Below are 63,004 nucleotides of genomic sequence, written 5' to 3' on the forward strand. Positions count from 1 at the left end.
TTCAAGTATCCTGGGCTTTCCCCCCCCCTAAGATTTTCGGTTAACCCTTTCAGACGGGGAGAGGAGGACGAGGATTTAACCCCATCCCGGCTCCCCAACCCCCACCGATCCAACGTCGCTGTCAGTCAAACCACCTGGGGCCGGGGTGACTTGAGCGGGTGCAGTGCCTCGCCTAGCCAGCTTGGCCCGCGAGCATTCGACAGTCCAGAGGCAAAGACTCGAGAGAGAGACCGGATCGAATGCACCAACGCCAGAGACTCTGCTGGGAATGAGTCTCCTTCCACCCGCCCTGCCTTTGGCCCAGCATGGAATGTTTCAAGGGTTACGAAGGGTTAACGCCTGCCCTGCCAACCCCCCGGGCCATCCCAAGGAGGATATAAACGAGAGATGAGCCACCTTCCTTTCAGAAGCCAACCCGGCTTAATTGGGGAAGGATGGACTCATCCCAGCTCCTCTGCAGCGTCTCGCTCATCCTCCTGGTCAGAGCCGCTGTCTCCCAGCCAGTGGAAGGCAAGAGGCCCATGCTGATGGAAGAGCAAGAGCCGGGTACCAGCATCAAGGACCTGCTCTGGGCACTCCTAGGTATGTGACGCTTTCGGTGCTATTCGCAGGCTGGGCAGTGCCAGGGGTGGGGGGAGGAGGCTCCTATTTTGTACCATTCTTTCCCCAACCCCAGTGATTTCTGGGCTAAGGGAAACCAGCCTCAAGCCCTGGAGACCAATCTATGCCTGGCATTTATCCGGCAGCACCGCAGCATCTGGGCACCTCCCACGTGTGAGTAGATTTATCCCCACGAACGCCTGGGAGGCAGGGCACCACTATGATCCCCATTGCACACGTGAGGAAACTGAGGCACGGGAAGGCTAAGGTCACATGGGGAATCTGTAGTGGAACCGGGAATTGAACCTGGGTCTTAGTGAGCTAGTGTCCTAACTACTGAGTACACCCTCTACGCTCCCACGGTAGAGTGGATAGCAGAGGGATGAATTTTCCCCCTGGCAGGGAGAAGAGTTTGGTTCAGTCCCCCAGGGTCCCTCAATCCCAGCTAAGAGGTTAGCTAGTGGCATGGTGGGGGGGTTATATACAGAAAATTACTGGATTAGACTGAGCGACTCTGCTCTCTATCCCCAGCCATCAGACCAGCAGACCAAGAGCGGAGCAGCAGCAAGACCTGCACACGCTAGATGTGCCGTATCGTCTGGTAGATAGGAGGGAAATTACAGCTATAAATCTGCTCGCTCCCTAGGCGGCGGCACTCAGATACCGCAAGGGATGAGCATGGAATAAATGTCTGGGTAGATCTGTGCAGGGGGAGAGGGGGTTAAACCCATCCCTCAGTTCACTACCAATGGCATCAATTAGCTGTACAAAGTCCATCAATCCTCATGCTTCAGGGCTTGAGGTGAGCAACAACAGTGGGGGTCAGGAAGGTACTCCCCCCCCCCCCACACACACACACACAGTCCAATTATTAAACCACCAGCCATTGTGGATTTAGTCTCTTCCTCCGAAGCATCTAGCACAGGTCATGGTTGGAGTCAAGAGGCCAAATGCGACGGGCCATTGCTCTGATTGGATGCAGGAGGGCTACAGGACGTTAGGACCCACTGGTGTGAACGAGGGGGGATATGAATCCAGACACCCATTGGTTGGAACCAACGGGGGAGGATATGGGACTCTCTGGCTTGCTCTGAAACAGCACAGGGGGGATACTGGGCTAGAAGCGTGGGTATAACAGATCCCATCTTCCCCTCCTAACAATACAAAACCTCTGACTTCTCCAGCTGCATCCACCGCAGGATCGCTGCGTGCAGGGTCCGAGTAGCCTCCTGTAGAATCACTGGCATCCCCAATGGTTTGAGTCGCTTAAAACCTGACAGTGCAAAAAAACTCAGCGTCGCCTCTCAGTTTTAAAAGATCCCATCGACGGGGCTTCCGCCAGCTTCTCTAGCTCCACAGCCAGCCAGCCAGCCGAGATCACCTTCGCTCCTCTACCCCTAGGACTGTCCTTGTCCCTTCATGGTGGCTATTCGGCTAAGCTCTGTCACCGAGGAGCCTTGGCCTCTACCTCAGTCCCTGCAGCCCCTGGATTGCTGCTGCTCTCCTCTGAGCTCCCTGCAACGGGTCTCCATCTCCCTGGGGCTGAGTTTGTCCAGAACTTAGCACCGTAGTTGAGATGCACAATGGAGACAGGATTCTCCCCTTGCTCTTTGCCCAGTGGTGGCGGATCACAACAGGTGCAGTCTGAGCCGGAAAGGGGCTCCCCTCTACCCTGCTCAAGGAGGTGGTGGGTGGAATTGCACTGGGGATTCCAGGTCGGGTCAGTGCCTTCAGCACCCCTCCCCAGTTTGGCGTGATCTCTGTCTCTCTCTGTTTCAGAGACGCACCTGCCAAAGGGACCTTCCCTGCACGTCCCGGATGACCCTAGAAACCTGCTGCCCTACGCCTCCCCCGGGCCGGCCAAGCGCCGTCAGAAACGGAGGCCGCTGGCCGGCAGCCGCTTGTGGGAGCAGCCAGAGGGGCAGGAGTGCCGGCTGCGGAGTTTGCTCCTGCGCGTCAAGGACCTGGCCCTGGGCTACGACTCCGAGGAGACCATCCTGTTCAAGTATTGCAGCGGGAGCTGCCCCAAGGCCCGCACCAACCACGACCTGACGCTCTCCATGCTGCTCCAGAAGAGTGAGATCCCGGCCCTGGGCGAGGAGAAGATCGTTGGCGACCCCTGCTGCCGGCCAACGCACTACGAGGACGTGGCCTTCCTGGACAACAGCCACCAGTGGCACGAGGTGGAGAAGCTCTCAGCTTCTGCCTGCTCCTGCATGGGCTGATGTTGCTGGCGGGAGGGTGAGTCAGCAGGGTGCGCGTAGCTCCAATGTTAAAGCAGTCAGTGTTTCTTCCTCCCACACCCTAGAACCCATAGCCTGAGAGAAGACCAAACTCCACCCCACAGATCCCACAGGACGGGGGCCGTGACTTTTGCCCCTTGAAGGGCTCCCTCTAGGGGTGGGAGAAGGGAACTGCTACTACCACTACCGGGGACGTCAATCAAAACAACAACGGCGTTCACCAGGCCAACCCCCTCCTTCCACTCAGCCGCCAATCCCATCCTGTTTCTTCGCATTACTGAGATGCTAGCTTGTTTGCTAAGGCCTGGAACCTCAAAGGCATTTAGGCTCCTAACTTCCACTGAAACCAATGGGAGTTAGGAGCCTAAATACCTTGGAGGATCTGAGACCGAGAACCTGCCTGGAGGAGGTGTGCGTGGCTCATCTACACGCAGGTGCAGGGGGAGAGCTGGACGATACAAGAGATATTTATGGATTCCTAAGTTATTTATTTATTTGGTTTCTTCCACTAAGGGCAGGGAGGGCCAGGGATCTCATTCCCGCCACCTCCCTACCTGAGCTTGTTAGAGTCCCTTTTTAATTTATTTGCTTCTTTCCGCTAGTAGAGAGTCGGGGATTGTGTTTGTTTGCTCGTTTTCAGGCATGTCTTGGGAACGGCTGAAATGTACATGGTGGTTTCAGACTAATAAAAACCATGAAACTGATCAAAAGACGTGTGGCTATTTTGTGGGACAGATGGGCAAGGATTACTCCCTTTGAGCTAGCCCAGGGTCGTCCCTTAGGCGGACCACAATGGGGCCCTGTTTGCGGCTGGCCTTTACGCCCTGTAACAAAAATGATTAAAAACTACTTCTGAAAAAAGGTACGTGTTCAAATAAATTATTTTTAATGAGGGAAATTCGCCAAAATTCACCAGCAGTTCCCTTTAAAAACAAACAAAAACAGCACACTTCTATCTGAATTCTATTTACCTGCTGTTGTTAAAGTCACCCCAGGCCCCGTAACGAAGATCACAGGGGAGATATTTCTATTTTAGATTTTACTTGTTGGGTTTAACATGGACTATGCAGCTTCCCTTGCCCTGAGGGTAGTCAATACAGTGCATTAAATCATTCATTAATTGCACTGCTGATGACACAGTAGGCACCTGGGTGGTTGTCGAGGGTACACACATCCGCAGACTCCTCCACGGCTGCGTGTTGAGGGGAGAAGTCCCCTGGTTTAGTCTTGGCTACAAACCTCCCCAGACAGGTCCCTTTGAGCAGGCTGGAGCGAAAGCATCAACCAGATCAAATGAACACATTCTGCTCTGCTCCAGCCCGGAGAGGGGAGGAAGGCTGTTTCCAATCCCACGGCTCCACTAGCGTCTCTAGCCTGGCCTACGTAGGAGCTGGCAGCACAGGCAGGTTCCTGCAGATGACGGAAATCCTCCTCTCTCGGGGGATCTTCTGCCCGTCAAAAAAGGACTCCTCGTCTTTGAGGATCTCGTGGGTGAACTCGTAGCGAGCCGGGCCTCTGTGAAAGGAGGGGAGAGAGGAAGTCTGGCTCAGCCCAAGAGCCACTGGCCTCTATAACATATGACTAGGGAGGCCCACCCTGCTCTGCCACAGACTCCCTGTGAGACCACGGGCAAGTCGCTTAGTCTTTGTGCCTCAGTTTCCCCAGCCGTACACTGGGTATAAAAGCCCGGCTCTGTCCCACAGGGGGTTGTGAGGATAAATACAGTCCTCAGATACTATGGGGATGGGCCAAAAATGGGCCTTACATAGAACCTCTAAGGGTGAGTTCAGTGTCCATGGCACATTCAGTCCTCGGCCTCTGCGCTGAGACTGAAATCAGGGTGCCCAGTCTCCACTCCCAGCTGCCACTAAGGGAGGCATTGCAGCCTAGTGGGTAGAGACTGGGAGTCAGGAGACCTGGGTTCTGTTTCTGGCTCTGCCACTGGCCTGCTGGGTGACCTTGGGTACGTCACTTCTCTGCTCCGTGCCTCAGTTTCCCCATCTGTAAAAGGGGGATAATTATACTGACCTCCTTGGTAAAGTCTTCTGAGACGTGCTGCTGGTATGAGCTCTACAAGACCTAGGGATTATTAACAACGTCCCCCCCGAAACTAACTCCTCTCATACGGCTCCTCCTTTGGCACCTCTCACAAAGTTCTACAGAACCAGGCACACCCTGCCTCTGACGGCAGAGACGAGGCGCCGTCACGTCTAGGTCTTGCCACACCCTCACCTGATGGGCCACGTTACCTGAGGATGTACAGCGAGCGGCGCGGCAGCAACAGGTCCATCCAGTCCTCTGGGTTCTGCTCGCTGACCAGCCGCATCACACTGGAGGACAGCAAGGACAGCCCCGCAATTGTGCAGCCGCAAAACTAATGCGGGGAAGAAAAGTAATGATAAATGCCAGTAATGCCGCCAGCGAACGTGACCACCTCTGGGGTGGCACGCTGCAGCTGCTTACCAGCGCACAGCAATACAGGGCAGTTTTAGGACAGGGAGTGAAGAATCACATATCCAAAATGAAACCGCAGGGAAAGTTAGGAAGAGCCAACGATTGACCTAAGCTGGAATTAGGCCAGGATGTGGGGATACCCTGGGATGTCAGCTCTGAGCTAGGAGCCTTTGGGCATTATTGGGGGGGGGGGGATCCTGGGCAAAGGGGAGTTTGAAAAAAAAAACCTGGGATCATCACTGCCAAGCAGTCCTGCCTTTGCTTTTATCCTTCACCCAAAAGAGCAACCCATGATATCATGCTGGGGTCAGTATGGATCAGGGGAGCGCCCCCTACCGAGCCACCCACCCGCCTCCCCTAGCACCACACCGGGGCACTAGCTCAGAGAAGAGAGTGCCCCCCACCCGCCCGCTGAGCCACCCACCCCGATCCCTACAGAACAAAGGTTTCGCTTCCCAGCACTGACTTGCCCGTATGCGGCTTAGGATGAGCGATGAAGCCCAAGGTGCTCTGGCTGACGGATAAAGCCAAAGTCTCTGTTTTCTACCCCCAGCCCCTTCAATCCTCCAGCCTCAGCTCCCTCCAACCAGGTCACATTTGAGCCCCGCAGCTTCACCTTGACGCTGTCTATGTGAGGTTTGATGTAGCCGCTTTTATCCAGGTCGAGGACGTGGACCAGCGAGAGCTGCGACATCCCTGGCGGGAAGGCCGTATCCCGGACCCGCTGCAAGATTTCCCGGCTCTCCTCGCTCCACTGGGCTATCTCTGTTTCCCGGAAGCCATGAATGGCCTGGATGAGAGAACGCCATGGTAACGGATTGGAGCACCTCGGCTTTGTCCTGTGCCCAGGTCAGCCCAACCCCCAATTGACGAGGGATGCTCCTCTGGGCCCATCTTTATCCAAAACCTGGGGCCAATCTGAGCCGTATCAGCCCACTCCTGCACTGGCTCTCATGAGCCCCCTGCAGCACCCCCCATCCCTATGGTAGGGAATTCGCTCTGTTCCCCACTCCCCCTATGCCCAGCGAGCCAACGTCCACCCTTCACATGCCCAGCCCTTCCCCACATCAGGACACCTCAACAACTGGGTGGCCGGCTGCAAGCCAGCCACTCCCCTGTAAGGCCCACCAGCTGCCTGCCCCCATCCCCAAGACACCCTCCCCCCAGAGGAGTCCAGGGCACGGAGAAGCCATCCTCTCCCCCAAGAAGCACGTGCTCGACTTAGACCCGCTAAGACCACAGAAGTCAAGGACAACCCCCCAAATACCCAGGATGAGCCCCCACACAAGGGCAGCTCAGCCCCCCGTCAGCCCCCCAAGGTTCCCTGTTCAGAGCACACAGCGCCGCCCGGGCAGCCAGACCCCAGCTTAGAGCAATCAAGGAACCCCCCAAACTCCCCTTCGCCCAGAATCCCACCTCCCCCCCCCCAATAATGCCCAAAGGCTCCTAACTCAGACCCCTGACACCCGCTAGCTCCCTCCCACCCCTGGGAGCCCAGCCCCCCAACTGCCAACACTGAGCTCGCTTCAGAACCTGCCTCCCTCCCCAAACCCCCAGCTCCTCCCAGCCGCACTCCTCCACCCCCCACAGACCCCCCCAGTTCTCCCCATAGCCCAGCCCCCCAGGGTCCCAGCCCCACCCCAAGATCTCCAGCCAAGCCCCGCCCCGCGCCCGCTCCCAACCCCACCACCCCCGCCCCCACTCAAGCCCCGCCCCCGGTTCTCAGCCTCACCTAAGCCCCGCCCCTTCTCCTAGCCCCGCCCCCCGGCTCACCCCGTCCCAATGGTCGAACTGGTAGCGGCGGCGGCGCAGCTGCGGCTCCACCTCTTGGCCCAGCGCCGCCTCCTCGGGGCCGCTGAGGAAGCCGGGCCGCACCCCCGCCTGGCCCCGCAGCCGCCGCGCCACGCCCGGGCCCGAGGCCCGCACCAGCGCCGGGGCCTCCCCGCACAGGGCCCGCCGGGGCCAGGGGCCAGGCCGGGCCGGGGGCAGGCGGGCCGCCGCGCGGTGCATTGTGGGCGGGGCCTGACGACGCCCGGTGCATTGTGGGAAGGAGCGGAATGGGCGTCCCTGACCCTCCCTCCCCAGTGCATTGTGGGAAGGAGCGACATGGGCACCCCCGACCCTCCCCCCCCAGTGCATTGTGGGAAGGAGCGACATGGGCATCGCTGACCCTCCCCCCAGTGCATTGTGGGAAGGAGCGACATGGGCACCCCCGACCCTCCCCCCCCCAGTGCATTGTGGGAAGGAGCGACATGGGCATCGCTGACCCTCCCCCCCAGTGCATTGTGGGAAGGAGCGACATGGGCACCCCCGACCCTCCCCCCCCCAGTGCATTGTGGGAAGGAGCGACATGGGCACCCCCGACCCTTTCCCCCCCACACTGCATTGTGGGAAGGAGCGACATGGGCATCGCTGACCCTTCCCCCCCAGTGCATTGTGGGAAGGAGCGACATGGGCATCCCTGAACTCCCAGTGCAGTGTGAGGGATTAAGTGAGTTGACAACCACCCAGTGCATTCTGGGACTGAAGGACAGATGTGGACAAGCCCCAGTGCATGATGGGAAGCAGGGACAGACAGGAAGGGGTGTCAGTCTGTGTGTCCAGAGGTGTAGGACTTTGGCCATCCCCGGCTCAATGCCGAGAAGCAAGGGCCACCCTGCTCCATGCAAACTCCTTGGGCAGCTCCAAAAACAGGACTGCTTCTTCCCCCACCTACCGGCCCCCCCAGAAATTGACCCACATTGGACTGGCAAGCCTGTAGCTTGCTTTTGCCCTCACCCGTGCCACAGCCCCTCAGCCAAGCTGGCCAACCAGACCCCTTCACTATCACCCCATTTTAAAGACAAAAACATTCTTAATTTAAATGTCTCTTTATTATAATAAATATAAAAGTAGCTAAGAACCCCTCCCCCCCACGCCAGGACACAGAACACCACCACTCAGGGGAGGGGGATAACATTTTGATGAGGCAGCAGCAGCGGGGAAATCCCTTCTCCATTCTTCAAGACCAGTTTTTTACATTCACAATCCATGGGGTGGCTGGGAGTTTGCTAGCACCCAGCCTTGAGGGGGTTTCAGTGGAGAAAGGCACGGAGCAAGCAGCGTTTAACCTGCTTTTATAGAACAGCCCAATATTTAAAACCACAACCGTTAAAAAATAAAAATATCAGAGACCTCCAGTGAGGATAAAAAGCTTACAGGCAAGGAGCAGGGATTCCTCTCCGAAGAGAATTCCCAACTCATGAGCTCGTAGTGAGATTTCATCTACCGACTCACCATCCACACAGGCTGCAGCTATGGAGGTCTGAGCCAGAAGGCAGCACTCATCAGGGTGGATTAGATCTTCCAAGGAGGGGGGAGAAACACCGCCCCCCCCCCCACACACACACACGTTACTAGTGGTGGTCAAAGACTGTGCAGCTGACCTTGTTCTTCCAGCAATGGAGGAGCTGGGTGGGAACAGTGGTCCAGTGGTCTGAGGTCAGGTTCTGCCAGGTAAATGCAGCAAGGGGCTAGAAGGAGCTGTCTAAGAAATGGTCCAGAAGGTCACCACTAACGGGCCAGAAGTCCTCGCTCTCTGTCTGGCAGGCTGTATCTTTGTGGCTTTCCTTCTGGTCATTACTCTGCGCGAGGGGCGGGGGTCTGTGGGGAGATCAGGAGAGATTCAGAATCATGTGCTACTACGTCCCAGATTCCATTTTCTTTCCCTTACACATGGGGACCTCAAGAAGGTCCCAAACACAGCACAGGAGACATGGCAGCTGCTCTTAATACCTGAATCCTACCAGCGGGTGTAGTTGCTAATGAACTCCCCTCTACCCCCTCCCCACACACCCAGCTTCTCCCAGATTCCCACCCTCCACCACCCATTGGCGGCGGCTTCCCCAATCCTTGCCACAGGTCCCCATCCTGGTTTCTCCAGCATTTCGCAGCCAGCCTTTTGTGCGTATCCTTCCCCTTCCTCAACAAGGAGTCCCTGTGCTGGGCCCCAGGGTGCCATCATTGCCGGCTTTCCAGCCAACCCGTGTGCTGCTCGTGACCCTCTAGGGCTGTTCCAAGTCCCCAGCCCTGTAACTGCAGCAGTCACTGGTTAGCTCAGTCTGGCTGCAGTGATGCAGCTGGCCACAGCGGTTGGGAATTACTAGCTTATGCCTGGTCCACCTCGCAGAGCGCGGCCTTCCCCTGCCACCCCGTACCCGTTATCTGGGATGAGCTTCAGCACCCTGAGCAGCTCCGCCGTGCTGGGAGTGGCGGGACTGGGGGCGAGGTGCCTGCTTCTGACCCGCACCACTGGGGTGTTGGCCTTCGGGTAGGGGGTGTAGGTGAGTTTGTTCCATTTCTGTGACTGGGGGAGAATCGCCTGTTCTGCAGCTGAGGAGGAAGGGAAAGGGAGGGAGGTTAGAAGCAGCCACCATGGGACCTGGCCATGGACAGGAGGGGGTGAAGAGGGAGGGCTGCAAACACAGTGCTCACACGCAGGAGTGTAGATACAGCCAGTGCTGGGTGTGTGAGGGCCATCGGTCAGGACTGCCTGGAGGAGGAGTCCAGACCCTCTGCACCAGCTCTGCTTCCAGTCAGTCGGGTGCCCGAAAGCTTCAGGGCACGGTCTGAGCCGGGGCAAGCAGCAGGGGTCCCAGCTTGCCCATGCAATACAAGTGCTGAGCCCAGGGCAAGGGAGCTGGTGCCTTTCCCAGCGGTGGTGGCAATCCACGTGCCTGGGCTGGAAACCTGGGTGCTGGTCCGGCCCTACTCACCCTGTGCGGCGAGTGGGGCCGATTGCCTCCGCCCGGGCTCTCTGGGTCCCAGCCCCGCCATTGTGCTCAGGAAATGCTGCTTCAGGAGCACGGCTCGTTCCTCCTCAAACTGCTTCCTCTGGCAGGAGAGGGGACAAGGAGAAATAAGACGCCAGGACGCCGGGGGAGGGAAGGCCTCTTTCGAGACCACGGCAAGATCCCCATGGACGGCTCCTTCCAATCCCCTCCCCCTTTCCCCACTGCTCACGCGCCCGACTCCAGCGACTTCTCAAACGGCTTCCCTGGGTGCTGCCGCGTGCCAGCCTCCAAGCGCTCCCCGCCACCTGGCCCTCGCCCCTGCATCCCTCTGCACCAGCGACCCTTGGGCCTGCCCGTGGCTAAAGGGGTGGGGCATCTGAATGCCATTGAGAACCAAAGAGACAGGCCCCGCCCACCCACGAAATGACCCACAGAGCCAGCAATCCAGAAGCCGACTCAGGGAGGAGGATGCTGTTTAGCGAGCGATCCCCTGCCCCCTTCCCACCTCATGCCCCAGGCGGATGGCAGCTTCCGTGAAGTTCTTGCGCTCCTCCTCGAAGGCTCGCTTCTGCTGCTGGAACGCCTCCTGCTCCTCCTGCAGCCGCTGCTGCTCCTCCAGGAAGTAGGAGCCCCTCAGGTTGGCCGGCAGCTCGCTGTTGGCAGCTGCGATCAATTGCTCCTGGGAGGAGGATGGGGAGAGACGCCAATCCCCTGGAGGTGTGGCTAGCGGGGAATCGAACCCACCACTTTTGGGTCACAAAGCACCAGCTTCTGCTGTAGTACATGCTCCAACCAACAGAGGGAGACAGAGACTGAGCGGCAGGTGGAGGTGATCTCTGAGTTGGAGCAACAATTACAAATTGCCCGGACAAGCTGGGAAGCAGCTGCCAAAACATGGTGGATTTGAAAACTGGGTTTTCTTGCTCCGGCCTGCAGGCCGGGGGCTCTGCAGGGAAGCCTGCCATCAGAGGCAGTCAGCAGACAGCCCCCCCGGAGTAAGGTGGGGAGAGTTGTACCTCTCTGTCTTAGGAAGCAGCCTGTTTTGTCTCTCTCTGGTTTGGGGCTGGTGTGTTAACACAGGCCATGGGACTTCCCTGAATTCGTTCCCATTTGAACTAGAACCGAGATGTCCCATTGCCAGTGGTGGAGAGTCACCCCCGGCCCTTGGTAAGTTGTGCCAGTGGTTAATTAATCCCCTTCATTGTTAGGAAATGTACGTCTTAGTTCGGTCTGAACGGGTCTAGCTTCATCGTCCAGCCACTGGCTCCTTAGACCTTTGCCTGGTAGACGGACGAGCACAGGTAGGTACTTCCAGTCGGTGATCAAGTCACCCCCCCCCCCCCCTTTGTTAAGCACCTGGCGTCTCTCTCTGGGAGGCAGGTTTTCCAATCTTTTAATCCTTCTCTGACCCCTCCCCTGTTTATCACCATCCTCCTGGAAGGGTGGGCACCAGACCCGGACCCAGGATCCCAGCAGCAGGTGGGTGGGATGAGCTCCAGCACCACTGGTGTAGAGCTGGATGGTTCGGCCGCTCAGACAATGCCATGGGATGCTCCCATCTCTTGATTGTGGCTCAGGAACCTAGGGCCCACCCCTGGGGTACTCGGGGGGGGGGGGAGGGAGTTCCCCCTGCAAGGGTGCTCACCTGGAAACATTGCTGCTGCAAGACAATGAGCTGCTGGCTGTCCTCGATCTCCGCCTTCAGCTTCATGATCTCCTTGTCGTGGTCCGTCACACTGATCACGTGGTCCCCGCCCTCGGCCTCACACCCCTGGGAGCCGGCGGCCATGGCTGGAAGGATGGAGCAAGGGCAGCTGAGCTCCAGAAGGTGGGACTGGGGGCGAGGGGGGAGCCAGGATACGGCCGCGAGGGGGGAGATTCTCCCCCCCCACCACCACCACCACCAGGACTGAATGAACAGGCAAGGCAAGCCCCCTTCTTGGCCCAGCGAGAAGGAGAGTGGGGTTGGGGGGCCATTGGTGGAGACACCCTGGAGTGAATCCCCCTCAGCGTAAGGACTGGGCGTCTCTCTAGGGCAAGGACAGAGGAGAGGATGGGGGGGGGGGGGGGGGGGGAAGGTCTAGGGCAGGATTTGGGGACAGCAGCCGGTGGGGGTGCATGGTTTGGGCTCCCTCTCCAGAGGGACTGGGGGGGATTCCTGTGGGGCACGTTTGGGGATGGCAGGAGGATGGGGGTGGGGAGACGGGGCCATGGGGTAACAGATGCCCAGCCTGTCACCTTGTGAGATCACAGCCGGGGGGAGGATCATACCCTGACTGCCCAGACTTTCCACATGGCTTTTGAAGCTGCGCCCTTGGTCCTGGATGCGCGTCAGCTGCTCCCGCGTCGCGTCGGACGAACGGGTCCCCTCGGGCGCCGGCTCCCCTTCGCCTCCCTGCGCGCGGGGGGAACAGGGTGGGATGAGCGGCCGGGGAGGCAGCAACCCCCCCCCAGCGGCCCCCGGAGGGCAGAGCTCACCTGGGCCGCACTGGCAGCGACGCCGTCCTCGCCCAGCAGGCCCCCCACGTCCTGGCGCAGCTGGGCCAGCAGCCGCTTCAGCTCCGCGTTCTCCAGCATCAGCTCCTGCAGCTGCTTCTCCTGGGCCGCCAGCAGGGAGCGGAACATCTCCTCCTCCTTCCTGCCCGGGCGGGGAGCGATGCCGCGGGGAGCTACCCACTGAGACCTCCCAGCGTCCCCCAGACCCCCACCCCCAGTGTCCCCCAGAGCCCCACCCCCAGCACCCGCCCACCCCCCAGAACCCCACCCCAGCACCCGCCGACCAAAATACCCCTACTGCTCCCATTCACCCAGACCCTCCCATCCCCCCCACCGGCCCCATCTCCCCTCCACTGGCCTCCCTCAGCCAGAGCCCCCACAGGACACCCCCCCCAAAGCCCCACCTTCCTATGTCCCATCATCCATTCAGACCCCCCCCCCCCAAACTGCCTACACACCCATCATCCTCCCTGAGCCATCAGAGGGGAACTCCCTGCCCCCTGCACAGCCTCCCCACCACCACTCAGACCCAGCCATGCAACCCCCCCACAGCAGCACTGCCTCCCTAGCTGCCCCCCCCCCGGCATATGCCAGCTGCCCTTGTCTGCCATGTCCAGGGGTCACCTCTGCCCAGCCCAGCACCCAGCACTCCAAGTGCCCACTGCGGAGGCCACGTCTCTTACTTGCCGAGCGACTTCCCAGTTTTCCAGGTTGCCCTCCTGCCGTCCGCCCGGCCCAGGCTGTTGAGAATCTCCATGGCTGGGGAGAGCAAGGGCGGGACTCTCAGAACGACAGCCCCTAATGAGCTATCCCCCCCCCCCCCCGCTCTAACCACTAGTCCCCTCCCTGAGCCAGGGACAGAACCCAGGAGTCCTGGCTCCCCACCCCCTGCTCTAACCACTGGGCCCCACTCACTTGACAGTGCTAGGGACAGAAGCCAGGAGTCCTGGCCCCGTAACATCCCCTTCTCTAGCTACTGTACAATGCTACCTCCCCTGAAGTTTAGCTTTCTGCTGAAATCTTCTGCCTCTAGCAGAAAGATCCCCAGAGCCCTCTGCAGGGACCACTCACCCACCATTGAATTGCAGCTGCCTCTGGGGCCGAGTGTGGCAGCTGTTTATCAGCCGCAGAGAACGCAGCAAGTGGAGAAGCCTGAATCCCATGGGAACTGCAGCAGGGAGGCAGAAGGTAGATCCAAAGGGGAGGTCACCCCCACCCACCCCGGCACTCCCCACTCACCCGCCCGCCTGTCCCTCTTGTCCGTCAGCTGCTGGCTCATCTTCTCCTTCAGCCGGCTCAGCTCCTGCTCCTTCCTCCTCACCTCGTGGCGGTGCTGCGCCCCACGGCTGGCAAGGGTAGCCAGGAGCTTCGCTACCTGCTGGGCACCCCAAGGCACCGATCAAACTGGGACAGCCCCAGGGGCAGGGCAGCACTGCCCCCTCCCTTCACTACAACCTCTGCCCCGAGGGGCACAAGGACCAGCCCAGTGTGGGGCTTGGCTCAACCGAAGATGGGCCCCCACCTCAGTCATCTACACTGGGGCATCGGGCTTCCTTCTGGATCACGCATCGCTGCTGGGTGGGCAGCCAGTGCATGGGGATAGAGCCCCAAGGTGTGCCAGGGGGGGATGCCCAGGCACCTGCACCAGCCCCTTTGCCCAGCTCGAACCCAGGCTCCGATCAGTGTCACTCGGGTGCCTTCAGGACCCTCCAGCAGCACAATGGCTGCTTGTGTGTCACTAGCCTGTGGAACTCCCTGCCACAGGAAGCCGTCGAGGCCGAGAACTCAGCCAGATGCCAAGTGGGACTGGGAGGTGATACGGATACCAACCGCCAGAGATGGAAGAGTTAATGCACAGAGGTTAACCCAAGCCAGTGTCCATTAGGGGTCAGATTACCCCATAACTGCAGCTGTGATGTTTCTACCCCCCAGCCGAAGCCTTTGGGGCTGGCCCCTGTCAGAAATGGGAGATGGGTCCGACCCACTCTGCCGGTTCTATGCTCCCCTTCCACCGGGGCCTGGCACCGGAGGGGGCTGGGAGGTCACCGTGGGATGGGGCAGCCGGGTGGGAAGATGCCCCCGTCCCGCGACCCCTCACCTCGTCCTTCTCTCCTTTCAGCAAGGCCAGCAGCTCCTTGTTCTTGGTCTGCAGCTGCTGCTCCTTGCTCTGCACAGCCGCGATCTCTCGCTCACAGGCCTCCACTTGCGCCTGGCGTGGGAAAAAGACGGTGGATGCAGGACCAGCACCACCCCCGGGAGCCTGGCAGGAGTTACCAAGCCCACCGGGGCCCTGTCTGATCCCCCAGAGGCACCTCCGTAAACGCCCTGGGGCAGCATCTAGCTCGCCTTGGAGGGCAGGATCCATCCGGGCACAGCGCTCTGCAGGGCGCGGAGTATCACCGATTCGAATGCCGAGGCCTCCTCCCCTTCCCTTGGGAAACTATCCCTGAGCTCAGCTGGGAGCGTCTGCCCCCACAACCCCTCAAGTTCCCCCCTTTGTTCAGCTCAAAGTCTTTGCCCCCCCCCCCCCGACACGCTCCTCTCCTGCCAACCGCCAGCCTGTGGAATTCTCCGCCACAGGAAAGTAGCATGCCAGGGTAGCATCTTGACCCACGGCGATGCAGGCTAAGAGAGGGGCGGCCCGACCGCAAGGCTCAGGGGACACGGCGACGACCAACGCAGGGGGATCCCACTGCCACCAAAAAACCGCACCAGGCTGTTGGCGGGCAATTTGTCCCCTCGGCTGAACCCGCTGGTGCCTGCCGCTGCCGGAGAAAGGGCACAAGCCTGGGCATGTCTCCTTCGGCCAATTCGACGTGGGGGTGGGAATCCGAGCCAGATGGGCCCTTTCCCCGACCTGGTGCAAACCACAGGCCCCCCCCTGCCCCCGGTTCCCCAGCACCCACCTTGAGCTTGCTCTGCCGGCCCCTCAGGTAGCCCAGCTCGCCGGCTCGCCTCAGCTCCTCGGCCTCCATGGCGCCCAGCTTGGCCGAGGCCTCCCGGTAGAGCCGCAGCAGGGCCCAGGTGCCGTTCACCAGGGCCCGGAGGTCAAAGCCTCCCTCCGCATAGAGCGGGGCCAGCCCCAGCCCCGCCACCTCCTGCAGGGGCAGATGGGCCAGACCGGGGGGTGGGGGTGTCACATCTGGGTAGGGTTTGGATCCCAATTAGCCCTGCCCCTTCCCCACGTGTGACCCACCTCCCCAATTAGCCCCATCCCCTGCCCATCCACTCCCCAGTTATGTCCCCCAATTAGCTCCCTCATGCCCCCACCCCCTCCCTGATTACCCCAAGTCCTGTCCAGTCGCACCCCGTTTGCTCCGCCCCCTGCCCAATTAGCCCCACCCCCTTCCCAGTTGTAGCTCCTCCCCATTAGCTCCACCCCTCTCCCCCCATCTCCTGTCACTGGCCAATTTGACTCCCCCCAGCCATTGACCCAGCTCCCCACGCTGAGGGTCCCCAAGGATCTGTACCAAGAAGGGTTGGATTCCAGGGCTGAGCCGGCTGCAGCCTGGCTGTTGGCAGGGGAATCCCCCCGGGGCTGGAGAGGTGCCTTTTCATTGTCCCAGGAAATTCACAACGAGCATGGGATCCCCCCATGAAACGAGCGAGGAGGGTTAACGGGGCCCACCGCAGTCAGGGCAGGAACCAGCCCGTTGCCCAGGGAATATTAAACCCCCCCCCCCCCCCCCCGCCTGGCACCCGGGACGCCACCTGCCTCGTTGAGGTACGAGATGCAGTGATCAATGCTGGCGCTCCAGCAGAAGGCCCCGCTCGGCTCGCCGCCCCCCTCCAGCAGCTCCAGGGGGCCATAGAGGTCGGCCAGGCTGGCCCCCACCAGTGAAGAGATCCCTGGCTCAAGGATGTGCTTGGCCATTAAACCCCTGGTCTCTGCAGTGGGGGAAAGAGCGTTACTGAAATCTGGGCACCAGCGGGGAGACCGGGGTGAAGGAGCTGCTAGCCCAAGAGGTCAGAGTCAGTCAGGGACACAGCTGGGAACAGAACCCAGGAGTCCTGGCTCCCAGCCCCGCCCCCGCTCTAACCACCAGACCCCGCTCCCCTCCCATGGCTGGGAACAGAACCCAGGAGTCCTGGCTCCCAGCCCCGCCCCCGCTCTAACCACCAGACCCCGCTCCCCTCCCATGGCTGGGAACAGAACCCAGGAGTCCTGGCTCCCAGCCCCGCCCCCGCTCTAACCACCAGACCCCGCTCCCCTCCCATGGCTGGGAACAGAACCCAGGAGTCCTGGCTCCCAGCCCCGCCCCCGCTCTAACCACCAGACCCCGCTCCCCTCCCATGGCTGGGAACAGAACCCAGGAGTCCTGGCTCCCAGCCCCGCCCCCGCTCTAACCACCAGACCCCGCTCCCCTCCCATGGCTGGGAACAGAACCCAGGAGTCCTGGCTCCCAGCCCCGCCCCCGCTCTAACCACCAGACCCCGCTCCCCTCCCATGGCTGGGAACAGAACCCAGGAGTCCTGGCTCCCAGCCCCGCCCCCGCTCTAACCACCAGACCCCGCTCCCCTCCCATGGCTGGGAACAGAACCCAGGAGTCCTGGCTCCCAGCCCCGCCCCCGCTCTAACCACCAGACCCCGCTCCCCTCCCATGGCTGGGAACAGAACCCAGGAGTCCTGGCTCCCAGCCCCGCCCCCGCTCTAACCACCAGACCCCGCTCCCCTCCCATGGCTGGGAACAGAACCCAGGAGTCCTGGCTCCCAGCCCCGCCCCCGCTCTAACCACCAGACCCCGCTCCCCTCCCATGGCTGGGAACAGAACCCAGGAGTCCTGGCTCCCAGCCCCGCCCCCGCTCTAACCACCAGACCCCGCTCCCCTCCCATGGCTGGGAACAGAACCCAGGAGTCCTGGCTCCCAGCCCCGCCCCCGCTCTAACCACCAGACCCCACTCCCCTCCCATGGCTGGGAACAGAACCCAGGAGTCCTGGCTCCCAGCCCCGCCCCCGCTCTAACCACCAGACCCCGCTCCCCTCCCATGGCTGGGAACAGAACCCAGGAGTCCTGGCTCCCAGCCCCGCCCCCGCTCTAACCACCAGACCCCACTCCCCTCCCATGGCTGGGAACAGAACCCAGGAGTCCTGGCTCCCAGCCCCGCCCCCGCTCTAACCACCAGACCCCGCTCCCCTCCCATGGCTGGGAACAGAACCCAGGAGTCCTGGCTCCCAGCCCCGCCCCCGCTCTAACCACCAGACCCCGCTCCCCTCCCATGGCTGGGAACAGAACCCAGGAGTCCTGGCTCCCAGCCCCGCCCCCGCTCTAACCACCAGACCCCGCTCCCCTCCCATGGCTGGGAACAGAACCCAGGAGTCCTGGCTCCCAGCCCCGCCCCCGCTCTAACCACCAGACCCCGCTCCCCTCCCATGGCTGGGAACAGAACCCAGGAGTCCTGGCTCCCAGCCCCGCCCCCGCTCTAACCACCAGACCCCGCTCCCCTCCCATGGCTGGGAACAGAACCCAGGAGTCCTGGCTCCCAGCCCCGCCCCCGCTCTAACCACCAGACCCCGCTCCCCTCCCATGGCTGGGAACAGAACCCAGGAGTCCTGGCTCCCAGCCCCGCCCCCGCTCTAACCACCAGACCCCGCTCCCCTCCCATGGCTGGGAACAGAACCCAGGAGTCCTGGCTCCCAGCCCCGCCCCCGCTCTAACCACCAGACCCCGCTCCCCTCCCAGAGCTGGGGAGAGACCCCAGGAGTCCTGGCTCCCAGCCCCGCCCCCGCTCTAACCACCAGACCCCGCTCCCCTCCCATGGCTGGGAACAGAACCCAGGAGTCCTGGCTCCCAGCCCCGCCCCCGCTCTAACCACCAGACCCCGCTCCCCTCCCATGGCTGGGAACAGAACCCAGGAGTCCTGGCTCCCAGCCCCGCCCCCGCTCTAACCACCAGACCCCACTCCCCTCCCATGGCTGGGAACAGAACCCAGGAGTCCTGGCTCCCAGCCCCGCCCCCGCTCTAACCATCAGACCCCGCTCCCCTCCCATGGCTGGGAACAGAACCCAGGAGTCCTGGCTCCCAGCCCCGCCCCCGCTCTAACCACCAGACCCCGCTCCCCTCCCATGGCTGGGAACAGAACCCAGGAGTCCTGGCTCCCAGCCCCGCCCCCGCTCTAACCACCAGACCCCGCTCCCCTCCCATGGCTGGGAACAGAACCCAGGAGTCCTGGCTCCCAGCCCCGCCCCCGCTCTAACCACCAGACCCCACTCCCCTCCCATGGCTGGGAACAGAACCCAGGAGTCCTGGCTCCCAGCCCCGCCCCCGCTCTAACCACCAGACCCCGCTCCCCTCCCATGGCTGGGAACAGAACCCAGGAGTCCTGGCTCCCAGCCCCGCCCCCGCTCTAACCACCAGACCCCGCTCCCCTCCCATGGCTGGGAACAGAACCCAGGAGTCCTGGCTCCCAGCCCCGCCCCCGCTCTAACCACCAGACCCCGCTCCCCTCCCATGGCTGGGAACAGAACCCAGGAGTCCTGGCTCCCAGCCCCGCCCCCGCTCTAACCACCAGACCCCGCTCCCCTCCCATGGCTGGGAACAGAACCCAGGAGTCCTGGCTCCCAGCCCCGCCCCCGCTCTAACCACCAGACCCCGCTCCCCTCCCATGGCTGGGAACAGAACCCAGGAGTCCTGGCTCCCAGCCCCGCCCCCGCTCTAACCACCAGACCCCGCTCCCCTCCCATGGCTGGGAACAGAACCCAGGAGTCCTGGCTCCCAGCCCCGCCCCCGCTCTAACCACCAGACCCCGCTCCCCTCCCATGGCTGGGAACAGAACCCAGGAGTCCTGGCTCCCAGCCCCGCCCCCGCTCTAACCACCAGACCCCGCTCCCCTCCCATGGCTGGGAACAGAACCCAGGAGTCCTGGCTCCCAGCCCCGCCCCCGCTCTAACCACCAGACCCCGCTCCCCTCCCATGGCTGGGAACAGAACCCAGGAGTCCTGGCTCCCAGCCCCGCCCCCGCTCTAACCACCAGACCCCGCTCCCCTCCCATGGCTGGGAACAGAACCCAGGAGTCCTGGCTCCCAGCCCCGCCCCCGCTCTAACCACCAGACCCCGCTCCCCTCCCATGGCTGGGAACAGAACCCAGGAGTCCTGGCTCCCAGCCCCGCCCCCGCTCTAACCACCAGACCCCACTCCCCTCCCATGGCTGGGAACAGAACCCAGGAGTCCTGGCTCCCAGCCCCGCCCCCGCTCTAACCACCAGACCCCGCTCCCCTCCCATGGCTGGGAACAGAACCCAGGAGTCCTGGCTCCCAGCCCCGCCCCCGCTCTAACCACCAGACCCCGCTCCCCTCCCATGGCTGGGAACAGAACCCAGGAGTCCTGGCTCCCAGCCCCGCCCCCGCTCTAACCACCAGACCCCGCTCCCCTCCCATGGCTGGGAACAGAACCCAGGAGTCCTGGCTCCCAGCCCCGCCCCCGCTCTAACCACCAGACCCCGCTCCCCTCCCATGGCTGGGAACAGAACCCAGGAGTCCTGGCTCCCAGCCCCGCCCCCGCTCTAACCACCAGACCCCGCTCCCCTCCCATGGCTGGGAACAGAACCCAGGAGTCCTGGCTCCCAGCCCCACCCCCGCTCTAACCACCAGACCCCGCTCCCCTCCCATGGCTGGGAACAGAACCCAGGAGTCCTGGCTCCCAGCCCCGCCCCCGCTCTAACCACCAGACCCCGCTCCCCTCCCATGGCTGGGAACAGAACCCAGGAGTCCTGGCTCCCAGCCCCGCCCCCGCTCTAACCACCAGACCCCGCTCCCCTCCCATGGCTGGGAACAGAACCCAGGAGTCCTGGCTCCCAGCCCCGCCCCCGCTCTAACCACCAGACCCCACTCCCCTCCCATGGCTGGGAACAGAACCCAGGAGTCCTGGCTCCCAGCCCCGCCCCCGCTCTAACCACCAGACCCCGCTCCCCTCCCATGGCTGGGAACAGAACCCAGGAGTCCTGGCTCCCAGCCCCGCCCCCGCTCTAACCACCAGACCCCGCTCCCCTCCCATGGCTGGGAACAGAACCCAGGAGTCCTGGCTCCCAGCCCCGCCCCCGCTCTAACCACCAGACCCCGCTCCCCTCCCATGGCTGGGAACAGAACCCAGGAGTCCTGGCTCCCAGCCCCGCCCCCGCTCTAACCACCAGACCCCGCTCCCCTCCCATGGCTGGGAACAGAACCCAGGAGTCCTGGCTCCCAGCCCCGCCCCCGCTCTAACCACCAGACCCCGCTCCCCTCCCATGGCTGGGAACAGAACCCAGGAGTCCTGGCTCCCAGCCCCGCCCCCGCTCTAACCACCAGACCCCGCTCCCCTCCCATGGCTGGGAACAGAACCCAGGAGTCCTGGCTCCCAGCCCCGCCCCCGCTCTAACCACCAGACCCCGCTCCCCTCCCATGGCTGGGAACAGAACCCAGGAGTCCTGGCTCCCAGCCCCGCCCCCGCTCTAACCACCAGACCCCGCTCCCCTCCCATGGCTGGGAACAGAACCCAGGAGTCCTGGCTCCCAGCCCCGCCCCCGCTCTAACCACCAGACCCCGCTCCCCTCCCATGGCTGGGAACAGAACCCAGGAGTCCTGGCTCCCAGCCCCACCCCCGCTCTAACCACCAGACCCCGCTCCCCTCCCATGGCTGGGAACAGAACCCAGGAGTCCTGGCTCCCAGCCCCGCCCCCGCTCTAACCACCAGACCCCGCTCCCCTCCCATGGCTGGGAACAGAACCCAGGAGTCCTGGCTCCCAGCCCCACCCCCGCTCTAACCACCAGACCCCGCTCCCCTCCCATGGCTGGGAACAGAACCCAGGAGTCCTGGCTCCCAGCCCCGCCCCCGCTCTAACCACCAGACCCCGCTCCCCTCCCATGGCTGGGAACAGAACCCAGGAGTCCTGGCTCCCAGCCCCGCCCCCGCTCTAACCACCAGACCCCGCTCCCCTCCCATGGCTGGGAACAGAACCCAGGAGTCCTGGCTCCCAGCCCCGCCCCCGCTCTAACCACCAGACCCCGCTCCCCTCCCATGGCTGGGAACAGAACCCAGGAGTCCTGGCTCCCAGCCCCACCCTGGATCACTGTTTCAAGCCTAGACAGGCAGAGAGAACCACCAGGAACCCCACTCCCTAAGTCCCTCCTCTAACCACTGCACCACGCTGCCCCCCAGGGCTTGGCACTCTGATATGGAGCCAGGCGCTCCTACCTAACTGCTCCCTGCTCCGAGTCAGGGCCAGGAACCACCCGGATCCCCGTGGGCACCTGCCCCTACATCTGCCGAGACGTTTGGCCTGAACTCCTGAGTTCCCAGGGGCGTGGGATGCAGTGGTTAGAGCAGGGGGGCTGGGAGTCAGGACTCCTGGGTTGTCTCCCTGGCTCTGGGAGGAGAGTGGGGGCTAGAGGGAGAGGGATGGGTGGGTCAGGACTCCTGGGTTCTATTCCTGTCACTAGGGGGGATTCGGGGTCTAATGAGGAAGAGAAGATGATTAGAGAAGCAGGTTTGGGAGTCGGGACCCCTGAATTCTGTTCCCAGCTCTAACTTGGAGCCTGGGTCCCAGCCTGTCCCCCCATTTGTGCCTCAGTTTCCCTTTCCAGTAAAGAAGGGGCAACACCAGCTCCCCAGCTTCACAGAGGGGAGGGGCCCACGAGGCTTTGAAGCCCTTTAATGTGAGAGAAGGCGCCCGGGGTCCTTAGCCCCAAAGCCAGATCATGGTGCTGGCAGTTACCTGGCGATGGCTCTGCCTGCTGTGCCGGGGGGCACCCCGAGTTCTCCAGGGCTCCCCGCTGCAGACAAATGGGAACTGAGAGGAAAGGGGGAGACGCTTCAACATCTTCCCAGATTGGCAGGAAAAATGGGGGCTCAGGCCCCCCATCCCAAGGGGCACCTCGTCATCTGTACCCACTGGTGACGCCCCCACAGGGCTCCTGGCCCAGCGCTGCTCCGTCCAGGAGCTCAGAGCCCGGGGGCTCCTAGTGCCAGACACCGCAGCACAACCGAGCCGGGCCCCACAGAACGCAGCCCGTGCACGCAGCCCCCCCCCATCCTGCCCCCAACCTCCTCAATCCAGCACCCGATCTCCCCACAATCCAGAACCCAACCTTCCACCTCCATCCCCATCCCCCACAATCCAGACCCCAACCCCACACCTCCAGCCCCCTCAAGCCCAGCCCCCCACCTTCCACCTCCAGCCCCCAACCCTCCACCCCATCTCCCTCAACCCTACCCCACCCCCTCAATCCAGCACCCGACCCCCCTCAGTTCCAGCCCCCCACAATCCAGAACCCAACCTTCCACCTCCATCCCCATCCCCCACAATCCAGACCCCAACTCCACACCTCCAGCCCCCTCAATCCCAGCCCCCCACCTTCCACCTCCAGCCCCCAACCCTCCACCCCATCTCCCTCAACCCAACCCCACCCCCTCAATCCAGCACCCGACCCCCCTCAGTTCCAGCACCCCACAATCCAGACCCCAACCTTCCACCTCCATCCCCCACAATCCAGACCCCAACCCCACACCTCCAGCCCCCTCAAGCCCAGCCCCCCACCTTCCACCTCCAGCCCCCAACCCTCCACCCCATCTCCCTCAACCCAACCCCACCCCCTCAATCCAGCACCCGACCCCCCTCAGTTCCAGCCCCCCACAATCCAGACCCCAACCTTCCACCTCCATCCCCATCCCCCACAATCCAGACCCCAACTCCACACCTCCAGCCCCCTCAATCCCAGCCCCCCACCTTCCACCTCCAGCCCCCAACCCTCCACCCCATCTCCCTCAACCCAACCCCACCCCCTCAATCCAGCACCCGACCCCCCTCAGTTCCAGCCCCCCACAATCCAGACCCCAACCTTCCACCTCCATCCCCATCCCCCACAATCCAGACCCCAACCCCACACCTCCAGCCCCCTCAAGCCCAGCCCCCCACCTTCCACCTCCATCCCCATCCCCCACAATCCAGACCCCAACCCCACACCTCCAGCCCCCTCAAGCCCAGCCCCCCACCTTCCACCTCCAGCCCCCAACCCTCCACCCCATCTCCCTCAACCCAACCCCCCACAACCCAGCCCCACCCCCTCAATCTCAGCACCCCACCTCCAGCCCAACTCCTCCAATCCCAGCCCCCCACAATCCAGACCCCAACCTTCCATCTTCAGCCCCACCCCCCTCAACCCCACAACCTCAACTGCCCACTCCATTAGCCAAACCCAACAACCCTCCCACACACACCTTCCAAATATTCACCCCCAGCCCCCCAACCCAACCTAACCTCCTCCATCCCCAACACCTCTTAACCCCAGACCCAAACCAACCCCCTCCAGCCCCAGCCCCAGCCCCCTGTAACCTACCCCCGCTCACCCAGCTGAGCTCACTGTGGGAACAGCAAACAAAAGCCAACTCCCCGGCCCGGGGAACCTTTCAAACAGCCCACCTCCCCGCGCCTCTCCCATTGGCCAGTCTGCCCCACTTTGTGGCTTTCCATTGGGTAAGAAGGCAGCAGGGCTAGCCAATGGCATTGCTTAGGTGGGGGAGGCGTGGCTCAGGAGAGGGGCATGCTGGGAATTGTAGTTATGGCTGTGAAGCCCACATGGAGGGGGGAGGCTGGTGTATGTGGCTTGAGGGGGATTGAAGGGGCTCTGGGGAAGATATAAATGGCTCTAGAGGGATGCAGACACAGAGTTATACAGGGGCAGAGGTTGTGGCTATAAGGGATAGAGACGTGTGTGTGTGTGTATCAATAGACGGGGAGCGTAGCTGGAAATACGGGGCATATGGGGGGGCCGTAGGACTGGATATGGGGCTGTAGAGCTGGAGATACACAGACTTTTTCTCCTTCTCGTGTGCAAAGCAGGAGCCTGGTACTCGTTCCCTGCGCCCACAGCTTGTGCAGAGTCTCTGCGAGCCCCTCAAAACGGAGCAGGGCCCCCATGAGGGCAGCGCTGCCCCCGCCGGGCACTCAGGGGCCTGGTGCTGCAAGACATGGGGGCGGGGGGGGGAGCTCTGCCCCCGCCGGGCACTAAGGGGCCTGGTGCTGCAAGACACGGGGGCGGGGGGGGGAGCTCTGCCCCTGCAGGGCACTCAGGGGCCTGGTGCTGCAGGACACGGGGGTGGGGAGCTCTGGATCTGCCCCCGCTGGGGCAGGGGCTCGGCCTCGGCCTGGGGGGTCCCTCGCAGTCAGTGCTGATCCCCATGCCCTAGGATGGCGCTAGAGGGCGCTGTGCTACACCCAGGAGGGAAAACTGAGGCCCACAGAAGATCCCATTCAATCCGCACCGGAGTCGACACCAAACCCCCCTTTACGCAGCTTCCTGCTGCCTTCCCTAGAATCCACTCTGCCGTCAGCCCGACGGGCTCGTCTTTACCTCCTGGCCTGGACGACCCCACAGGACGAGACCCGCATGCTCCCCTCTCCCCCTCCTCCCGGGCCAACGCCCCCTTGCTCCAGGTTAGACGTTCCCTGTGCTCTACCAGGGCTAGCTTTAAAAGGCTCCGGCCGCCGCCCTGTCCCGCCCCTCCCCAGGGGCAGGGCACGACCCAGGCCAATGCATTATATCACCCTTCTACAAGAGCCATCGTGGACCTGCCCTGCCCCACCCCAGAGGTGGCGGCATTTCAGTCCAGAGTGAACCAGACCCTTGTGTGGCGTTGCTATGCGCTGTTAAATAGCTGCTGCGCTCCACCCCAGAGGTGGCTGCTGCAAACCCTGCTTGGGGTCTTTCTACAAACAGTCCTATGCAAAAAACACGCTCGCTGGTCAGCAAAGACCTGCTGAGAATCACTCCCAAGCAGGGACTGTCCCAGCTGCTGGGGGGGAGAGGGGGGGCACACAGCACTGGGCTATTCCGTGCTCCCTGTGGGTCGGTGGGAAGCAGAACTCAAGTGAGAGCAGCCCCCAGGCTGCTCCAAGAGACACAAGGGGACCAGGACATGGGGAGCATAAAGACACCCCCCCTCAATCTTAAGAAATATTTGTCTCACACATCTTCACCTGCTGACGTTACAGGGGAAAGGACCCAACACAGAGTGCGAACAGCTTGACGAGTTTAATTTAGTAACGATCATTCAGCTAACGACTCTACACCAGGAGGGGGGCGTGTCCTTGTGACCCAAAGGTACCAAAATAATCGGACCCTGCCAGACACACCCCAGCTCGGACCAACACATCTCGCCAGCTGCTGGTGGGGCACCAGAGGGGGACGCCCAGTGTGGGGTATGGGGATGGTTTCCTCTTGCATCCATCTAGCAAGCGGGGGGGGGGGGGTAATCTCAGCATGGGGCCCTGCCGCCCCCACCCCTCTGCTTCGAGGGGTTGGTGTCTCCCAGCTTCTTCCCTCCTGGCTGGAACGATCCCCAGCCGCCTCTGTCGGTTCCCATCCGAGCCCAGAGGGCTCTCAGGGCTCAGCCGAGGAGGAGGAAGGCGGGGAAGGCTCTTTCTGGACCAGCTCCGGCTCGTCCTCCCCGTCATGAGGGGGGTGGACCAGCACCTTGTCCAGGATCCCGAACTCCTGGGCTTCCATGGGGCTCATGTAGCGATCTCTCTCCATGGCGGACTCTGCAGGACAAGAGCACGGGGAAGGTGAGGGGTGCCCTGGGCTGGGGGGGGGGGGGCTCTCGACCCTGGCCCAGGGCACATCACCCTCTAGTGACTGACCCAAAGAGAGAGGGGGGATAAAAGCCTTAACACTGCAGCACACCCTGGAGATCCCCCTGGAGTTCCCACATCTGGAGCTGAAGAGCAGAGGGGTCTAGCCCCGCTGCTGCCTATGGGGCTCTGGAGTTAACAAACCCCTGCACTGCTTGAGATATTTCACCCCATCAGTCTGGCCTACAGCATCCATTCCTTCCTGACCCCTGCAGTAGCAAGCAGCTGATGCCCTGAAGCATGAGAGCTGATCGCCCTGCCTTCAGGATCTGAACTTTGACCTCTCCACACAGGGGGGGAGGGGGTCTGGATCCAGGCCCATTGGTGACGGGGGCCCCACTCCCTCCCATTTCACCCACAGAACGGAGACGTTTTGGGAAGCCCAGTACCGCTGTCCCCGCCTTCCCCTCCCCCACCAGCCTCTCTCCACCGGAGACCCCAGAGGACGGCTGGGAGATTTCGGGGGCACTCACCGATCACCTCCAGGGGCTGCTTGGTGTGCTTGGCGTACAGCCCGTTGATCTGCTTCTTCAGCGTCAGGATCTCCTCGGCTTGGATGGCGATGTCCGTGGCTTGCCCCTGCGGGGAGGCACCGTGAGTGCAGCCTGGCTTCACGGAGCCCCCACCCCGACTAGTCCAACTGCAGCAGGCGCAGAGCAGAGCTGCGCCAAACTCGTCCCAGGCATCGCCCGGGAACGATCGGGGGTCTCTATCCACTCGGGGACGGCGACCTTAGGTCAAAGGTTCCCCCTAACCCAGAGGGACCCCCAAGACCAGCAGCCAGAGGGGAACCCGCCCCCGTGGTCCAATCATTCCTCATCAGTGCCTGCTGGGGTGGCCCCCGTACGTCCCCCGCCCCAGGGCTCCCACTCCCGCCAGGGGGCAGACCGGTGCCCGGACTCACCCGCGCCCCTCCCGAAGGCTGGTGGATCATGATGCGGGAGTTGGGCAGGGAGTGCCTCATGCCCTGGGAGCCAGCAGCCAGGAGCAGCGACCCCATGCTGGCCGCCTGCCCCACGCACCAGGTGCAGATGGGGTTCAGTATGTACTGCATGGTGTCGTAGATGGCCAGCCCCGAGGTCACGGCACCACCTGGAGGGAGAACCGGAGAATGACGGCAAGGACCCAGAAGGGGGGTGGCTGGAGGAAGCAGGGCCCCAGCACTGGCTGAGGAACTCCTGGCTGCTCCAGTCCCAGCCTCTGCCAGCAGGGGGCACTTCGGGGCATGGCCGGCTGTTCTCACGGTGGCGCTCGCAGTCTGGGCTCCCACTCACCGGGGCTGTTGATGTACATGTGGATCGGCTTCTTGTTGCTCTCTGACTGCAGGAAGAGCAGCTGGGCAATGACCAGACTGGCCACCCCATCGTCGATCTGCAGAGGGTGGAGAGAGAGGTGGCAGCGACCTGGGGAACTCCCTGCTGCAGGGGCTTGGAGAAGCAAATGCAGCGGCTGAGGCGGTTTGAGGCTTTTCCCCCCAAGGCCGAATCATTTCACGACCATTAACTCTCGTGGCTCAGAGAGGGAAGATCAGGGGGAGGCAGCCTCCTGCTTCAGGGCGCATGGCTGTCAGGGGTCAGGAAGGAATTCTGCTAGCTCAAACCACTCCTCACCACCATGTGGGGTGGAATGCCTCCTCTGATGCCCATTGGTCTGGTCCAGTCCATTATTTGGGGTGGTGAATACAGGGATAGAAGGGCCCATTGGTCTGACAGCACAGCAAGAGGGTTTGCTGGCCCCCTGGTCCAGTGTATGTGTGGGGCTCTGGCCCAGAAGGACACTAGAGTGGCTGACCCCGCGCCCCCGTTAGAGACAGGGGACCCCCCCCTTTATCTCCTGTTGGGTGGGGGCTGCGCGAGCCCAGGGTGGCTGGGCCAGGAGCTGCCACGGACACTCACCGGCCCCATGACGCACACGATCCTCTCCCGCAGCAGCCGGGAGTAAATGTCGTAGGCTCTCTCGCCGCGGCCCTGCAACACACACCCGGAGCTCAGCCCATGGCCAGCACTCCTCCAGGGGCAGAGAGGGAGTGCGGGGGGCACAGGGGAGCCTGGGAGGGGAGCAGGATTCATGATCGCGTGTGGGAGCCCTGGTTTCGCAGCTCACAAGTGAAATGAGTTTGGTGGGGCTCAGTTCAGCTGCTAGACAATGTTAACAGCTCAGCCCAAAAGCCAACACCTGAACAGGCTCTGTCCAGAGAGACCCAGGGCTGGGCTGGCAGGGGGCTGCGGGTCGGGAGTGAGGGGCACCAGCAGGGCTGGGCTGGCAGGGGGCTGCGGGTCGGGAGTGAGGGGCACCGGCTGGGCTGGGCTAGCCGGGGGCTGCGGGTCGGGAGTGAGGGGCACCGGCTGAGCTGGGCTGGCAGGGGGCTGCGGGTTGGGAGTGAGGGGCACCGGCTCACCGTCTGCTCCACCACGATGGGGATGAGTGGGATGTGGCTCACTGGCGTGCGGTGGAGGCTCCGGGGCGCAGTCACTGCCTGGCAGCCGGGCCGGAGGGCGCGCTGGTGACAGACCCGGCCGGTTAGGGGAGAATGAACCGCTGCCCCCCCACCCGGGGATAGGTCACTTCCTAGCACTCCTGCCCCCTCCACCCCCAACCCGCTCTGTGCCCAGCCCCCGCTCCACACTGCAGCACCCCCCTGCCCTGCTGCCACCGGATCCCAAGGCAGGGACCCCCCCGTCTCCTCCAAACAGGGGCCTGCCCCCGGCACCCCCACACCAGGGAGGGAGTTGAGCCCAGCGCCACCGATGGAATCCTCACTTCCTACTCTAACCACCAGCCGGGAGAGAACCCAGGAGCCCGGGCTCCCAGCCCCCCGCTCTAACCCACCAGCCCCACTCCGCTCCCCGAGCCGGGAGAGAACCCAGGAGTCCGGGCTCCCAGCCCCCCCTGCTCTAACCCACCAGCCCCCACTCCCCTCCCACAGCCGGGAGAGAACCCAGGAGTCCGGGCTCCTAGCCCCCCGCTCTAACCCACCAGCCCCACTCCGCTCCCCGAGCCGGGAGAGAACCCAGGAGTCCGGGCTCCTAGCCCCCCGCTCTAACCCACCAGCCCCACTCCGTTCCCCGAGCCGGGAGAGAACCCAGGAGTCCGGGCTCCCAGCCCCCCCTGCTCTAACCCACCAGCCCCCACTCCCCTCCCACAGCCGGGCAGAGAACCCAGGAGTCCGGGCTCCCAGCCCCCTGCTCTAACCCACCAGCCCCCACTCCCCAACCCGAGCCGGGCAGAGAACCCAGGAGTCCGGGATCGCAGCCCCCCCCCTCCACTCACTGCTGTTCTCAGCAGCATCTTCTCACTCCAACCCAGCCCCTCCCCTTCCCTGCCCCCGCGACCCGGAAGTGATGCCCTGCCCCTCCCCTCAGGAGGTGGAGCCTGTGGGAGTCATGGGATCAGGGCCCCTCAGACTGGAACTACAGCTCCCAGCATGCATGGCGCTGCTGCAGTGACTGCTGGGGATTGTAGTTCTATCCCCTGGGCTGCTGGTTAGTGGCTAGAGCGGGGTGGGGGGGTTTAAAAGCCAGGACTCCTCGATTCTCTCCCCAGCTCTGGGAGGGCAGTGGGGTCTAGTGGTTAGAACAGAGGGGGCTGGGAGCCAGGACTCCTGGGTTCTATCCCCGGTTCTGGGAGGAGAGCAGGGTCTAGTGGTCAGAGCAGGGGGGCTGGGAGCCAGGACTCCTGGGTTCTGCCCCCCTTCCCCCGCCAGCATGATGACTTTGTGACCCAGTGCAATGGCTTTATGTGGTGGTGTCGTTGTGACCAGGACACAGCTGCTGACCAACATCCCCCCTCCCCCCCGAGAGCTGGGGATGGAACCCAGGAGTCCTGAGTCTCAGCTCCAAACCACCCCCTAAAGAGGGCGACGCTGTGTCCAGAGCCAGCCTGGCTGTGATGGAGGAAGTGAGACAGATGATTCCTCAGGGTCCTGGCAGAGGCTTTCACCCCCCTGACTGTGGGTGGCAGCCCAGTGCCAAGCCGCCCCCACCCACCTCAGGGTCTCTAGTGCCCACCCAGATTCACACCCCATGTTCTGCATCGCCCAGTCCATTGGGGAACCTGGCAGAGCCTGCAGCCCCCGCACACACCACACAGGGGCAGCAAGGAGCAAGGAATAGCCAGGCAGCCAGTTAGAAGTTGGGGGGCCAGGGTGGGGTCTCCCCATCCTGTCTCTCTCTCCAGCCCAGGTGCCCCCACAGGCTCGGTGCCATTGTGGCGGACGTTGGAGGCACAACAGCCCCTGTAGGAAGTGGGCTGAGACCTGCCCAACTTGATCCACCCAGGGACCGCAGAACAGGCTGGGTGTGAGAGGGGAGTGGCAGGCAGGCCACAGAGCCAGGCGCTGGCACTTGGGAAGGGCACCAGGATTTACGAGGTGTTAATTGGTGGCGTGTGCCTGTCCCCACAAAGGGTCCACGCCCAGGGTGTGAGAACAGAGGGTGAAACCGGGCAATGATTAGATTGCAGAGATGGCTCAGCTAGCGAGGACAAACCTCAGACGACTCAGATCACGCCCCCTGGTCTCCCACTAGACCCCATGCCCCCCGCTGGAGACGAGGCTAGAACCCAGGAGTCCTGATTCCCTGTACCCCTCTCCCACCCCTCCTCTGAGCTCAGGGGCGTGTCTCTCTGTTTAGAACAGTGCAGCTAAAGTTTCGGGAATTCTCACTTTGGGGGTCTTTGAATCCAGGGTTCACTTTGGGATTTAACTGATGTAGCTCATGCCGTTCCTCCCCTAGGCAATGAGATATAGGAGTTAAAGCAGGGGCGGGGTATGGACCCTGGACTCCTGGGTTCTGTCCCTGGCTGTGGGAGGGGAATGGGGTCTAGTGGTTACCGCAGGACTCTGGGGGTTTATTCCGCACTCCACTGACACGCTGTGTCCTTGGGTGAGGCACGCTCAGTGCCTCCGTTTCCCCTGTGTAGCCAGGGGCAAACACTTCCTGAGTTTCCCAGGAAGGGCCCCAGGAGCTGAGCCCTTTGGGCCAAGTCCATCCAAGATGTTACTGCAGGGCAAAGTGTTCTCACCCAGCCTTCTCCCTGCCCGCAGTAACTATCCCAAGGCAACTGGGAAAGAAGATAGGGCGCTCCCACGTGTCAGCGTCATTCCCTGTCCCCCGGGCGTGGGACGGTGCGATCCAGAGCTGGGGGGAGTGCAGGCTGAAGGACGACACCAGGCGCCCAGAGCAGCCGGGAGAACACGCCACAGAGAGGGGACTGGGGTGGCTTGGTTAGAGCGGGGGGGGGGGGGGGGGCTGGGAGCCAGGACTCCTGGGTTCTCTCCCTGGCTCTGGGAGGGGAGTGGGGTCTAGTGGTTAGAGCAGGGGAGCTGGGAGCCAGGACTCCTGGGTTCTCTCCCCGGCTCTGGGAAGGGGATGGTCTCTAGTGGTTAGAGCAGGGGGAGCTGGGAGCCAGGATTCCACAGGAGTCAATGGGACCCATCCCCAGCTGGTGGGGCTCAGTGGAGCTGGTTTGCTTTACAGCAGGAGAGGATCTGGCTCCTTGGGAGCCGATTCTGGGCCCGGGGCCCGGTACACACTAGTGCAAACTGGGGGGGAAATTCCCTGCCTCCCCCATTGGCCTGGTGGAAATGCCATGTGGGAGGAGCGAGCACCACACCTGCTGGGGAGATGCTGTGGTTGCCAAGGGTCACTGCTGAGGTTTGGTCCCCGCCTGGGGCTGCCAGGCGTGTCCCACTCACCCCGAGTGAGTCACAGAGCCTGAGTCGCTTCTTCCTGGCACTGATTCCCGGCACTCCCTGGGCTCCAGCAGCAACCCCAGGGCTGTTTGCTGACTCAGCAGGGCCCCTGGCTCCCCCCCAGAGCAGGGCGCAGACACAGGGTGGGGTAGGTCTATTGCCCATTGGGCACTCACATCTCTAACCCACTGAGAAGGGCACAGGGCGCACTAGCTCTGATCCGGCCCCAGGGCTGGGGGCGGGCTGGCTCGGGGGGGGCATGGGGCCTGTCTCCTCTAGGGGGCACCGGCTCCAATCAGGCCCCAAGTCAGGAGAGACCAAGATTCATTCCCCTCTGACAGAGGCTTGGTGTGAAATGAGTTTGGGGGGGTCTCAGGCCAGGGGGTCCGTAGCGCTGGTTGGCAGGATCAGCGCTGGCTGGGCCATGGAGCCAGAGCAGCTGCTCCCTCGGTTCCCGTGCGGGCAGGAGCTGCCCCGGTGCTCAGGCTAGGAGGTGGAAGCCCCCAGCTGGGCACCAGGGGAGAATTTCTGAGTGGAATCTCCAGCCGGTCCAGCCGCTTCCAGCCCCTGCCCTGGCCTGAGCCCAGGCAGCCGCTGGAGTCAGCTGTTATATTGTGGTAGCGGCCAAAGTACTTCCCCCCCCCCCCCCCCAACGCCATACACTGATGGAGCTGAGGATGCCTGGCTCCCAGCCCCCCTGCTCTAACCACTAGCCCCCACTCCCCTCCCAGAGTTGGGATAGAACTCAGGAGTCCTGGCTCCCAACCCCCCTGCTCTAACCACTAGCCCCCACAGCTGGGATAGAACCCAGGAGTCCTGGCTCCCCTCCTGTTTCGTGTGGGAAATGTTATGAAGCCAAAGTCCCAGCTCCCAGAGGCAGCCACTGCTTCAGCTTGGGCTTCCCCCTGGGAGGGCAGTGGGGTCTAGTGGTCAGAGCAGGGAGAGCTGGGAGGCAGGACTCCTGGGTTCTCTCCCCATTGCGGGGAGGAAGCAGGCTCTAGTGGTTAGACCCCTGGCTCTGGCGCAGAATTCAGCTCCCTGCCCCCACCCTGGCAGATTAGCGGCTGTTTCCATCCCACTTTCCCAGCGCCTTTTCTTCCTAGACTTTTTTATCTAGACAGGAAAAGAAACAAAGAGCCCGTTCAGCATTAGCTGCATGGCACCGGCTCCAGACGCCCGTGGGCACGGCCCTCGCAGGGCTGGAGCGCCCAGCTCCCAGCCCCCCCGCGCTGTGCGAGCTCACCCGCCCTCCGCCCCAGGATCCACGCACTGGTGCCAGGACTCTCACTTCCCCCGCCCTGATCTCGGTCAGGGTCTGGGCAGCGCCCGGCCCGCCGGGGCCCTGATCTCGGCCGGGGTCTGGGCAGCGCCCGGCCCGCCGGGGCCCTGATCTCGGCCGGGGTCTGGGCAGCGCCCGGCCCGCCGGGGCCCTGATCTCGGCCGGGGTCTGGGCAGCGCCCGGCCCGCCGGGGCCCTGATCTCGGCCGGGGTCTGGGCAGCGCCCGGCCCGCCGGTGCCCTGATCTCGGCCGGGGTCTGGGCAGCGCCCGGCCCGCCGGGGCCTTGATCTCGGCCGGGGTCTGGGCAGCGCCCGGCCCGCCGGGGCCCTGATCTCGGCCGGGGTCTGGGCAGCGCCCGGCCCGCCGGGGCCCTGATCTCGGCCGGGGTCTGGGCAGCGCCCGGCCCGCCGGGGCCCTGATCTCGGCTGGGGTCTGGGCAGCGCCCGGCCCGCCGGGGCCCTGATCTCGGCTGGGGTCTGGGCAGCGCCCGGCCCGCCGGGGCCCTGATCTCGGCTGGGGTCTGAGCGGTGCCTGGCACAGTGGGGCGCTGATCTTGGTTGGCCTGGCACAGTGGGGCGCTGATATTAGTCAGGGCCTGGTGCCATTACCATGGTCTAGATGGGCCCTGACCATTTGCTCCTCCATAGCGTCCCAGAAGGCGGCCGTACATGGGCAATTTTTTCAGTTGAATGGGCCCCCAATTTGAAGCCAAAGAAGCCTCCCACGCCGTGTACTCCATGAATTTCACACTGATTTCCTGCCCCCGTCTCTGCACCCTGCCCCAGCCCATCGGCTGGCATTTCACCATCCATCTCTGCTCTGGAAGGAGCTGGCATGACCCTGCATGGCCCATTGCTGGCGAGCCACAAGTCAGGACTGTATGCGGCTTGCTGGGCTCCCCAGCCCACCCCGGGGCACTGGGTCATGGCTCAGGTTAGGGGAGATCCTGCCCGAAGCTACAGGGGGGCTTTGATCCCAAAAGGAGCCCCACCAGGTGCCCCCCAAGCCCAGCACCACTTTCCGTGGGGAGAACAAACTTCAGCCGTGGCCCGTGGCTTCTATCCGTGGCACGACAAAATCAGGGACGCGCCAGAGATGCCAGCTCAGCGTCAAGGCCAGTGACATCTCGGGCTGGGCTGGCGTGGTGCCAGCCAGCACGCTGGACACGGGCCCACATGGGCCCATCCTTTGCTGCCAGCTGCCCCGTGTATCAGCCGGCCTTGGAGACGTGGCTTGAGACCTCCCAGCTAAACAGCTGTGGCTTATCTGTGAGTCTATCCGGCACGTCGGGCTGCTTTCTCCATTCCTCTGTGGAGCGAAGCCGTGGTCCCTCTGCCCATCGCCGGCCTCCAGTCCCATGTGCACCCCTGGGGAAGCCAGATGCCCCCACCCCCCCATGGTGACACCGCATGGCGCCGGCTGGGGCTCCCAAGAGCCTGTCTGCATCCCCCGGTGTGTTTGCCCAGGCTGCAAGGCGTGGCCACGGGGTGGAGTCAGCCCAGGGGAGCCCTCAAGCAAATGCCGAATTGATCCCACGGCCGAATACGGCTCTCACTGACACGAGCTTCCGCAGCCGTCGATGGGGTCACTCCTGCTTTACACCTCTAAGGGAGGGGAGGATCCGACCCCCGTGAACACCCAAGGTCATCGAAACCCAGCCAGCTGTCATATCGCCCTGATCTCTGTGCCGCTCCCTTGAATTGCTGCAGGGGAGCGCGGCTGGTTGCTTTCACTCTGTGCGTGCCGGCCCCACTGGCGTAAACCCTCTGCATCGTTCCAGGGCAGCCAGGGTGATTTACACCCAGAAGGGATCTGGGCCCATCTCCGGCGCTAGGTCCAAGGCTGTTCCCCTCATTATTAGTGGTTATTGAGTAATCAGCACCTCCGCCGGACTTTGATGCCTGAACGGGGGTTATGGCCATGTGCTGGTGCACTCCCCGGGGCGGGACGATCATCCCTCTTTGTCAGACTAGGGAAACTGAGGCCGGGAGGGACACAGGGACTCGCCTACAGACGGAGGTCGGGGGGTGTGTATTTTCCCCCCCAGCTCCTCCACCTCCATACACTATCCTCAGTGAAATGTACCAAGGGACGGGAACTGTAACCATTGAAAACGGGCCCCCGCGCCCCCGCTCGGGGGCTGAGCTGTAGCCAGGCTGACGCCGCTCACCGGAGCCACAGCGGACGGGGGTCTATGACACCCTGCTGTGGGAGGCTGCCACCTCTGCGCATCCCTGGGCTTGGCCGAACTGGCACATGGCTGGGCCTTTAGGCCTGTCTGGTCCCAGGTGGCTGCAGGTGCCAGATGTCTGTGTCACTTAGAGCAGCTGGGAGTGGCTCTATTTTATAGCAGCACAGGGCCGCTCTGCAGTGGTGAATTCCCAGAGTAACGTCTGCTATGGGGCCTCCCAGCTCTTCCCACCATCTACCCCAGCCAGCCAGCCCCTCCCCGCTTGATCCGGTCTGTCCTCACTCAGGCAAAACTCCCATGGAAATCGCCATTTGCGAGCTGGCTCATGCAGCGTCGTCACCTAAAACCGAATTCATTTGATTCCTGTTGATGAATCCGCCAGGGTGGCCCTGCTGCGACCGCACAATCTCGACCCCCTTTGCGTTACTCCACTTTGAATCGTTGCAGCAATAAGTGAAGGCGCTTGATGCTTTTCCTTTCGTTTATTGATTCTTTTTCTTAAACCCTTTTCCCTTAAAACGCCCCGTAGCGTCTTCCCAAAATGATTTCATGCCTGAGCACAATCTACTCTGTGGGCTTGTTTCAGAAGTGACTGCTTCTGGGGAGGAGACCATTTGAGGCTTAATATGTTTGGGATCAAAGTTATACTAGTATTTTGGCCAAATGTTCATGATTTCTGCCGCGGGACACATTATCATCCCACTATTTAAAAGATAGAGAAACTGAGGCACGGAGTGGTGAAGTGACTTGGACAAGGACATGTAGGAAATCAGTGGCAGAGCTGGGCCTAGAACCCAGGCGTCCCAAGGCCAATAGTAATCCCACCCAACCCAGAGTTCAAAGTGATGGCGATTCTGATCCACACATTTCACAAGCTTGCCTGTGTGTTTTACTACAATAGAGAACCAGGTTCTGATTGCCTTTACACTGGTGTGACTCTGGAGTCACACCGGGATAGCTCAGATCAGTGCCTAGTCTGGAGTATTAAAGGCCTCATTCTTCCATGGATTCCAAAATCCCTTTAATGTGGGATTTGGCTTGCTCTAAAAAATAATCAACTACAATGCGTTTCACCTAGGTCTCTCCTGATTGGTCCATGGAGAAAGCTGGGGTGGGAGGAGGCGAAGCAAAGTAGTTCATCACCCAATCAAAGCGGCCTGGGTGGTCACATGCATTAAAGCTTTGTCCAGTCAGGTAGGTGGGAAGGGCACATGGTGGTTCTAGTAGTGGGATCCTGGAAGGATCAAGTGGGGGGGATGTCCCCCACCCCCCACATTTTCTCTCCCTTCCCTCCTCGGCGCTGCTCCCTACTCCTGGGTCTCCTGGTTGCTGACAGCTCCTGACTCCCAGCGCTGGATTAAGGCACTTTTCTGGCGAAGGCTCCGGGGGCTTTTCTCCACCTGTGGTGGGGATGGGACAGCGTAAGCCACTGAGGACAACAAAGGCAGAGATCTAGCAAATGCGTGGCAAAAGGGGAGAGGCCTTTCCCGGGAGCAAGGCAGGCCACGTGTCCATGTGCCCACTGCAGGGGCAGCTCTGGAACGAACAAGGCTTGCATACCCATGGCGGGGATCGAACCCTTGACCTTCCACCACAAGGGGCTGCTGGAGGACCCAGGCTGTTGTAGTTCCTGAACCAGCCACTAGAGGATGAAGGGGACCCCGGCACCAGGGGTGTGTGCCCCCAGGCATGTCTGTTGCGAATATTGCGTGAGGAGGCGTCCGTGTGAGGAGAAGCCGGTGCAGGCTCGTGTGTGTTTGAGTCCGTGTGGTTTTGTGCGTCTCTGTGTTCTATGTATGGGCGCAGCGCTCCCGTGTGGATTCATGTGTGTCGGAGCGTGTTTGTGTGGGGAGGCCACGCGTCTCCGTGTGTATGTATGTGTGCAGGGCTCACATGGTTGTGTTTATGCGGATGCACGAATGCCCCCGCTGCATGTTGTATTCATGTGTGCAATTGAGCGTGCAGGAGGGGCTCACGGCTGTGACCGTATGTCAGCCTGTGTGTGGCTGCGTGCATGCAGCTTGCAGGAGTTAGGACACTTCGACTGAATGCCCCCCCAACGGGGCTCCTCAAGGAGTAGAAACGGCTCTGGGCTCTTGCGTGTAACTGCGTGTTGGAGCATGTGTCTGTGGCCAGGCAGGTTCCGTGCTGCGTGCGCCTCTGTGGGCGCTTCCCCATGTTGCCGCCTTCACACGTGTCCACCCTCACACGTGTGTTGATGCCCGTCAGTGGCAGACAGGGCCGGCTCCAGGGGTTTTGCCGCCCCAAGCAGCAAAAAGAAAAAGAAAAAAAGAAAAATCCGCGATCGCGATCTGCGGCACTTCTACCGCCGCTGCTTCAGTCTTCGGCGGCTGGTCCTTCGCTCCAAGAGGGACCCGCCGCCGAAGTGCTGCCGAAGACTCGGACGTGCTGCCCCTCACCGTTGGCCGCCCCAAGCACCTGCTTGCTAGGCTGGTGCCTGGAGCCGGCCCTGGTGGCAGAGCACGGCCCCCAGGGGACACCGCCTGGCAGTGTGCAAGGGGGGAAAGGGGAGCAGTTACCTGGTCCAGCCCATTCTCTTGGGGGCTCCCCGACAGGGCTGGGGGAGGCCAGGTCACATCCAGCTTCCCGTAGGACGGTCTCTCTGCAACGAGAGGGAGGACAGTGGGTCAGGGTCCGCGGGCTCCCGTTGCCGCCTTCCGGGGGCTTTGCCAGGCTCCTGCCCCCCAGATTCTGTACCCTAATACATCCCCCCCCCAAGAAACACTGCCTACTCCCCCGAGACCCAGCCTCAGTTTCCCTGTGCCCCACCTCACGCCATCCACCCTAGCACCCACGTTAGGGGGAGTCACCCTGCCCCAGGGGCTGGAGGAGGATGCATGTAGGTAGGGTGACCTAGCGGCTAGGGCACTGGACCACCATTCAGGATCCCTGGGTTCTGTTCCCGGCTCTGCCAATGACCCACTTCTAGGCCTCGGTTTCCCCTCCCTCCCTGTGTCTCTTTAGACTGAGCCAGTGGGGCAGGGACTGGCTCTCATTAGGTGTCTGTGCAGTCCCTGGGGCCCGGATCTCGGGTTGGGGGGGGGCACAGTGCGGCCCTGTTCTGGGTCAGGATCCGTGCGGCACCTGGGACAAAGGGGGCCCAGTCTCAGTTCGGGGGGGCCCATGCAGCACCCAGCACAATGTGTGGGTGGGGGGGGGTCCGGATCTTGATTGTGGCATCTGGGTGCTCTTGAAATACTGATCACTCAGCTCACGACCGTACAGCAGGGCCTGATCCCCAGAAACAGGCCGAACCCTGGCTCTGAAACCGCAGGCTGGCCCTGCTCCTGGCTCCCCCTGGGCCCCGGGCCCAGCCCCGCCAGCCTGCCCCCTTCCCACCACCGCTGAGTGGCTTTCCCTTTCGTTCTAGCCAAAGGTCGGCCCGGCGCCCCGCCCTGACGCAGCCACCGCTCCCTGGGTACACACACCGGCTTCCCAGGTGCAGCTCAGGGCCAGCAGCTCCCGGGTTGGCTGGGGCTGGGAACCCAGGGGAGAGGGGCTGCTGGGATCCCCTCCCTCTCTCCCTGGGGACAGCTACAGACTCCTCAGCCCTGGCCCCGGGACGTGCCCCACACATGCCGAGAGTGTGGCATGCACGGGAGAGACACACGGACGGGTGCACTCCCGGAGGTGCTGCTGAGACAGGCGGAGAACGTTTTAGGGGAGATAAAGCCCCCATCTCCGTGTGGGATGCACCTGTCTCTCTACAGCCCTCCAGGGCCCCCTGGACGCCCCCCCCCGCCTCCTGTACCCCTAGATCCTCTCTCTGCACCCCCCCCATCACCTGCTTCTTCCAGGCCTTGTCCGACTCCGGCATGGCCGGGGTGTCTTACCCCAGGGGTCACTGTCTTTGCCAGCCCCACTTCTGCCCCACGGGAGCCTTGCGGGAAGCAGCAGGAGAGCAAATCTGGGTGCCCGTTACCCCCACTATCTGGATGCCCCCGCTGACCCGTTGGCGACACTCACTGGGCACAAGTGGGATCTCAGTCATGAGGCAGCCAGGAAGAGGGTCCCACTGCACTCATCCCATGGGAACAGCTCCCGGTCACAGCCGGCGGTTGGGCTGGAACGGTACCGAGCCCCAGCGTTTCTCACCAGCGGCCCTCAGAGACGGTCAGTGTCATTAGCTCCATGTTACGGATGGGGAAACCGAGGCACAGAGTGCCGGTCGCACAGGGAGTCAGTGACAGCTGGCCATAGAACCCAGGAGTCCTGACTCTCAGGCCTCCGTTCTCACCACTAGGCCCTGCTCCTTCCTGGAGTTGGAAAGAGAACCCGGGTATCCTGACTCCCAGACCCCAGTTCTAGGTATGAATCAATGCTCCCACCTGGTTCCAGGGAAAGAACCCAGGAGTCCTGCCTCCTAGGCCCACTGCTCTAACCAGCACTGCCTTCCTCCAGCTGCCTCTAGACCCAGTTTGCGCAGACCCCGGTGCGCGCCCCCCTTACCTGGCTGGCTGCGGCGCGGCTCCTGCCCGTCGGCCGCCCCCTGGGCATCCTGGGGCAGGACCCAGCCGTACAGACAGTGCCTCTGCTTCTGCAGCTCCTCTTCCCTCTTCTGGGCCTCCTGCACCTCGAGCTCCAGCCGGGACTGGGGGCTCCTGGAGCGCAGTCTGAAGAACGGGTTGCCCTGGGCCGAGGGGCTCTGCTCCAGGGGGGGCTGGCGGCCGGGGCTGGGGCGCAGCAGGGTGCTGGGCTCCAGGATGACCACCTTGGCCCGGCTGTTGGCCTCGGTGAAGGACGGTCCCCGGGGGCCCTGATCCGGGGGGGTCTCGGCGCTGCTGCTGCAGGTGACCCTCACCGGCTTCCTGGGGGAAAGGGGCTCGGGGATGGGCTGGTGCTCGAAGAGCATCTTCTTCTCCTGCAGCTCCTGGGGGGTGCCCCGGTCATAGGTGCCCCGCACCTGGCCCAGATGCATCAGGTCTTCCTCGCGGAGCCTCTCCCGCTGGATCTCCCGCTGCATCTGGGCCCCGGCCCACTGGCGCTCCTTCTCCTTGGGCAGCTGGGCGGGCAGCTGGGCCTGGCTCAAGATGGGCTTCACCCGCACCTCCACGTACTCCTGGGTGCTCCGCGGGCTGGCCATGCCCCGCTGCCGCCTCAGGGTCTCCTCCCTCTCCTGGTGCAGCCGGATCTCCCGCTCGATGGGGGTCTCGCCGCCCGGCTTCAGGGCCGGAGCGGCTTCGCCGTCACTGGAGGGGTCCCCATTCTCCATGCTCTGCTCCGAGGCAGCTCCTGGCTCTTTGGCCCCAGCTGGGTCCCCGGCACTGGTCGGCGCGTCAGCACCGGCTGGAGCTGTGGCACTGCCCAGATCGCTGGGAGCAGCTGGATCGTCACCGGTCGGATCTGTGGCACCGGCGGTCTCTCGCGGACCGGCTGGATCTTTGGTACCAGTCAGATCCCTGATACCAGCTGGAACTGCAGCTGGACCCGTGGCACCGTCTCCCCCGGGCGAGGTCTCTCGGGGCCCGGCAGCGCTGGGTGGCACCTCGCTCGGCTCAGATTCCAGCACAGCCCCAGCTCCGACCTCACCCCGGGGTTTATTGTTGTCACCGGCTCCACCTGCCGAGCTGCCAGCTGGTCCCTCCCTCCAGCCTTCCCCGCCCCCCGGCTCCCAGCTGCTGTCGCAGGCCAGGTGGGCAGGCCCAGAGGAGTCACCAGTTGCCACGGGAGACCTTGGCACGGCCGCCTCAGGCCTGGCGCCTGCTGCCCCCTGCTGGCTGCAAGGGGCAAGGTCCCCCGGTGCCAGCAAGGGTGCCCCTGGCACCAGCGTGCCATCCGGCTCGAGTGGACAGCTGCCATCCTGGCCCCCCTGGGCACCAGCGCTGACCAGCGCCAGGGGTCCCTGTTCCCCAGACGGTTGCGGACCCTTTTCGGACTCCTCCGCCAGCTGCTCCGACCCTGGGGCGGTGGTCGGTGACTCGTCCCCGTGCAGGCCGGGCGCCTTCTCCTCGCCCGTCTCTGTGCCCGCCGCCTCGGCACTCTCTTGGCAGCCCTGCTCGGAGCCGGCACTCAGCTTTGGCTCCCCGGGGCTCGCTTGGCAGACGGCGTCAGCAGCTTGAGGTGGCTCCGAGGAGGGGGCGGCACCAGGAGGGTCACCAAGGACGTCACCGTTGCCTGAGGCATCAGCCGGGTCTGGCTGTGCTGGGGGAGCGGGGCAGGTGCCGCGGTGATCTGCCTGGCTGCCCCCCTCACCTGGGGCAGCAGGGGACGGTCCGTGTGTTGGTGCCTCATCCTGGCAAGTGGCGCCAGGGGGCTCGAGTGCCCCAGGCTCCCTCTCTTGTGTGATGATGGGATCAGCGCCGCCTTCCCCTGGCCTGTGGCCCTTCCCGGGGACATCCATGCCCTCCCCGTCTGGGCATGGGCCAGCGGGGGCATCCCCCTGACACCCCCCTGTGGCAGAGGGTGGCAGAGACGTGGCCTCCGTCGCCATCAGGGCCGGGCTGGGGCTCTCCAGCGAAACCTAGGGCAGGAAGAGATGCCAGGGTGAGTGCCTGGGGCTGCCCCTCACCAGCGCACACCAGGGCGGGAGAGGGGGGATTAGATTTGGGGGTCAGAGGGGAGCGGAGCCTGGGAGGGGCGGCTTAAGGGGCATAAACCAGGTGAGTGCTGTGAGAAATCCGAGGCTCTCAAACTACTCCGTCACCCAGCTGATTTTCCACTTTGCCAGGGTCACCCTGAGGATGGAGGCTCGTGACGCGAGGGCGCCCGCTGCTGGCACCTGCCTGGTACCAATGTGAAGGGCTCCCCCAGGCATCACAGTGGGGGGAGGGGGGCGTCCTTCTAGCTTTAATTACCAGGCACCCGGAAGGGTAAGAGGTCCTGGGGGGGGGGGGGCATAGACACCAGCTCCTCGTTGCGGGGGCAGAACAGGATCCCTGCGCCCATCGGCAGTGGCGTCGGGACGGCTGGTGAGCTCTGATCACCGCAGTTCCAGGGCAGGACGGTCTCCACCACCCCCTGCCCAGCTGCCCCCTGCGGACAATCGCTTCTGGGCAATGAGAGGCAGCGGGCTTTCCCCTCCCCCTCTGCACCCACCTGGGCGCCGGCTCCTGGGGGGCTACGGGGCAGCGGGGAGGGGGGAACAGCGTCTCGCCCCCAGGCACGCGACAGATGTGCACGGAGCTGCACAGGACCAGCCCGCTGAGCCAGAGCGCGGGGCGAGATCAAGGGATAGTCATAAAGTGCCCCCCCCACCACCACTTTTAAATGCCTCCCAGATCAGGCCAGCCCCGGGGCTACCAGGAGCGCCCCCCTCTTTACGCCTGGCTCAGCCCCCCTCCACGTGTCAGCCTGCCCAGCCCCCCCAGCAGCGGGAATTCACTCCTTGCCCCTCCCGCCTTGGCTGGATCCGGCGCCCCTCACTCACGTTTCTCCGGGTGTTGGGGGGGGGTCCCCGTTTCCCGGTGCCAGCCCCGCGCTGCCCACCTGGCCCGAGCCGCGCAGCCCCTGGGCGGCTGCACCAGGAAGGTCCCCAGGCCCCGCGGCCCCTGCGATTTATCTCGGCCGCTGAGCCAATGACACGCGCTCCGCTAATCTCCGGCCGGCGCAGCCCGGGACGGGCCAGGCCCGGAGCTGCCCGCGGCGAGCGCGGCCACCGGCGCCCCTCCCCGGCCCTGAGCACAGGCGGGGCGCGATTAACCATTAACCCGGGCCAGCGCCTGGAAAGGTGGGAGCGCACCTGCCCCCTCCCCGCAGCGCCCCCTGCCGGGAGCGCCACCGCCACCCCCACCCCCAGCCAGCGCACCTGCCCCCTCCCCGCAGCGCCCCCTGCCGGGAGCGCCACCCCCACCCCCACCCCCAGCCAGCGCCCCTGCCCCCTCCCCGCAGCGCCCCCTGCCGGGAGCGCCACCCCCACCCCCACCCCCAGCCAGCGCCCCTGCCCCCTCCCCGCAGCGCCCCCTGCCGGGAGCGCCACCCCCACCCCCAGCCAGCGCCCCTGCCCCGCTCCCCGCAGCGCCCCCTGCCGGGAGCGCCACCCCCACCCCCAGCCCCAGCCAGCGCCCCTGCCCCCTCCCCGCAGCGCCCCCTGCCGGGAGCGCCACCCCCACCCCCAGCCAGCGCCCCTGCCCCCTCCCCGCAGCGCCCCCTGCCGGGAGCGCCACCCCCACCCCCAGCCAGCGCCCCTGCCCCGCTCCCCGCAGCGCCCCCTGCCGGGAGCGCCACCCCCCACCCCCAGCCAGCGCACCTGCCCCCGCCCCGCAGCGCCCCCTGCCGGGACCGCCACCCCCACCCCCAGCCAGCGCCCCTGCCCCGCTCCCCGCAGCGCCCCCTGCCGGGAGCGCCACCCCCACCCCCAGCCAGCGCCCCTGCCCCGCTCCCCGCAGCGCCCCCTGCCGGGACCGCCACCCCCACCCCCAGCCAGCGCCCCTGCCCCGCTCCCCGCAGCGCCCCCTGCTGGCGGAGGTCGGGGCTGGAGTAGCCAGCAGCTCCCTTCATTCAGCACTTCAGCGCCCAGCTCTGCAAATGCCGCTGCTGGTCCCCGGGGCCGGTGTCTCCGCTCACCTCACCTGGTTGTGCAGTTCTGAGTGTGGGTTACATGTACCGAGTTGTCTGGTCTCAGCCTTGGGGGCGGGTTCACACTCACTGTCTCCTGGGGCAGCTTTCCAATCACCCTCCCCTTCCCCCACGCACAGGGAGAGGCCTCGGTGGTTGGGAGATGACTGCGGTATGGGGTACTTGACCCATGGATGGCACACAGAGGCAAAGGCTGCGCTGGGAGGGGGGCTGCCTGGTGAAGGCGGATGGATCAGTCTGTGGTTTCGGAGCTCAGCTGGGATGCAGGATACCTGGGTTCTGTTTCCAGTTCTGCGTGACATGGGGTATGTCACATCGTGGCTCTGGGCCTCAGTTTCCCCATCTTTACCGTGGGGAGAACAATCCTGCCTTCATCTGCCATGTCAATTTGGATTGTTAGCTCTGCAGCACCGGTTCTCACTAAATGCTTGTGCAGCGCCTGGCCCGACGGGGCCCCGATCTCGGTCGGGGTCTGGGCAGCGCCCGGCCCGACGGGGCCCCGATCTCGGTCGGGGTCTGGGCAGCGCCCGGCCCGACGGGGCCCCGATCTTGGTCGGGGTCTGGGCAGCGCCCGGCGCGACGGGATCTCGGTCGGGGTCTGGGCAGCGCCCGGCACGACGGGGCCCCGATTTCGGTTGGGGTCTGGGCAGCGCCCGGCGCGACGGGGCCCTGATCTCGGCTGGGGTCTGGGCAGCGCCCGGCGCGACGGGGCCCTGATCTCGGCTGGGGTCTGGGCAGCGCCCGGCGCGACGGGGCCCCGATCTCGGTCGGGGTCTGGGCAGCGCCCGGCACGACGGGGCCCCGATTTCGGTCGGGGTCTGGGCAGCGCCCGGCCCGACGGGGCCCTGATCTTGGTCGGGGTCTGGGCAGCGCCCGGCCCGACGGGGCCCTGATCTCGGTTGGGGTCTGGGCAGCGCCCGGCGCGACGGGGCCCTGATCTTGGTCGGGGTCTGGGCAGCGCCCGGCGCGACGGGGCCCTGATCTCGGTTGGGGTCTGGGCAGCGCCCGGCGCGACGGGGCCCTGATCTCGGTTGGGGTCTGGGCAGCGCCCGGCGCGACGGGGCCCTGATCTTGGTCGGGGTCTGGGCAGCGCCCGGCGCGACGGGGCCCTGATCTCGGTCGGGGTCTGGGCAGCGCCCGGCACGACGGGGCCCTGATCTCGGTTGGGGTCTGGGCAGTGCCCGGCACGACGGGGCCCTGATCTCGGTTGGGGTCTGGGTAGCGACGGGGCCCTGATTTTGGGTGGGGTCTGTGCAGCGCCTGGCACGACGGGGCTCTGATCTCAGTCGGGGTCTGGGCAGCATCTGGCACAGTGGGGGCCCTGATCTCGGTCGGGGTCTGTGCAGCCCCGGGCACGACGGGGCCCTGATTTCGGGTGGGATCTGTGCAGCGCCCGGCACGATGTTGGTCTCGCTCTTGGTTAGGGGCCTCTGGGATGGGGTGGGATTGGGTCACCCATGCCAGTCAAACAAGGATGCTGTGTCTCCGCCAGCTGGGGAGGTAGAGAGCCCAAACCCACCCAGGTTGATGGATTCCCCCATTGCCCCCTAAGAGAAAAGTGGGAAGGTCGCTGCTGGGAATGGAAATGGTGGGGGGCATGGGGGAAGTTCGTCAAGGATCCCACCAAAGGGGGAGAGCATAAAAGAGGAGTAATTAACTTTGGGGTCCCCCGGGAATATGGGGTGCTCCCTTTGGAATACTGGGAGCCATGACCCACATCCAGGCAAAACTGTGAGCCCTCTAAGACATAAGAGCCCCTCAAGTTTGGAATGGGGGGGAGCCTGCTCCCACAATCCCTTGCAGGGGTGAGTCGTGGATCTACAGTAGCCTTGGGGGGCAGATTGTCGATGTATCTCCCCCCACCCGCAGATTCTGCCCTCCCTTTTAACACCCCTGTTTTCCCAGCTGCCCTCCCACCTCCCGGCCCCGGGGAAGGTACCTCCTGGCCCCAGCAGGCAGAGTCACCTTGCCGCTGACTTTGGGCAGGTGTGTAGCCAGCCGGGCATGTGAGCCAGGTGTGGGGGGAGGGATTGGAGCTGGAGTCTAGCCTGGCACAGCAGCCAGGCCAGGGTGGAGCGGTGGGGGGGTCATCGGCGCTAAGTACCCCCCTCCCCCAGCTGTTTACACAGGATTAGAGGACACTCAAGGACTTGGCTAATTCAGATCAGGCTCAAAGGCTTTGCACAACCCCTCTTGGCTGCCTGGCAGGGACCAGCTCCAGCTGCTGAGCCGAGGGTGGGAGGGACAGGCAGAGCCTGGCACAGTCAGCGGCACCGCCCCAGGGTTTGGGATCTGCACGGTCGCCTCTCGTTTTGCGGGTGTCGCAATTGCCGGGGCTGGAGCAAACAGGATCGGCACGCAGGGCCGCGGGGGGCATGGGACATGCCAACCTGCCCATGCCAGCCACGAGAGATCGCAATCACCATGGGGAAGGGGAGCAACCACAGGGAAAGGTGGGGGGCAGCCCAAGGTCAGCTGGAGCATGTGAGAGTCAGAGCGGGGAATAGAACCCAGGCGTCCTGGCTCCTAGGCCTCCCCTGTCTCTAACAAACAGCCCCCAGCCCCCTCCCGGAGCTGGGAACAGAACCCAGGCACTGTAGGTGAAAGCATCCAGGGGGGCTTTAGGGGACTCTGAGCTTTCAGTTCTGAATGGCTCAATCTCTGGGCACCCGGGAACATTCACACACAGAGCCAAGCTTAGCATCCTCCCCGGCTTAGCAGCCCCTCTCCAACAGTGGCCAAAGCCAGGTTCTTCAGAGATAGGTGTGTCCCCCCCAGCAGGCAGGAATGGGACAATCTGCCCCCATCAAGGTCTCCTCCTCACACCCCTGCCTTAAACCCCCAAAGCACCTGGTATTTTTAACTCTTTCAAATCTCTTTGTTAGCACAAACTGTTCTACCTCTGGGCCTTCTCCTTAGCAGTATAAACTTCCACCCCCGCTGGATTCTCACTGGGTTCCTGGGCCCCACACCGTCCAGTGGGAGGGAGTTCCGCAGGCTCCTTGCAGATGGCATGAAGGAGCATTCCCTTTGAGCGGCTTTGCACTTGCTTCCTGCCCTGCCAAGGAAAGAGGTGCAGGGGGGTGGCATTGTCACAAGCATCAGGGAATTGGGCTCCGGGGCTGATCTTGGACCTGGACAAAAGCTTCCTTGTCTTAGAGGGAAGCTGAGTCCAGTGCCAGGTTCATTAGGGTCATGGCCCCTGTGCGCTCAGGCCTCACCGCTTCCCAGTGCAGATGGGCAGAAAAGGACCCAGGCGTCCAGCGTCCGCTTTGCTGGATGAAAACACGCTCGGAGGTTTTTCTGAAGGCGGGGATCAAAAGTCTAATTGGGCACCACCTAGTGGCAGCAGGGTGAAAGTGTGCGTAGGTGTGGAAGGAGTTGGTCCAGGGTATTACAGACACACAAGGTGAGTGAGAGAAATATCTTCGGGGAGAGAGACACAAGCCTTCGCCAAGCTCTGGGGAAAGCATCACGGCTAAGTGCAAGCGGAACATGGGTCACACACATTCCAAGGGATCATTCAAGGTGAGGTGGCCACTATCACCTCTCCAGTCCTAGGGGGAAAAAGGAGCCGGGGGGTTTAGTGAAGATAAGAACGGCCAAACTGGGCCAGACCAACGGTCCATCTAGCCCAGTGTCCCGTCTTCCGACAGTGGCCAATGCCAGGTGCCCCAGAGGGAATGAACAGAACAGGGCAATTATCGTGTGATCCATTCCCTGTCATCCAGGCCCAGCTTCTGGGGTTTAGTGCCGTGGTTCTCAACCAGGGATACCCTCAGGTCTGCCAGGGGGCACATCAACTCACCTAGAGATTTGCCTAGTTTTACAACAGGCGACATAAAAAGCACTAACCAAGTCAGGACACACTAAAATTCCAGACAATGACTTGTTTCTACTGCTCTATAGACTACACACTGAAATGTAAGTACAATATTTATAGTCCAATGGGTTTATTTTATAATTACATGGTAAGAATGAGAAAGTCAGCAACTGTTCAGTAATCATGGGCTGCGACACTCTGGTATTTTTATGTCTGGTTTTGTCAGCAAGTAGTTTTTAAGTGAGGTGTAACTTGGGGTACGCAAGACCAATCAGCCTCCTGCAAGGGGTGCAGTCGTCTGGAAAGGTTGAGAGCCGCTGGTTTAGTGGGTTACAGATTGTTGTAATAAGCCATAAATCCAGGGTCTCTGCTCAGTCCCTGATTTTTAGTGTCTAGCAAAGTTCTGAATTTAAGCTCCCAAGCGCGTCTTTTGCAGGTGTTGGGCAGGTTTCCTGGCAGGACGAGGACTGAGAGGGGAGCAATGGAGTGATCGCTCTGCGAAAAGTGTCCACCCACGGGTGAGAGGGTGTCGCTTTTCCGTGCGAGTTTGCTAAAGAGCACAGCGATTTCCCATCTCCCCCCCACCCCCAAAGAGTTGTTACTGGGGCAGTTAGTGCCCTGGATGAGGTCTGGCATATGTTGTGAGAGACGTCTGTGTGTGTGTGTATGAGTGAGTGAGTGTGTGTGAGTCTGTGAGTGAGTGTGTGCGTGAGTGTGTGTGTGTGCATGAGTGTGTGTGTGCATGAGTGTGTGTGTGTGTGCACATGTACACAGGTGCCTCTCTGTACCTTTAAGCATCGCTCTGAGAGACCCATCCAGCGCCCCCTGAAATTGACTGGCTGGCGGCTAGTACTCAGTGTGTGGGAAGGGGGCCGTGAAGCCAAATGGATCCCCCTCCCCAAACCCCATGTTTGGGAGAGGAGCTGGGATGCTCAGGGGGTGCCCAGCGCCCACACCTGGGAGGGGGCAGCTGTGATGCTACAGGATTCCCTCCTCCCCCCTCCCAGCCCCACATGGCAGCTGACCTGCAAGACGCGTTCCTGGTTCAGTGTTTTGGACACGGTGCCATCAGCAGCTCAGCCTTCCTGGGCAGCAGAAAAATGTATTTCCTGCCCCTGTATTTTCCAGTGGTGTGATCTGAGGGGGCAGGGGGGTCCCAGGCTAGATGGGCCCTGTAACAGGGTCACTACCCTCTCGTAGCCAGGAGAGGCACCACAGCTTCCCTCCGAGATTCCCACCAGGGCTTTCTCCCACGGCTAACACTCCAGTGCGGGGAGGGGTCGTTAACACGAGCTATTCGAAACCACCCTCCTCCGCCACCCCACAAACCCCATACTCAGCTCACGCGTCTTCTGTCTAGGCCTGGGGGCTTCGTCCAGCCGTCGCTCCTTCCCCTGACCCCGCTCCCGATCTCAAGCTCTCCCTGGTTGTCTCCTCTCTGCCTCAGACAGCTCAGCAGGAACCCCCCCCCCCTTCTGCAGCCCCCACCATCCCCTTGGGTCTGCCGCAAGGGCCTTGGGGTTCTCAGCAGTTTTCCCTCCCAGCCCTTTGCTGAGGTTCCTTTCCCCAGCTTCTCCCCTGCTGATCCTAGTGGCCTGCCTGAATCCCACCTTCATTTTCCAGTTGACGAGCCCCATTTCCCGTTAAAGGGCCAGGCCGCCCCGTGAGGGGCCCGTTGGTCTGACTCAGCACAGACGTTCTTAGGGTCAATGCAAAATCACCTGACCCAAACTCGGGGAAATGTCCCTTATGCCACCCGGCCCCCATGATGCTGGGGACCGGAGCTGCGGCCGGGGGATGCCTTCCACACTGTCCAGCAGAGGCAGGCAGCGAAGCCAGTGGCACCATGCACCTCAAAGGTGTGGGATGCGGGGGGATGGAGGGGCTGGCCTAGCTGGGCTATGCGATGGAGTCTGGGGGGGGGGAGCCCAAGTGTGGGGGGCTGCACTGGGGTGCATGTGGCAAGATCTCTGAGCTATGGTGCATGCAGGACCCCCGCCTGGAGGGCTGGAGAAGGCAGATCCTGGCGGCACGACCCCCACGCCTGCAGGGGCATTCTCCACCGGCTGGTGACGCTTCGCCACAGAGCAGCTGCGGAAATCATGGCCTGCAAACATCCGCCACGATCCCCGCGGTGCGACGGCACGGCCAGCCGGCTCCCCTTTGCCGAGCATTGAAAGCCCCCAGTGTTTATTTGTTACAGCTTTACGGACTTGACCCGCCCAAGCCCCGTTCAAGAGACGGCGTCTCCGCACATGCGGTGCCGCCACCTCGCTGCCTGGCTTAGCACCACCGGGGACCAGCATGTGTCTATGTGTAGCTTCCTTTATTGCGGCCTGTGCTTCACCCACTCCGGGCTCCTTTCCCATCATCCCACGCCATGCGCACAGCGGGCATAACACCCTCCGATGCAGTGGTGCCCGGCTGTGGCGCCCGCCGCAGGGCCCTCGAGCGACAGGGCTGCCAAGCCGTCCCCTTGTTCCAGCTGCTCCTGGTTGCAGGGGTGATAGCAGAGTCCCCCAGCAGGTTGGCTGGACGGTCCTGCTCAGAGGGAGCTGGAGAGCCCAGCGCCTCCTTCCAGCCGGGCCGGGGATCTGCAATCCCGCTGGACATGCATGTGGGAGAGAGAGCAGACAGGTGGCTGAACAAGGCAGCCCAGGAATGCTGGTAAATAATTCAGCCAGACAGCTGATAGTGTCTCCAGATCATACCCAGCAACGCGGACAGGGGCCGGGACAGGGGGGCGCGGGAGAGCTCTCTCAAGGGCGTCCAGACCCGGAACCGCTCCAGCTACCTCCGGGAAATCCACCTCCCTTGCCCTGCCTGTACCTTTTGCCTGAGCCCAAACCGGCCTAACCTGCTCTCCCAAGCCGCCCCTCCAAAGCTGCGCCGGGGAAGGCAGGGAGCTCAGTGCCAGCGTGAGGCGGAGGGAGAGATTTGATGATGCCTTGCCGTTGACTTGGTGAGCCAGACGGTGGAGCGCCGGCAGTCCTGCCTAGCAGTGCCCCCTGGCTGGACGGGGGAGGGGACCCCGCCAGGGGTCTGCAAGCCTCACCCAGCGCACCCCACGCACCCCCGGGAGAGTCAGTGGCAGCTGCAGCAGCGGTAAGTGGAGGAAGGGTGGGACCGACTATCCTGGGCGCCTGTGAGCTGGGGACTAGGGGGGCGAGGGAGCAACAGAGGGACAGAGACGGCTGCGCGGCCTTCGGGGGATAGGGACCGATCTCTCCCGAAGCTCCCACCAGGGCTTTGACCTCAAGGCCACCAGTTCAAATGCAGCCCAGGGCCAGAACGAACCGCCCGGCCCCTCGGTGGGTGAAATGGGCTGGTCGGGTCTCAGGCCAGGTCCCAGTGGCGACGGAACAGCAAGTAGGAGTTAACCAGGCAGAGAGGCCAAAGTGCCAGACGGACCATGGAACCTGAGCTCATGCCTAGAGGGGGGTGGGCCCGTAGCAGCATGGGGGGGGTTATTGGCAAGCAGAATATTCCATTGTCCCCACACATTGGCCCACTTGTGGTCTAGAACCCAGGAGTCCTGGTGCCCCAGCACTAGTAACTACTAGACCCCACTCCCCTCCCAGCATGGGGGATAGAACCCAGGAGTCCTGACTCCCAGTCCCCCCACCCCCCCGCTCTAACCACTAGACTGCACTGCCCTCCCAGAGCTGGGGATAGAACCCAGGAGTCCTGACTCCCAGCCCCCCCCCCCACTCTAACCACTAGACCCCACTGCCCTCCCAGAGCTGGGGATAGAACCCAGGAGTCCTGACTCCCAGCCCCCACCCCCACTCTAACCACTAGACCCCACTGCCCTCCCAGAGCTGACTCCCACCCCTAAATCCAGAGCGGATCTAGGTGTAAATGGGAGCGGGATGGTTTATAGCTGTTCAGCACTACCCAGGAAGTGCAGTACCATCCGCTGCCACGTATCAGAATGGGGGAGACAGAGAGCCGAGATGCCCTCGAAGACAAGGTGTAGACGGCTGAGCTGCCCATCGGGGGGGGGGGGGGGTGTCTGGCTGGCAAACTCCTTCTCCTCTCTCTGCTCAGGCCTGCGTTGTTCCAGGGACCGTTCTCCTCCTTGCACCCAGAGGGCGCGCCCCAGTGGGTTTGCTGGGCGGTGCAGGGGAAGATGCTCTGATCAGAGAGGGATGCAGATGACCTCGAAACCTGGGCAATTCCAGACCCCTCCACATCTGAGCCCTTTACGACACCACACCTGGGCCCCCTGATTTGTGCATTGCAGGTCCTGGGCCGGGTCCCCGGCTGCTGGACCCCCAGCTAAGGAGCAGCGCATGCTCCTGGCTCTGGCAATCTCTGGTTCAATCCCCTGGCCAGGGCTCCTACAACACACACTCATTAGAGGTTACAGTCACTCCAGGATCTTCCCCCTTCAGCTGCTGTCCCTAGGAAGGAGCAAATCAGAAGTAATTAGTCTGAAGGCCTTGGAGCCCTGGCTAAGTGCCCTGCGGGGGAGCGGCAGGGAGGAGTGGTTGACTGCCGGAGCATCATACCAGGCCTCTGAGTGGAACAGGTTTCGGGGGACACTCCCTCCTTGATGTCTGGGGTGCCCGGGAGCCCTGCCAGGACTGGGGCTGGCTAATGACACCCTACTAGTCAGGGCTAGCCCTTGGGTTGGGCTCTCTGCTGACAGCTGGCCGGGGTAAAGCGCCGTCGGCCCGCATGGCTCTGCAAATAACCACAAGGATCCCGCTCTCGCTTGTTAAGCCCGTGGTGAGGAAGGGATCGGGATCTCCATTTATCTGATGGGGAAAACTGAGGCACAGAGAGGCCAAGGGGCTTGCCCAGCGTCACTGTGAGTGAGCTGGGAATAGAACCCAGGAGTCCTGACTCCCAGCCCCCACTGCTCTAACCACTAGACACCACTCCCCTCCTGGAGACAGGATAGGACCCAAGAGTCCTGACTCCCAGCTCTCTGCTCTAACCACTGGACTCCCCTCCCCGAGCCAGGAATAGAACCCAGGTGTCCTGGCTCCCAGGTTTTTGCTCAGGGCTCTAGGCTGGGCTGCCTCCCAGCACCGTTTGTACCGAAGAGCCTTTAATTCCAAAGGGGATGGGTGCGAGGCGGTGCCATTTGGAGCTGTTTGGACAGAGGGCTCCCATTGATGTCCCTGGGGAGAGAGCCCACCTGGGGTCTCTGCTGCACTCACTGGCGGTCACTGGAACGACGGAATTGGGTGGACCTGCCTGTAGTGAGTTTGACAGGTCTCAGTCCAGTTCAGCAAATGGGACGCGGAGCCCAGACTGCTCTCAGCCCCTAGGGAAGGTCCCTCCAGGGGTGGGACGTGGCAGCTGTGTAACAGCGCACAGCAACCCCACACAGGCCTGGCTCACCCAGCACTGACATGCAGCCACCTCTGGGGTGGGACGCGGCAGCTGTGTAACAGCACACAGCAACCCCACACAGGCCTGGCTCACCCAGCACTGACATGCAGCCACCTCTGGGGTGGGATGCGGCAGCTGTGTAACAGCGCACAGCAACCCCACACAGGCCTGGCTCACCCAGCACTGACATGCAGCCACCTCTGGGGTGGGACGCGGCAGCTGTGTAACAGCACACAGCAACCCCACACAGGCCTGGCTCACCCAGCACTGACATGCAGCCACCTCTGGGGTGGGACGCGGCAGCTGCATAACTACATTGCCCCGCGACGCAGGAATGGCTCACCCATCGACATGCAGCCACCTCTGGGGTGGGACGCGGCAGCTCGGTAAGAGCGCAGAGCATTGGCAGAGGGGGACAGTGAGTAGAAACAGAAGGCAATTTGCATCTTCTGAGGCTGCTGACCTAGCAGAGAATTCACGCAGGCTAGAAACAAGGACAGGAGCCAGGTCAGCCTGTTGGCTGGAGTGCAGGGCCCTCTGGCTCGCTGCCTCTGTGGCCAGGTCTATTTGCTTAAATACACAGGGACTTCACTCCCGCTGGCCGGTCCCTTGCTCCCACCTCAGCTCTGGCAGCGGGTCTGTGGCTGGGGGCTGTCAGTAAAGCAAATGGGTTTGAATTCGATTAGCGGCTGGGGAGAGGACCAAAGTAAAACGGCAGGGTGGGGGAGAAACAGAGCGAGCCAGAAAGAAAAAGACAAGGAGAGGGAAGGATAAACCAGGGCCTAGATCTTATATGTCTCTGTGGAGTCTCATCTTGAAGAATCTCTCTATACAGATCGCTTTGTGCAACAGTGCAATGCAGCCACCTCTTGGGTGAGGCATGGCAGTGTAAAACGGTACTCAGGAATTGTGTACAGTGATCACTCTCCCAGCACTGAAATGCAGCTGTTTCTGGGGTGGGTCATGGCAGCTGCATAACAGCGCACAGCTGGCTCACCCAGCACTGACATGCAGCCACCTCTGGGGAGCCTGTGTGTAGAAATGGACCCTGTCTGCATTAGAGTGTGTATGCATGGGGGGGAACGTTGCAAGCGTGGGACCCTGCCAGCGTGGGGGAAGAGATGTGTTAGGTGAAGGAGGGATATGGCCCCATCCCACTCCCTTTCTCCCTGCTCTATGCTGACCCCATGCCTGCCTCCTGGGATGTGTCCACGGCCCCCTCCCGCCCTGGGCCCCCTCCAGTCCAGCTCCCTGGCATCCGCCAGCCTCCGCTTTCCCTGATCCTGCAGTTTGTCAGCGTCCATTATTAACCTGGCTGCTGATGGGCATGGGGGGGCGGGGGCTGGACAAGACGGCCTCAAGTAACCTCAGGGGCAAAGGGACCCAGCTCTGAGCGGATACTGTTCCCCCCTCTCCTTCCCCATGGCCATTTCCCCATGCCTCTCCCTGCCAATGCCTGCCCTGAACAATCCTTCGGGGGGAGGGGTGGGGCGAGGTTACACCAGCATCAAAGTCCTGCCCGGATAGCTTATTTCCCTCAGGGAACTGGTGTAAGCTGTATCAGCTCTTTTGCTGATAGAAGCTGCCGTAACCCACCCCAGAGGCAGCTGCATTGCTAGTGTAGACAGGAGTTCCTTGAGCGGCGCTCAGCCAGCGTCTGGGCCCCTGTGTGTGGGGGTGTCGCAGTGTGTCTATGTGTCTCTCGCGGTGCGTGTGTGTCGCTCAGGCTGTGGGTACGACACACTGCACCGTGAACCCGGGTTCCCACTCAGGTTTGAGCCCAGTCCCCCTTCTGTCCACACACAAATCAGCCTGACTTGGGCCAGGAACCCCTCGGGACTTGGGCCCGTGGCCCCTGCTAAGGAGGGTGGGTCAGAGCCGAGTCTTGCTGAGACTCGGGGCGGAGCCCTGTCACTTCGCAGTATGGAGGCCGGTCGAACCGCAGCCCCGAGCTGGAGGGTCGGCGGAGCAGTGTGGACACGTTAGTGCGGCCGTGAGACCCGGGTCTGGCAAGGGTAATGCTGCAGTGTGGCCGGACGCCCAGGCACGGGCACGGAGCCAGCCAGTCCCCCAGCACGGATCCCGCTCTCCGCTGGGTCTCAGCGTCTGTCTGTCCGTCTCACGGCGCGGCTGCGTCTCAGCGAGTGTTGGCAGGGAGGGGAGTGGGGATGGGGCGCCCGGAGGCGCTGGTGGCTCCACTCCCTTCCCCTCCCAAGCCCTGCCGGCCTCGCGCTGTCAGCCCTTCACAGCGTGTTTGTCTGTGTGTCTATCACCCACCGCAGCCCCAGGCACCTGGGCCGGGTTGTGGGGAGGTGACGCTCCCCCTCCCCCGGGTGACTCGGCCCCCAGAGAGGAGCACAAAGGGGGCCCAGCCTATTGCTGAACGTGCTAGGACCTGAAGGGGTCCCTCTGCCCTGCCTAGGACCCCCCCCCCACGGGGGAAGCTGTGGCCCCACTTCAGTAACCAGAGCCCCTGTTGCCAAACCCTCTTCCTCCAAACCTCCCAGGGCAGAGGGACAGGACGGGGTCCCCACTCCATCTCCTCCCAAGCCCCTGCCTCCTGCACAGAGCTGGGGGGAGGTGTGGGCAGCTCCAGAGCCGATGCCAATAGCTGATGTGCCCCCTCCCCTGCTCTGCCCCTGCTCTCTGTGCCCCACACAGAGCAAGCTGCATGGGGCAAGGCCCCTCTGCCGCACCCTATTCCCGACCTGGCCCCTCCCCAGAGCAGAGATCCCCCCACCCCTCCCCATACACACACCAGCCCCTTCCCTGGAATTTTTGCCCAGCTGGGTACCAAGACCAGGATCCTGCCAGCATCCCAAATGCCCGGGGTCCATCTGCCCCCGGTGATGCCCCCTCCAGCCCCTCCCAGTGCCCCCCATACCAGCCAGATGCCCGCTCTGCTCCCCATTCTGTTCTCCCAGTGCTGCCACTCCCCTGGGCTCCTCTGCACGGCACAGGGGGCATGGGGGGCTCTGGGTTTCCTCCTCCCATCCCTCTGCTGAACGCTGCCTCTGGGGCAGGGGCAGGGGCAGAGGAAGTGGCAGGCTGGCTGCAGTGCCCCCTACTGGGAGAGGCCAGGACTGAAGTAGCCAGGAGCTCACCCCCCCAAAACCAGCACCTCCTGCTGGGAAAGGCCGGGACTGGGATTGCAAACAGAGCGACTTTGATTCAGCTGGTGGGGGAAGTGCCAGCTGATTTTCTAAACAGGGGTGAACTGATTTTTTAGCTCAGAAAGGCCTTGTGGGGGTGCAGAGGGGAGTGGAACCCCCCTCCCCCAATGCAGCGTGGTCCCAGCTCTCGCTCTCTGGCAGGGGAGTCTGAGGCCGAGAGCAAGTTTGCAGCCCCCTTCGTCCTGTCCAGACTTGCTGCTGAATCCCACAAACGCTTCTCGCCCGGGCGGGAGGCGGGAGGAGGGGAAGGGCCCCAGAGAGAGGGAATGGGAGAGGGAGGGAGGGAGGGAAAGAAGGGCAGGAAAAGGAGCACGTGAAGGAGCGATAGAGGGGGCAGGAACGGAGGAGAAAGCTGGAGCCGCCCGACCTTTGGCCAGCCTCGGTTTGTCTTTCAGAGGGAAGATGGCAGAGAGCTCCCTGTACACGCAGCGCCTAGAGGCCATCGTGGTGAGTGGACCCCTCCCCACCCCCAGGGACCCCGGCCAAGACAGGACTAGGGTCCTTGGCCGGAACTGGGCACAGGAGAGGCCCACAGCTGGTGCCCCCGGGGGCAGTGGCAGGGGCAGAGGAATCCAATCCGACAGAGGACAAATATGCCTCCGAGAGCCGGAGAATGGAGCAGCCGGGAGCTCCCCCCACAGCCAGCGCTCCTGCCCCGCTCCCCACAGCGCCCCCTGCTAGGAGAGACTGGCACTGGACTAGCCAGGAGCTCCTCCCACGGCCAGCGCTCCTGCCCCGCTCCCCACAGCGCCCCCTGCTAGGAGAGACTGGCACTGGACTAGCCAGGAGCTCCTCCCACGGCCAGCGCTCCTGCCCCGCTCCCCACAGCGCCCCCTGCTAGGAGAGACTGGCACTGGACTAGCCAGGAGCTCCTCCCACGGCCAGCGCTCCTGCCCCGCTCCCCACAGCGCCCCCTGCTAGGAGAGACTGGCACTGGACTAGCCAGGAGCTCCTCCCACGGCCAGCGCTCCTGCCCTGCTCCCCACAGCGCCCCCTGCTGGGAGAGACTGGCACTGGACTAGCCAGGAGCTCCTCCCACGGCCAGCGCTCCTGCCCTGCTCCCCACAGCGCCCCCTGCTGGGAGAGACTGGCACTGGACTAGCCAGGAGCTCCTCCCACGGCCAGCGCTCCTGCCCTGCTCCCCACAGCGCCCCCTGCTGGGAGGGGCTGGGACCGGAGTAGCCAGGAGCTCCTCCCACAGCCAGCGCTCCTGCCCTGCTCCCCACAGCGCCCCCTGCTGGGAGAGACTGGCACTGGACTAGCCACGAGCTCCCCCCACAGCCAGCCGTCCAGCTGTCCAGGCAACAGGTGCTGGGCAGAGGGGGACTTAGTCCAGTTTCTGTGCCTGCTGGAGCTGACAACCGGCCTGTTCGTCACAGCGGTGACCTCCTGTCTCTGCAGGCCCATGGGCTGGGCTGAATCCTGGAGCCAGGCAGCTCTTAGCAGCCAGGGGAGTAACCTGAGCCCGGCTCCCCCCCCCCCGACTTCCCCCCCCCGTCATTAACAGATCAATTATTCAGCAGGCAGTGGCTCCAGAAGCCGCTTTTCTCCGGTCCAGGCCTTTCAGGCTGAGAGAGGGACCTGGAGGCCTGCCCAGCCCAGCGCAGCCCCCTGGGAAAGGGGGTGGGGGAGAAGGGGGATCGGGCAGGGGCCGGGATGGAGCAGCAGGCATGTGGGGGTAGCGATATGCATGGGCCCACACGACATGGACATGGGTGTGAACAGCATTTGTACCATGCGTGTGCACACGGGGTGAATAGTGTCAGGAACACGCGTGTGCACAGAGGTTGTGATGCAGCAGGCAGAGGCATGTGCACATGGCAATGAATAGCAACAGAGACACACGTGTGCACAAAGGCAAACGACAACAGGGACACACATGGGCATAGAGGCATGAAAAGCAGCGGGGACACACATGTGCACTCAGAGAATGAACAGAAGCAAGGATGCATGTGCACGGGTGGTGAACAGGGTCAGGGAAAACACATGTGTGCATGGGCTGAATAGTGTCAGGGACACATGTGCATTCAGTGCGTGAACAGCAGCAGAGACACACGTGTGCATGGGTGAATAGTGTCAGGGACACGTGTGTGCACGCGGGGTGAACAGCAGCAGGGACATGTGTGTGCACGGGTGACTAGTGTCAGGGACATGCGTGTGCACTCGGAATGCACAGAAGCAAGGACACACATGTGCAGATGGGTGAATAGTGTTAGGGACACGTGTGTGCACGTGGGGAGAACAACGGCAAGGACACGTGTGTGCACGGGTGACTAGTGTCAGGGACATGCGTGTGCACTCGGAATGCACAGAAGCAAGGACACACATGTGCAGATGGGTGAATAGTGTTAGGGACACGTGTGTGCACGCGGGGAGAACAACGGCAAGGACACGTGTGTGCATGGGTGAATAGTGTCAGGGACATGCGTGTGCACTCGGAATGCACAGAAGCAAGGACAGGTGTGTGCAGGGTGGCGAACAGGGACAGGGACAACACGCATGTGCAGATGGGTGACTAGTGTCAGGGACACGCGTGTGCACGTGGGGAGAACAGCAGCAAGGACACACGTGTGCATGGGTGAATAGTGTCAGGGACATGCGTGTGCACTCGGAATGCACAGCAGCAAGGACACGCGTGTGCATGGGTGAATAGTGTCAGGGACACGTGTGTGCACTCGGAATGCAGAGAAGCAAGGACACGCGTGTGCACGTGGGGTGAACAGCAGCAGGGACACACGTGTGTGCAGATGGGTGACTAGTGTCAGGGACACGCGTGTGCACGCGGGTCTATCCCGTGCCAGCTCCTCAGGGTCCCCATTGGCCGCGCCAGGGTTAAAGCCCCGGCGCCGCAGCCTGGGCCGCCCGCGGGAGCGCACGTGGGCTCCCCCCGCCCAGGGCCCTTTGTCCGCGGCTCGCCGCGTCTGGCCCCGCAGGGCGGCGGCTCCAGCCTCACTCCTGCTGCTCCCCGGCTGCAGGGGCGGCGCAAGGTGCAGGAGCGGATCCTCCGGACGCGCCGGGAGCTGGAGGAGGAGAAACTCCGAGCCCAGCAGCTCAAGGTACCGGGATCGGGGGCAGCGGGGGCGGTGGGTGAGGGCTGTGGGGGGTGTTAGGGGAACTGGGGTGTGTGGTCTCCTGGGGGGGGGGTGTTAGGGGAACTGGGGATTGTGGGGGGTGTTAGGGAACCTGGGGGGTGAGGGGGTCTGTGTTAGGGAGTAGGGTCTCCTGTGGGGGGTGCTTGGGGGGATGGGAGGTGTTAGGGGGGTGGGGTCTCCTGGGGGTGAGGGAGGGGGTCTGTGGGTGGTAGGTGACTTGGGGGGTGGGGTCTGTGGGGGGTGTTAGGGGACATGGGGGGGTCGGTGGAGGGTGGGTGGGGGTTAGGGGAGCTGGGGGGGTGGTCTTCTGGGATGTGGGTGGCATCTGGGGGGGGTGTTAGGGGACCTTGTGGTTGGGGATGTGGTCTTCTGGGGGGGTCTGCTGGGGGTCAGCCCAGCAAAAGGGGTGCCAGGGTCCCTGGCTGCCTTGGGAGTTGTGGGGGCAGGGATTGCTTGCCAGCGTGGGCTGCTGGGGGATTTGGGGGGTGACAGGTTCCTGCACAGGGACACCCCCCCCCCATAGGGTGGTGGCTACCTGAGCCCTGCTGTGTGCAGCACATGGCAAACCCCTTGGCACTGATGTGAGCTGGGGGGAGGGGCCACGTGCATTTTGCTCAAGGTGGGGAAGCAACTCCCACCACCCCACTTTTCCTGTCCTGGGGTCCCCCCACGGCACAGATCCTATCACCAGTCAGAGGCCACCCGCTGCCTGGCTCCTGGGGCAGGTGGAGCCACCTGCCAGGTGCTGAAGTGCCACAGGCCACTGAACCGGAGTGTGTGTGTGTGTGTGGTGCAGGCGTGTGTACACGTGTGTGTGGCTGTGGCTGTCTATGTGTGTGCATGTGCATTTGTATGTCCATGCCTGTGCACATGTGTGCATCCCTGGTCTAGCATTGTGCACGAAGCATGAGTAGCAGCAGGGTCACTGGTGTAGTCGGTGTGTGCGTGTCTGTATGTCCCTGTGTACATGTATGGACGCTATACTTGGACACATGTTTGCATGGAGCAGGAGCAATGGCAAGGAGACGTGTGCTGGGGGGTGAGGAGCTGTAATAGAACACATGGGGCGTGTCGATGTCCATGTGACTGCGTGACAGCATGGGTGCATGGCTGTATGGCGCTGGGGGGGCACGTGGGTACATGTGGCCTCGATCCAGGGCGTGGGGGGAGGGGCAGGCTGCTAGAGGATGCTCTGCTCTCTTCCACCCCCCCCAGAGGAAGTCACTGCGAGACCGGTGGCTGATGGAGGGGTCGTGTCTGCCCCCCGAGAACAACCCCACCTCCCCACTATGGCAGACACAGTCCCGCATCCAGGAGCTAGAGCAGGATCTGTCCAGGTAAGGAGAGGGCAGTGGGTACGTCGCAGGGGAGATCTGCAGCGGGCCTCTTCCCCAGGAGGGATCACAAAGCATTTTACATGCTTCACCCAGCACTGAAATGCAGCCACCTCTGGGGCGGGGCTTGGCAGCTCTTTAACGGCCACACAGCAATGCAGCACTGGGGAATTACTCATTCAGCCTTGAGCTACAGCCACCTCGCAGGGCAGGGCAGGGCTGCTGATTAACTCCCACCCAGCAAATTGCCTGGGGATTGCTCACTGGATGCTGAAATGCAGCCATCTCTGGGGTGAGGCGTGCAGCTGTTTAACAGCCACACAGCAGTTCGGGACAGGAAGGAAGATCTGATGGGGATTTTAGGGAAGCAAGGTGGAAGCAGCCAGATTTGGAATTGGGGACTGGCCGCCCAAACTTTTGGTGGGGGACATGAGCCCTCCGTACTTCACCCCCTCCCCTGCCTGGACCGGAAGAAGCATGCAAGTAAAACACAGCAAAGGAATCTGACATTTACAAAGCAGACAAACTGCCTTCGCTACAGCTTCTGTGGTTTCAGACCAAGCGCTGAGGGAATCAAAAGGAGGACACGGGGCGGGGAGGTGACTGAATGCCGAGTAAGCAGCACTCCGCAGGATTAAATCATTGCTCAGAACAACGGGCAAGACGAGCCACAGCTGAGCAAGTCGCACGCGTTGAATTTGGAAGGTTCATTAAACCGTGGAACTTTTTATCCCTGTGCACAGAGGGACCCCCCGCCCTGGGGTCCATCCATCTAAAGGGGCCTTTGAGATCTCTCTGCCCAATCAGAGTTGCTTTCACCCAGCAATCTCACAGCGCTTTGCCAGGGCAGGGGGAAACTGAGGCACAGAGCAGGGCAGTGACTTGCCCAGGGCCACAGGGTGAGGCAGGAGCAGAGCTGGGAATGGAACCCAGGAATCCTGACTCCCAGTCCCCCCCGCTCTAGCCTCTAGGTTTACAGTCGCTCGGACCAGGGCGTCCCTCCCCCGGCTCCCCCTTCTCCATCGTGTCAAACATAAGCTGCTTGTCGTCTCTTTCCCGGCCTCTCCCCGCCGGACCAATTGTCTCTCATTGAGCTGCCAACTCCCGTCTCCAGCGCCCGCCTGGACCCTTTGCAAACCAGCCCCGCGGTGCTTTCTCCCTGCTTGGGAGCAGCTCCCCGTAACCCCCTAGAAGCGCCTCATTATCCACCTGCAAATCCCTCCCCTTTGCCGGGAGGCCTGCAACCAACCCGAGAAGGGCTGAGCTGAGCTGGGCTTGTTTGCCTGTCTGTAACCAGCGGGTGTCTCTTGCCCCAGACATAGATCGGACGCTCTCTACAGCACCTACCGCAGTGCTGGGGCACCTAGGCTTTCCCGTAATACACCTAATCATCGCCAGAGATTTAGCTGCTTCTCAAAACCAGAGATGGGGCACCCAGGAGACCTGACTCCCAGTCCCCCTTGCTCCAACCCCTGGACCGTGCTGCCTGTGCATGTGAACACGTAACAAACAAGAAGGATATTGACAACGTGATCTAATGTCAATGTGCCCATTTATATAGAACCCGCCATTTCAACCAGCCGGATTAGAAAAGCCAATGAAACTGGCGTGCACATGGGAATAAACTGGCAGGGGTGTGTGCGTGTGAACGCACATGCTAGTTAGGGAGACACCCTTTCAGTCTGGCACGTGGAATCGGAACTGTTCACCTATGTGGCTTAGCCCCTATACTGCTCCCAAATAAAGGAGATTTCCCTTTTGATCAGGGTTCCCTTGCATCAGGTGCTGCCCAGACATAGTGAGGGACAGTCCTTGCTCCAGAGAGCTCACAGGCTAAATACATAAAGGATGGGAGAGGAAACTGAGGCACGATGAAGGGCAACATCTTGCCAGGGATAGAACTCAGGTGTCCTGACTTGCAGGGGCCTGTACTTTAGTTTTTGCTCCTGGGACATCGTAAGAGGCCAATGGGGTTTTTACCCCCAACAGGCAGGGGCCAGAGCAAAATTCTACATGGCCGAACTGAGCTCAGCTTCTCTGCTTTCCTGCCTGGGAGCCTGGTTGTGGCCGGGGAGCAGGGTCGGCCCCAGTCCCCATGGAAAGGGACCCAGCCTGGGAGCTTTTCTCTCCCTCTCTCTGCAGCCTCCAGTCCCAGATGCAGCAGCTGGATAACCCGGAGCATCCCGGCAGGCCACACGAGGCCTTGGAAGATGCTAAGCAGCCAGCAGGGGGCACCTGTGAGGTAATGCAGCTGGGCAGGTGGGGCCTGCGGGAGCAGGAGGAGGGGGGAGCGCATGCTGCAACAGCCCAGGAAGAGGGGGAGCTGTGGGGCAGGGGGCTGCACGCCATACCCAAGCCAGGGGGAGCCCCCC

The 63,004-nt window shown here is 62.9% G+C and overlaps 4 protein-coding genes across 4 annotated transcripts in view; 2 read left to right on the forward strand and 2 right to left on the reverse strand.

Moving 5' to 3' along the window:
• Positions 1-434: 434 nt before the first annotated feature.
• Positions 435-2,825, forward strand: PSPN (persephin). Its single transcript, XM_065419171.1, has 2 exons — positions 435-582; positions 2,380-2,825. Exons 1-2 carry the CDS (start codon positions 435-437, stop codon positions 2,823-2,825), a joined length of 594 nt encoding a protein of 197 aa, XP_065275243.1.
• Positions 2,826-25,550: 22,725 nt separating this feature from the next.
• CLPP (caseinolytic mitochondrial matrix peptidase proteolytic subunit) lies at positions 25,551-29,481 on the reverse strand. Its single transcript, XM_065419460.1, has 7 exons — positions 29,438-29,481; positions 28,566-28,667; positions 28,063-28,134; positions 27,442-27,538; positions 27,072-27,259; positions 26,641-26,746; positions 25,551-26,077 (listed from the first exon to the last, which is right to left on the reverse strand). Exons 1-7 carry the CDS (start codon positions 29,453-29,455, stop codon positions 25,917-25,919), a joined length of 744 nt encoding a protein of 247 aa, XP_065275532.1. The 5' UTR covers positions 29,456-29,481; the 3' UTR covers positions 25,551-25,916.
• Positions 29,482-36,636: 7,155 nt separating this feature from the next.
• Positions 36,637-41,690, reverse strand: MISP3 (MISP family member 3). The gene is made up of 3 exons (XM_065419616.1): positions 39,800-41,690; positions 37,870-37,952; positions 36,637-36,729 (listed from the first exon to the last, which is right to left on the reverse strand). Exons 1-3 carry the CDS (start codon positions 41,688-41,690, stop codon positions 36,637-36,639), a joined length of 2,067 nt encoding a protein of 688 aa, XP_065275688.1.
• A 14,918-nt stretch (positions 41,691-56,608) lies between these two features.
• Positions 56,609-63,004, forward strand: part of PALM3 (paralemmin 3) — an 11,338-nt gene continuing 4,942 nt past the window's right edge. The window contains exons 1-4 of the mRNA XM_065419124.1: positions 56,609-56,653; positions 59,182-59,262; positions 60,514-60,635; positions 62,775-62,874. Coding sequence (XP_065275196.1) covers positions 56,609-56,653; positions 59,182-59,262; positions 60,514-60,635; positions 62,775-62,874 — 348 coding nt within the window. The remainder of the gene's footprint in view (positions 56,654-59,181; positions 59,263-60,513; positions 60,636-62,774; positions 62,875-63,004) is intronic.

The sequence above is a fragment of the Emys orbicularis genome, chromosome 19 (genome assembly GCF_028017835.1).
Source record: "Emys orbicularis isolate rEmyOrb1 chromosome 19, rEmyOrb1.hap1, whole genome shotgun sequence".
NCBI classification, from domain to species: Eukaryota; Metazoa; Chordata; order Testudines; family Emydidae; genus Emys; species Emys orbicularis.

What these genes read in the sequence shown, in the direction of transcription:
- PSPN (XM_065419171.1), top strand. Translation starts at nt 435, where the DNA reads ATGGACTCATCCCAGCTCCTCTGCAGCGTCTCGCTCATCCTCCTGGTC. An exon ending in CCTGCTCTGGGCACTCCTAG is followed by an intron (nt 583 to 2,379) that starts GTATGTGACGCT and finishes TCTCTGTTTCAG; the next exon opens with AGACGCACCTGCCAAAGGGA.
- CLPP (XM_065419460.1), bottom strand. An exon ending in TCGTGTGCGTCATGGGGCCG is followed by an intron (nt 27,539 to 28,062) that starts GTGAGTGTCCGT and finishes CACCCTCTGCAG; the next exon opens with ATCGACGATGGGGTGGCCAG. An exon ending in CATGTACATCAACAGCCCCG is followed by an intron (nt 27,260 to 27,441) that starts GTGAGTGGGAGC and finishes TTCTCCCTCCAG; the next exon opens with GTGGTGCCGTGACCTCGGGG.
- MISP3 (XM_065419616.1), bottom strand. Translation starts at nt 41,690, where the DNA reads ATGGATGTCCCCGGGAAGGGCCACAGGCCAGGGGAAGGCGGCGCTGAT. An exon ending in GCCGCGCCGCAGCCAGCCAG is followed by an intron (nt 37,953 to 39,799) that starts GTAAGGGGGGCG and finishes CTCTCGTTGCAG; the next exon opens with AGAGACCGTCCTACGGGAAG. An exon ending in AAGAGAATGGGCTGGACCAG is followed by an intron (nt 36,730 to 37,869) that starts GTAACTGCTCCC and finishes TCCCCACCACAG; the next exon opens with GTGGAGAAAAGCCCCCGGAG.